A 72,089-nucleotide genomic window follows, 5' to 3' on the forward strand; every position below is an offset into this window, starting at 1 on the left:
GCAAACAAGCAAACAAACAAACAAACAAGCAAACAAGCAAACAAACAAAAAACAACCTAAAAAACCTGAATGTGAACCTTGTTTGTGAGAGATTCTTTCTTCCAAAGGTTCATTTTCATTATAAGTAAGAATTGGAAATTTGAATTTCATCACAAAGCATATTTTAAAGTAGCTACTACTGGATCTGCAGTTAGGAACTTTATTACCTTTCTGTGAAACTTTCGATCAAGGGATTCTCCATCCAAAAACTTGCCACTGAGATAAATAATGTTGCAGAATCCACATAAAGCAATTTTCAAAATGAAGGGGCACGTTGATAAATGCATGAGTCCAATTCTGCACGTACTTCACTGACATTTTTCATAATAAGCATTTTCCATGGAATGGAAATTAGTAGACAAACATTAACCAAAAAAAAAAGCCATGGAATAAAAATTAACTGTATCAATCTAAATGATATATTACAGTGAGGGAAAACCAGGCTTAAAACCAAGAGGATCTAATATACTTTCACCTTGCCACTAAAAAGATTAAAGAGTAAATAAGAATAACACAATTATGTAGCAGAATAATTTGGTCCACAGCTCCCCTGCTTGTGTCCCTGACACATATTCTTGAGGTGATATGACTTGATTACAGTTTTGAGAGATGACTTCATGCTTTCTCTGAGCACAAGCTTGGTGGGTGCAAAGCAGAAGAGAATGAGTTCAAACATCTATTCTCTTCTGCTAGGCATGAGACTTTACAAGAGACACCAGACTGCTGAATGTCAGATGCCTGTCTAAATAATGGACAACTACAATAAAGTGAGGGCAAAAGTCATTACCAACCAGACTATATTTGAAACTGCTAACCTGAGCAGGCTTTATACTCTAGGAAACATCTCTGAGATTCATCTTAAAACCCATGCTGTGTGTTTCCAAGTTCAGTCATGAGCTCCAGAACATTGTTAAACAGGAGATTTACTGAGCAAAGTACTGCACAAAACTAGCTATAGGGAAAGTTGCATTGCACCGATGAAAACAAAATACCCTCTCTTACGTGAGAGCAAAGCTAATTTAGAAACAGTCTGCTGTCACAAATCCTCACAAAACTTCTAGCTGGATTCATGCATTGAAAAGAATTAGTTCCATTTATGATCTGAGGCTGTGTTTTGCTCAGAGCTAGATTATTTGTGGATGTAGTGTTAAATTCCAGTCAATGCAGAGGGAGAAGGAGCAAAATCACAGCAGGTGTGGTGGTTGTGTCCCAAAGCATTAAGTGGGGACCAAGCTCAGGGGTGTCAAACTCTTCACCTTGTGAGTATCACAGTATCACAGTATAACTAAGGTTGGAAGAGACCTCGAGGATCATTGAGTCCAACCTCTCACCACAGACCTCATGACTAGACCGTGGCACCAAGTGCCACATCCAATCCCCTCTTGAATGCCTCCAGGGATGGTGACTCCACCACCTCCCTGGGCAGCACATTCCAATGATGAATGACTCGCTTGGTGAAGAACTTTCTCCTCACCTCGAGTCTAAACTTCCCCTGGCACAGCTTGAGACTGTGTCCCCTTGTTCTGGTGCTCGTTGCCTGGGAGAAGAGACCAACCCCTTCCCGGCTACAACCACCTTTCAGGTAGTTGTAGAGGGCAATGAGGTCACCCCTGAGCCTCCTCTTCTCCAGGCTAAACAATCCCAGCTCCCTCAGCCTCTCCTCACAGGGCTTGTGCTCAAGGCCCCTCCCCAGCCTTGTTGCCCTTCTCTGGACACGTTCAAGTGTTTTGATGTCCTTCTTAAACTGAGGGGCCCAGAACTGGACACAGGACTCAAGATGTGGCCTACCCAATGCAGAGTACAGGGGCACAATGACCTCCCTGCTCCTGCTGGCCACACTATTCCTAATGCAGGCCAGTATGCCTCGCTCCTGCCAAAGTCAGTGGCAGCAGCTCTCCTACATTACGAAGCAGTGCATTGTAGGCATAGAAACAAAGATATAGTTCTGCAAATAAATATTTATTGTGCTCTTTCTGAGTATGGTTTGATTTATTTAATTTTTTTTTTTTTTTAATTTTTATAAGCCTGCAACACTGTGGGATATTGAGAGCATAGATATTGGATGAAATCCTGCTTCCACTGAAGTCACTGGGAAAATTCCCATTGCTGCCCACAGTCAGCTTCTATCTCCAGTGCAGTCCCTAGTGTGTTCTTTCTTGATGACACCCAAATAAAATGTGCTTGGCTTACAAATCAAACTTTTTTTGGGCTTGTTTTTGTGCTAAGCTGCCAGCTCTTTCAGCTCAGCATGGTAGCTGCACTACAAGCTGTGCTCTTCTCTGCGTCTCCTATTATTACCTGTCATAAAGAATCCACAATTAGGGTTTAGCTGGCAATTTTCTTGCTGATGCATGATGCAGATGAAAATCCAGATTGGTTTTTGTTGGTTTTCTTGTTTGGCTTTTTCCAAATCTGTTTCAGCTGTATGTTGCCAACATAATAGCCTTTTCCTGGTAGTGTTGGAATAGTAAGCAGATATGCACCTCCATCCACATTGCCAGATCAGAAGCCAAATGAGATCAGTGGGATGCACTCCACCCTCGCTGAAAATGAATAGAATCCACAATGTTTCTGTCGCTTAATTTCTACAACCATGGAGCTGGCTTTTCCAGAGCAGCTATTCCAGGATACCTGCTCTCTGCAGGATTTTTTTGGCATGACTTAGAGACAATAGGACCAAGCCTTTCATAGCTGACACCAATACCTGCAAACACACAGAAGAAGCAGCAGATAGTCTGAAATATATTTTCAAACAAATGTGACTTCAAAGAACAAAAAGTAGAAAGAAATGTTCATAGAAATGAGCAGTTCTCCAATAACACAGTATTCTGTTTTACCTTCTGAAGAGTGAGAAATGAAAAATGAAAGGATGAGTAGGGAACAACATAAGGTGTTTGGAGTATGAAAAGGAACTATTCTTCTTTGGCAGATTCACCAGTCATGTAGGAAACATCTTGTACCTGATTTAGAAGTTTGTCAGGCAGTTTCTTTATTCATGGAAAACATTACTTTGCAGGTTGTATACAGGGCAGACAAACTAGTTGGCCTACACCTTGAGCTTTACAGCTCCTGAAGACAATTGCTACTGTAACTTGTAAAAGGTGTCAGAAACCTTACATTTCTTTCTGTAAGAAATGAATCTAACTTGATTTCTGTCCCACTGGAATGAAGTCAAGTTGAAATATTTCATTTTGCCACAAAATGTCAACATCAAATTAATAATTATTGTTATATATAGAATAATTTCATATCAGGTCAAAAGAGGTGATTCTTCCCCTTTACTCTGCTTTTGTGAGACCCCACCTCTAATACTGCATCCAGTTCTGGTGCTTCGATCCTCAGAAGGACACAGAGCTGTTGGATTAAGTCCAGGGGAAGGCCACAAAGATATCCAAGGGCTGGAGCACCTCTGCTATGAAGATAGGCTGAGAGAGCTGGGATCGTTTAGCTTAGAGAAGAGAAGACTCTGAGGGGACCTCAGAGCTGCCTTCCAATACCCAGAAGGGCTGGAGAGGGACTTTTCACAAGAGTGAAAGGGAGTGGTTTTAGGCTGAGGGAAAGTAGGTTTAGACTGGATTCTAGAAAGAAGTTCTTCAGTATGAGGATGGTGAGATTATGGGATAGGCTGACCAGGGAGGTTGTGGATGCCTCCTCCCTGGGGGTATTGAAGGCCAGGTTGGATGAAGCCTTGAGTCTAATTGAGAGGTGTCCCTGCCCATGGCAGGGAGGCTGGAGTAGATGATCTCTAAGGTCCCTTACAACCTAAGGGAAAGAAAATTACTAAGAGGAAACAAAGCAAATCTTCTGCATTTTTGTAATGAAAAATGTTATTAAAATCAAGTCATTCCCACGTAGTTCATATTTGCTCAAAAGAAGAATGGTCCTCTTAAAATTCTTTGACCATATGATTAATAGACGTTGTTTGTTCTGCTCTTCTTGTTTCTTTTTGCATTACTGCTCAAATAATTTCAATTTATGCTTATATGGCAACACAAAGGATTGAAGCCAGTGACATCTATTAAAATAGCCTGTGTCAGAGATTATGCTGTATTTACCTCATCCTGAGGCATTTTCCTGTGATCTCTTTGAATTAATTTAATTTGAAAAAATGTTTTCTGGAGCTAAAGTACATTGAATAATGGGTGGTTGTTTTGGAAACTGAACAACAAGAAATAACTTCAGCATCTTTTGTCAAGCTACTAATTGTTTTGTTTATTTAAATTAAGAAAACTGTATGCCTAAGGACATGTTATGAATTCTCAAGACTATGCAGCTCTTTCTCTGCCCAGCAGCAAAGTTTGTAAAATGAACAAATGTAAACCAAAAAGCACTCATTTGTTTCCAAAAAAGGAAAGGCTGGTTTAGTGGCTTTTCATTAATTGGAGGTTTTTTCCCTTGCTTGAAACAAGAATGGAAGTCAGGGATATGGCCCATCCTCAAAGGCCAGGATGGTTACCATAAACCATCTAACAAAGAAACCTTAAACAATATGGGTCCATCCTTTTAATTAGGATACTTTCTTGCTGACAGGCTTTGGGCCAAACCATCATTGCATCTGTGCAAAACCACAGAACATTCTGCCTTGAGCTGGCATTGCAGCAAAACCCCACTGACTGAGACCTGGAGTGAACGCACTTCTTTCTTCTATGTGAACAGGCAGCACTGATGCGGGGCACAGTGCTGCTGTGTAACAAGAACCAGTCCCTGAGAAGGGGGTGCTCTAAATCAAATCTGGCAACAAGGAAAGTGCAAAGCATATTTCTATGTTATGGAGGAGAAATGAAGTATGAAAATAAGAGCCTTGCAAGAGGGCTTCACATTTTCTCACTGTGCATAAATACCTGAAGGGAAGGTGCAAAGAGAATGGAGCCAGGTTCATTTCAGTGCTTCCCAGTGACAAGCCAAGAATCAACAAACTAATCCTGAACATCAGGAAATATCTTTTTTTATGGTGACTGAGTACTGTCACAAGTTAACCTGGGAGGTTGTTGAATCTCCATCTTTGGAGATATTCAAAAGACTTTTGGACATGGTCCTAAGCAATCTGCTCTGAGGTGACCCTTCTTGAGCCAGGGAGGTAGGACCACAACCATCCTGTCTTTTTGAGATTCTCTCTCATCAGTAAATCTGGAAACTGACCCTGCTGAAGTCATTTGTGGAATAGCTTTATTCACTCATTGTTATGTTATCTTCAGGGAACAACAGGTTCTTATTTAATAGACTCAGTGACTTAATGAGAAGCAAATGGTCTGATTCCCATTATATTTAGATGTCTTTACATTGCTCTGGAAATGCAGGGGTTATACATGGGCATGTGGTGTACTAACTTATGTTGTCACAGAAGCATTTCCTCTCATTTTTACATCTGCTGGTGGCCCACTAGGTTCAGTTGCATATTCCTGATTTATAGTGATAGAAGGAAATACAAAATGTATCTCGTTGGGGCTTTTTTCCCTTCCCCCCTAATTTAACTCTGAATGTGACTATGAATTTGACTTAGCAAATTTGTGGTGTATTTGACTAGCCTGGCAGTTTTTATTTTGGTGGATGTTTTATCTTCTTTCCCCCCCCCAAGCTGCACTGCCCTATTTTCTTTCTCAATATCATATTGGTAGGGCCATATACAAATAGCTCATCTGTCTTTCCAAGCTAAAAAGATTTCAGAAAAGGCTTTGCTTAGATCCTAAATCAGTAAGCATTGATAAGATTCCCCCTCAGTCTTCTCTTTTGCAGGCTAGAGCCCCAGGTCTCAACCTGTCCTTGATCCTTGAAAGACATATTTAAGTTGTTTAAATGCTTAGATAAGGCAATCACATTGTTCCCTGGAAGTACAAACATTCCTTCTGAATCAGTAACCAGAGGGAATAACACTAAATAATTAGAAGCAGTGCTAAACCATATATAACATAAAAAGACAGTGCAAATAACATAGGCTATGTCCTTTATTCTTCACATTCCATGTCTTGGTTTGTAACCTCTATGTACAGTCAGCTGAATCCAACATGAGTTATAAACAATAAGACAGTCTTCCAGCAGCAATGGTATCACAGTATCACAGTATCACAAAGGTTGGAAGAGACCTCAAAGGTCATCGAGTCCAACTTGTCACCACAGACCTCATGACTAGACCATGGCACCAAGTGCCACCTCCAATCCCCTCTTGAACACCTCCAGGGACGATGACTCAACCACCTCCCTGGGCAGCCCATTCCAATGACAAACGACTCTCTCGGTGAAGAACTTTGTCCTTACCTCAAGCCTAAACTTCCCCTGGTGCAGCTTGAGACTGTGTCCCCTTGTTTTGGTGCTGGTTGCCTGGGAGAAGAGACCAACCCCTTCCCGGCTGCAACCACCCTTCAGGTAATTGTAGAGAGCAATGAGGTCACCCCTGAGCCTCCTCTTTTCCAGGCTAAACAATCCCAGCTCCCTCAGCCACTCCTCATGGGGCTTGTGCTCAAGGCCTCTCACCAGCCTTGTTGTCCTTTTTCCCTGAGGTTGCACAGCTCTGAGAAACAGATGATGAATAGAAAGGTGATATGGTAAGAGTAGGCAAAGTTAAAAAACACAATCATTCTGTAGTTAAATATGGGTGCAGGATGCGTTGGTTCATATCCATTCCCACAGGTTAGATTCTTGTGTGATAATTCATTTGTTCAGCTCTATCAGATTTCAAATAGATTAATGGACTCAGTGACTAATTTAAAGGCTATTTAAGTTTGTAAATTACAGAAATATATTTGTTTGATTTACATTGAGTTGCATTTGACCCCATTTGCTAGAAAACAATTAAAATATGTTTATGTCAATGGTGCTTTGCTTTTTTCCCTCTCATTTCCACTTATCATGGAAGAGTAAGCAGAAATCTATACTATAATTTCCAGAGCACTGTTGAAGGGAGATGAAGGTACCATGACCAGAGGAAAAATACATTTTCTGTTTATTACATTGAAGTGACACATCTTTTTTTTTTCTCCAAAATAGATTTTTTTTCCTCCCTAAAAGCATCTATTTTCTGAACTGTCATCATTTTCTATGCAGGCACCTTGTGGGCATGATACAATTTCAATTATATTTTAATTTTGTTTTTAGAATTACTGATTTTTCTTAAATTATATGTGCATTTAGTATCTAATTCTCAAAAAAAAAAGGAGATACTGGTTTAGGGGCATTTAATGTAGAGTAAAAGTTAACTTTTGAGAAAAATATACAGTTTAACTGGATTGAATCTTAATGCACTTGGGAGAAAAGGGTCATATCAAATGTACCAAAAGGGAAACATCCCTGAAAGGCTGGCAGGTCATATAACAGTTTCCATTCTTTTCTTTTCATGGTCCTATAAAGCAGCCAAGAGATGAAGAGTGTAATCAGTGACTTCTGTGAGGATGATTTAAATTGAGAGAGTTTGGAACAATGGTGAGAAGAATCCTGATTTCATGAGAGACAGTCTGTTCGGGCACAGTGAAACAAGAAATATGAAAAGCAAATGGGGATGAAGTCTCCTAGAGATGGCTGAGGTGGTGTAAGGCAGTGCTCTTCCTCCCCTACCAAAGGTCTGATGGAATCCCTCTCTCGGAGCAGCACAGTCCTAGCTCTGAAAGAGGCTGTCCCATGAAGGGCCACAAGGATGATCAGAGGGCTGGAGCACCTCTCCTGTGAGGACAGACTGAAGGAGTTGGGGCTGTTCAGTCTGCAGAAGAGAAGGCTCTGAGGTGACCTCATTGTGGCCTTCCAGTATCTGAAGGGGGCCTACAGGAAGGCTGGGGAAGGACTTCTCAGGATCTCAGGTAGTGATAGGACTAGGGGGAATGGAATGAAGCTGGAGGTGGGGAGATTCAGGCTAGATGTGAGGAGGAGGTTCTTCACCATGAGAGTGGTGAAACTCCGGAATGTATTGTCCAGGGAGGTGGTCGAGGCCCCGTCCCTGGGGGTGTTTAAGAGCAGGCTGGATGAGGCTCTGTCCAGCCTGATCTAGTGTGGGGTGTCCCTGCCCATGGCAGGGGGGTTGGAACTAGATGATCCTTGTGGTCCCTTCCAACCCTGAATGAAACTATGAACCTATGAAACTATGAAGATAATCTGCTCCATTCCATCAGAGGCTACAGGGCTCACAAACTCATTCTAATGGGGGCATGAGAGAGGCTATGAAGGTTTTTCAAAATACACATTTCTTAGACAACTATTCTTTTATTTTAAGATGCTTTGATTTTCTCTCTACACACATACACAAGCAAAATAACCCTCTGAAATAATTACGGAGTAATAAGCAGCTTTTAAAGCAGTTTGGTGTAATTATCACACTGAGATGTAACACACAATGCCAAAAATAGTATCAGGAACACATGTTGGGGAATGAGCTTTGAATCAGAAATGAAAACACAGCTCTGTGATTACCTTTTCAAGATGGAAAGTGCTAAGCAGAAGTGAAAATCCTCTGGCAATATGACTGGAAGAAATTATTACAGAATCAGTCTTTACTATTAACTTGTACTCACTGTTCCTCTAGTTGGTAAGGTATGGGGATTTTTGGATTGCTCAGCTACAGTAATTGCTGCCAGATGGATGCAGTTTTAAGATCATTATTCGTAATCCTTCCTGTGCCCTCAGTATTTTACCTTGAAACAATTGCAATTACGATGTTCCTCAGCAGTTTTTTGCTGAGATACATTCTTTTCTTGCTCACCCAGGTTAAAATGCTGCTAAATTAATCATTGTACAATTTAGCCAAGGAATATAGCTTTGTTGACACACTGTTATTTTTAATGTTTAATTAGAAGCAGTCAAAGAGCTGATTAGCAGTGCAGTAAGACAGCACATATCATTAACACTCAGATGCAAACCTAAGTTCACTATCTTGTTCCATCACAACTAGTGGGCAATTACTTGTGCAAGCAGAGCTTCTCTGGCACTAAATGCAGCACTGCAAAAGTGAGGGGAGGCTTTGATGGTGGGACCTGGTTTCCTTGTCAGATATGTATGAACTGATCTGAGTGAAACTAAAGGGAACCACAAGCACCAAGACACAACCGGCAGTCCAGAGGATTCAAGGTGTGTCTCGAGGGATAGTTGTTTCAGATACACTTACTCTTCAGACCTGAAAGGCCAGAATTCTAACATATTACATCTATAGTATATATTCATATTTTTTAGGTGAAAAAAAAAAACAACCAAAAACCAAAAATCCCAGCCAAACAAAAAAAAAACCAAACAAACTACCAAAGCCAAGGTGCCTTTAGCCTCCTCCTACTGTTAATAGTGACCATTTGTGCATCATACTTTCATAGTTTCATTCAGGGTTGGAAGGGACCACAAGGATCATCTAGTTCCAACCCCCCTGCCATGGGCAGGCACACCCCACACTAGATCAGGCTGGACAGAGCCTCATCCAGCCTGCTCTTAAACACCCCCAGAGACGGGGCCTCAACCACCTCCCTGGACAACCCATTCCAGGGTCTCACCACTCTCATGGGGAAGAACCTCCTCCTCACATCTAGCCTGAATCTCCCCACCTCTAGCTTCATTCCATTCCCCCTAGTCCTATCACTACCTGAGATCCTGAGCAGTCCCAGCTCCCTAATCCCATGACTGGACAATCTTCCCAGTCAGGCTGCAGGTCTAGCTGCTGCTGCAAGACCATCATCAATATAAAAAAATCATTGACCAAACCCAGTCTCAGTTTTATAGATGGATGTAATAGTAGAATTTTAGTCTGGCAATGCACCCTGTATTGTTTCAACTGTGTTTGTAAGCCTTGATCAACTAAGAGCCATTACACAGCTATATAAAATTCAACTCACATTTCATTCAGGATTGGATCATACTGTAAACCATGTGTTACAGACACTAACAATTGGCTGGGCTAGTCCAAGAGAAGCTATGATTTCCAGGCATGTTGGCAAGTCACTTTTTCAACTCTCTGCCCTCTGAGCTTACCATTTTGGACTACTTTTTCGCTTTCTCCATACAGTGTGTTTCTTATAAAAATATAGTTTGGCAGAGAGAAGTGATTGATGGAGGTATTCAGAGTTGAAGGAAAACTCTATTGTTAACCATTAATTCCTGGTTTTGCCTAACATGGAAGAAATAGAAACATTTAAAGTTCAGTCCCCAAATTCTTCATTTTTATTTTGAATGTTGACTTCTTTTTTTTCCCCCCTCTGTATTCTACATTAGGCACAGAAGTTTAACAATTGTTCTACTCAAGTATAACGCAACAAAAGAAAACCCAGTTCCAAATCTCCTCAAGTAAGAGCCCAGATGCCCCATGGTGAAGGGTTTCACTAGACACAATGCATCTCATCAGTGGAAAAAATTACTCAGTGGGAGATGGATTCTGATCTAATTAAAATAGCTGGCAAAGGAGAAATAACCATGTGCTCATTCCTCTGCAAAACCGTCCTAACAGGCTTCAGGTTGGGGCTTTTAACAGGATTTGTCCCAGCTGCTACATCTTTCATGACTCATCCAGAGAATATGAGCAGGTAACAGCTGGAGCCTGGATTCTGCCTTTTTCTACAGTGTATTGGATGCCAAAAATGGGAGCAGATACTGGTCCTGAGGTTCTCAAGTACTACTTTCTGGGCTGGCACTATTCCTAGTTACGGCAGCAGCATAAATCCCTGTCATGCATGAGTTATACAGTCTGTCAGGCCACTTAACATCTGCAGGTTTGCTCTAGCCCTAGCTCAGGCCATGCTCCCATTTAGGCAAATGTGATCTGTGTGAATTTACATGAGGGAGGCTATAATGGCTTTGGTTCAGCAAAGCCCTTTAGTGCATCTTTACCTGTGCATGCGTTAGGTTCATCCTCATTCAGGAGAGTGTTATTCATTAGGTGAATTTTGAACATACACTTAAGTGCTGTACTGTGTGAGGGCTGATACTGCTGAGAGGCCTCCTAACCTTTATTACTTGAATGCACTGTAGGACTCTAAAAATGATGGCCGACCTATAATGTACTGAGGTTCTAGTTAGACACTCATTTCATGGCATTTTAGGTTTGAGAATGCTTTATTACAGCCTGCACTGTAAGAAAATACTTGGACTGCATTGAGATTAGAAGGTTTTAATTGAATCTCGATTTAATGGACTTCTGTGGAATATGAAACTTACCCCACAAAGTGAAGGCCAGAGACCAAAAGATGGCAGAATGTCAGAGGGGTTATATAAGTCATACATTTCAAAGAGCACTTTAATTTACTACCCTGCAGAGACTGTTTATACATTCTGTATATATAGCAAGACAGTAATGATGTTATCTCGCTTTTGCTTTGTTTCGAACACCCAAGGTTAATGTATTAAAACAAAAAAAAGGTGACTAAGTCAAGATTTTTCCTGGGCATTACATTGAAAGAATTATTTAGAACAACAATTGGTGTTCCTCTCTTTATTTCAGAGCAGTATGCTTAATGTTCATCTCAACCAGCAGGGTAAATTGCTGGGCACCTTGCAAGCAGAGAAAACATAGATATAGTTTTAAAACTGCTCAGTTTATTGTAGAGGACAAAATGAAAATGAGACGTGTTCAGAAGATGTCACATCCTTGTGGCACAGCTGGTGCAAGGAACTGTCTCTGGTGACTGTTGTATGCTCACAGCTAGTGTGGTAATCCATTACTTAAAGTGCAATAGCTCCAAGAGTGTAGGCAGGTTTCAGAAGTGGCCTGAACAGAATGCTCACTGGCTGAGTAGCTTTAATGATTATGGAGTGGAGTATATGAAAGCACTGCATAGAAATGGATTTTTTAATTTTTAGAGCTGCTATAATCATGTTATATACCTCTACAACACCTCTCCATCGCTTTCCAGCTTCAGGAGCGAAGCTATGAGACATACTGCAGAGCTCTGGAATAACTTCTCTAGTCGTTCAAAATAAACATAAAAAAATTTCAAAGTGTCTCTATTTGGTGTATTACTGCAGATCATTCTCTTGGCAGTCATCTGTGCAAGGCTCCTAGGTAGAACCCTTCTTTCTAACTTAGATCAAGAGGTTGTGTGAACATCCTCCCTTTCATTCCCAGTTTTTTCAGGCTATCATCTCCTATGAAGACATTTTGAAAGATGCTAAGATGTGGACCATAATAAACACGTCAGACAGAAACAAGCTGGAGAGTTCAACAAGGACTCACTCCTTCAGTTTAAGTCCCTGTTTCTGACTCAGTTTCTCACAAGCAGCATACGTAATAGCTTAAGGCATCAGGATGCTGGGGGGAGCAGATTATTTGGACAGATGTAAGTCAGATGCAACATGGACTTAATGGATCAACACAGATCTCTGTTTCTGTTGATGCACAGGTTAGAGTGTACAAGGCAATCTTTGCCCCAACAGTCTTTAATTCACAGCCCTTTGACATCAAAATGAAAAGTCCTCAGCAAAGCTTTCTTGTTTTGGGGTGGTGTTTTTGTTTTTTTTTTGGTTTTTTTTTTTTTTGTGGTTTGGGGTTTTTTGGGGTTTTGTTTGTTTGTTTTTATTTTCTATCCCTCACTATTTCCCCTTTTTCCTTCTTGTGGAAAGAATAGCACTAGGAGACCCATCTCTTCCCCTCACATATTCAAAATAACTGTGTGTAATGTGTGGGGTTTGTAGGAAGTCCATGCATACCTTCAAGGACAAACCAGGGACCAGAAGACTCTGCATTACTGTAGGAGTGCTTTCACTTGCAACCCCCTTCATGCTCTACTGAACTGTCCCATCTTCTGTTGCACAACCCCAGCCCACCAAAACAATCAGTGATTCCTCCCAAAACCCTTTACTCACACAAGCACTGCTGACATTTCATAGTTTCATAGTTTCATAGTTTCATTCAGGGTTGGAAGGGACCACAAGGATCATCTAGTTCCAACCCCCCTGCCATGGCAGGGACACCCCACACTAGATCAGGCTGGACAGAGCCTCATCCAGCCTGCTCTTAAACACCCCCAGGGACGGGGCCTCGACCACCTCCTTGGACAACACATTCCAGGGTTTCACCACTCTCATGGTGAAGAACCTCCTCCTCACATCTAGCCTGAATCTCCCCAGCCCTATCAGTCCCCAGCAATCTCCCTCTGGTCTCTGCATCACCCTTTTCCAACAAGTTATGCTGTCATCACCACAAAACTGCATGTATATAATAAATATTTAATTGCTTCATACACACAGTGTTTTCCCATACAGTTGGAAACAGTTCCTAGAGCAACTGGTTTTCAATTGTGCCCCAGATTCCTCAGTGAGTGACATGTCCTTTTAGTGAATATGAGGTGATGAGTCTACAAAATTCATCCTCTGGGTTACCAAATGCCATTTAATCTGATTTGTATTCCCTAGATCTCTATGAGAGCCTGTTTGGCATGGCATTTCTGCACCAAGATATGCACAGGAATTGTTTTACAGGTATTAAATTCATGCAGGTAATGGAGGAGTATTAGTTTTAACTAAACATTTCAGTGTGGCATATTATACTCATGGACAGAGCTGCTAAGTGAATGTGGCTCTGCAGATGCATCCAAAAGTCTTCACTGGCAGAGAGAATTATCTGCTGTGGATGCAGAGAATCACACTTCCTGGGAAAACTTAATTTTTTCTGATGATTATTCTTTCTTGTGGTTTCCACAGAAACCATATTAAAGTGGGGGGAAAAAAAAGGTATTTAAGAGGACGTTGATGTTGGATGAACAAGATCTTGGTTCAGCTACAGACTTTATGTACACTGCTAGGCAAGTCACTTCAAAGATTCTGTGGCTCATGTCTTTGTGTGTAACATGAAGGTAAGTGATTTCACAGGCACTTTTAATGTTTTTATGAGCAGTGAGAGATTAGAATTTGCACAGATTTCTGATCTCTTCTACTCCTATCTAATCAAGCTAGTAAAAGGTGCCTTGAGGGGAACAGACTTTCATACATTTATAGACAAAAGGGAGTAGCAAAGAATAAATCCAGGAAAAAGTAATTTATACTTTTAACTTGGTCTATATAGAGTCCATCCAATTCTCACTACCCAACCTGAAGCTGAAATGTGAAATTTTCTATCCAAAATCAATGACTGCCACAAATCCTCTAACTTCTCTTGAGTGAAAAGATAGGCAAGATAGTTTTAGAATATGTCATCAGATTTTTCTGATGTTTGTAAGCCAACACCTTGATGACTTGACCTGATAAAAACAACTGTGACCTATCAATCTTAACAGCCACAAAAGTGCCACAGCTTTCTTGGGGCTGAGTTACTCATTCAGCAGAAAGTTTGTCTGAGTATTGAATTTTAAACTGAAAAAGAAATGACAGTGCCTTATCTTCTCCCATGCAAGATTCTGATGGGTTCTGTTTCCCAGTTTAGAACAAACTAAGGACTAAAATGTATTATGAGATGAATTTGTACACACACACACACACACACACTCCCCAAGAAGAAAAAAACAAAAAGGAAAAAGGGAGTGTTGTACAGGCTGTTTTATACACATTCCTATAGAGAGGATGCAACTGATGCAGCTGGCTTCAGAATGAAATCAATAGCTATCTCTTTGTATCACTCCAAACACTTTGTTAGAATGCTGCTCTCTGGCGCTTTTGCTTCAGCCAGACTTAATCGAAGGGATCCAGACTACAAAGTGTGTAAAGAGATTGAATCTACAAAGTAAGACAAAAGCAGAAGGTGTCAGGGCGGGGGGTGGGGGTAGGGGAGAGGATTTGGAAGCTGACCTTGAGGCTGAATTTTTCCATTTCCCAAAGAATGTCCTGGTAAAAATCATTTAGTCTATATCCTTTACTCTAAGACAGCTCAACAGATAGTCCATGGGACTGGCCAGAAAATAAATCCGTATGGTAAAAGAGTAATCCAGCTTCCAAGGTAACCCAAATTTCTGTTTATTTGCTCATGACTGCTAGCTTATGCCTGCATATTAGTGACACCAATGTTTAGGGAGTGAGTACCTCACCTCTTGGGATTGCACTGATTTATTTCTCATCTTCCAAGCAGCCATAGGATGGTTGTACAGTTGCAGTTTTATTCACAGTTTACCTAGGCTGAATTGTATTCAATAGCCTGCATTCTGAAGTAATGCTATAGACCATTCTGATTCACAAGAAGGATCTTTGCAGCATTGTTTTAGAGACATGTGAAACTAGGGAATAAATAAATAAACCAACTTTAACAGGATGCATTCAGCTGTGAATCCATACTCAAAAATGTTACATAAAATCAGTCATTTCCAATGGAGAGGCTACAACCTTCTTAGTGTCTCTCCTTTTGGTCATCAGAAAGCTACAAAAGGGATCTAGTAAAACCAAATCTTTGTACTCTGATTTCTGTTTCTTCATTGCCGGCACTATGTCATCCAGTTGCCCTTCATCCCACTGTGTGACTAGAATGAGCCATTCTTAAAGTCTACAATGATAAAAAAGAGGGGGGGGGGGGGGGAGGAAATTTCCTTTAAAGAAGTCAAGAAGAACAAGATTGATGACTTCTGTTCATGAATCCAACATTTTAAATTAAAAACTCCAAAGCCCTGATGGCTTCAGTTAATTGTACTTTGGAGATGGGATTGCAGTGTTTAACTCTCTGCAGTTGAAATGAAAACTTGCCTGCACATCTAATTTCGGTTTTTGCCTAGTATTTAATCATGATATTATTGTTATGGGAATCACAAATACAGGAAACATTTCAAAACCAGCCAGTTGAGACAGCAAGCAGTTAAATAACTCTGGAAAAGAGTGCCTTAATGCTGCAAAGATGCATGTGCTGAAATGTATGCATGGATAGACCCATGTGTAAAGTTAGTTGCCTAGATCAGCACATAATGATGACGCAGCATCGTAGTACAGATTGAGTGATTACACAAAGACTGTGCTTCTTTCATTCAACAAAATATAACTATTAGAATGTTCTATTTTTCTTCCTTTCTTTATTTCAAAGGGTGCAAAACAAAGATAACTCACACAGCTCCTCCTGGGCAAGTCTTATTAACTCTGACTGAGGTCTTGCTTACTTCTTCACCTCTCTGCAGCCTGCAGATTAGAAAGCATCACCCAGAACACTTCTCCTGCTACTTCACTCCAGTTTTGTATCCCTGTTTTAATAACTGTTGCATGAAGTGATCTCCATCTAGGACACACTTTTCACAAGGTCTCCTTTCCCCCCATCGTTCTGACAGCTTATTATGACTGAAGTGGAAATGTTACATAAAAAAAAAGATGTTTATGGAAATCTCTCTGTCACATGAGCTAGATCCTAGTAAGACAGGCATTCTATCTGCCAGCAAGTATTAAATATATTAATTATATATGTCATTATGCAATTCCCCTCTTATCACCACTGTTTTTTATAGTCCTGGTAAAATATACTCTGAGCAGTAAAATCATTGCACCTTAACACACTTTAACGTTTATAGCAATCTGACATAATAAGGATACTGTCATTGCAGAAACACCTTCCTACACCCATGTGGGTACTTGAAAAATCTGTGCTTTCTCCATCCTCCTACATAAATATAGTAGCTTAGGAACTTTTATGCTGTGCCTTGATTTTTAATGGTAGGAGATGTCAGGTACCATTTATAACATGTGAGATGAAGAGGGGACAATTCAGCTTTAACTATAAGGTAGCTTTCGCTTAGATGTAGCCACATCTTCTGCTTCTGTCAGTTGGGGAAAGTGTGAGAAAATGTGCAACAGCTAAAGTTTTAAGCTAGAAAGCATGAAGATCCTACCCTAGGACCCCTTTCTCTTACTCTCAGATACCTAAAAATCACAAACAGCCTAAGGTGACAGACACTGATACCAGTCTAACTTTACTCACACCAATTAATTATGCAAGAGCTCTACATATGAGAACTAAATGATCAGAGGGCTGGAGCACCTCTCCTATGAGGACAGACTGAAGGAGTTGGGGCTGTTCAGTCTGCAGAAGAGAAGGCTCCCAGGTGACCTCATTGTGGCCTTCCAGTATCTGAAGGGGGCCTACAGGAAGGCTGGGGAAGGACTTCTCAGGATCTCAGGTAGTGATAGGACTAGGGGGAATGGAATGAAGCTGGAGGTGGGAAGATTCAGGCTGGATGTGAGGAGGAGGTTCTTCACCATGAGAGTGGTGAAACCCTGGAATGGGTTGTCTAGGGAGGTGGTCGAGGCCCCGTCCCTGGAGGTGTTTAAAAGCAGGCTTGATGAGGCTCTGGCCAGCCTGATCTAGTGTGGGGTGTCCCTGCCCATGGCAGCGGGGTTGGAACTAGATGATCCTTGTGGTCCCTTCCAACCCTGAATGATACTATGATACTATGATGGATCAAATATTAACAAGTGCATATTATGCCAACATACAACTTGTTCTCTTGCACTTTAGCAAGTGCTCATGACAGTGGGGCAGTGGGTTAATGGTTGTGTTCTCAAAACACAAGACACAGGTCTTGGAGCCCAAAGAAGTTCAGTAAGGACCTTACTAATCTTTTGCTCTTGCCTCCAAATTACACCATCGAACCCAGGGCTAAGTGCAAACTGCCCTTCTGTATTCTGATGCCTGAGTGTAGGATTTCTATAGAGGTTAAAAATTCTAAAATTGTTTAGAATAAAAAAAAAAATTCATCATGTATGTAGAGAAAATTAGCTAAACCCTGCAGGATGCTTACAGTTTTGAATCAGAACCTAGATTTTGAGGATGTAATTATTTAAGTAGGTCTTTTGTCCTGTTGTTAAAGTAAATGTCCAATTATTGATGATCCATATTTTGGACAGCCAAGGTGCTGGATTGAGTGTTTATGTGTTACCACGTTGTGCAACACATTTGGACTGTAAAATTGCAGTCTGAGTGGCGAAACATTACCTATTGTTGAGCCACAGGGAGAAAGACTGGTACCAAGCAATCCAGAATGGCTGAAGGAGCAGCTCTGGATCTCTTGCAATATTTTGCTTTGCTGCTTATTTGCTTTAGGACTGAGACAGTTCTAGGCATTCTCAGAGTGATGAGAATGGCACCAGCTGTCACCTATTTTGGCAATAGTGTTTTGGAAGAGACCAGAAAGTCTTACCGTGGTGAGCCATTACAGACTCCAGTCCTTTTATTAATGCAATAGGAAGATGGACTTCCTCCTGAATTTTGACAGCAGCACCTGGTTGGAGTGAGGCCTGTGCCGACCCTATCGAGGGGGCTGACCTGTCATGGCAGCACTGCACGGTGGCAGCCAGCACCTGGCACTGCCGAGGCTCCCCGCATGCCACCGCCATCCTACTCGGGCGCGGGACGAAGGAGGTGCGCCAGCCGGGGCACAGGGAAGGAGGGAGGACCGGAGGACGGTGCCGTGCCTTGTGGCTCCGGGGCGGGGCTGCCGTAGCGCCTCGCCTGTGCATTGGGTCTAGACTCATACATAGATATAGCCGGGGTGGGCTGGCCGCTCCCCCCACCCCCAACACAGGCAGAGACAGGGGAAAGAAATAAGAGGGGGCTGGGGGGGAGGAATAAATACAAAAAAGGCAGTGAGGTCATTTCAATGAGAGCGCAGGAGGCGATCAGACAAGGTCGGCTCTCTCGGCGGAGGCACAGCCCCTGAAGAGCGCGGTGCTGCACTGACCGGCCGCCTCGCTGCCCGCGCCGCCCGGCCCCGCCGCCTGCCCGGCACCTTGGAGAGCTCCGCGACGCCGGGGCCGCGCTCGCCCCCGGTGCGGGGCTGCGCGGGGCCCGGAGGCAGCGGCAGCGGGGCCGCCCCCCGGCAGCGCCCCTCGGCAGCGCCCCTCAGCAGCGCCCGGCGGCCGCGGATGCGCCGCTCCGCCCCGACTGCCGGCGAAGGAAGAAAAGTTTGGGGGCGACTTGAGGCGGCGGGAGCGCCGGAGGAGAAGGAGGATGCGCGGTTTTCCCGGCTGATCGGGAAGGAAGGATGACCGAGGGAGGATGTGCACCAGCAGCCAGATCATCGGGAGCCTCCTGGTGCTCTCCGTGCTGGAGATAGGGTTAGGGGTGTCCAGCGTGGCCGTGGGGGCGGTCAGTTTCAGCCTGGTCCTCACAGAGCATAAACCTCAACTGGGAGACTCTTCTCCGGTATGGAGCGGGGTGTGTGTACGTTAGCCATTTCACTCTCTCTTTAACTCTTTATGGTGATGATCAGACCGTGCGAAGGCATCTCCCTCCCCTCCCTTCCCTTCCGCGTGTGCATGCTGCGCCGAGAGCCTCGCCGGGTCCATCTCCGATGTGCATGGGGGACAGTCTGCATACTCGTGGGGTGATGGGGGAGGCACGGTGGGGAGAGGGGTGTGGAGTGGAAGGGGAGGGGGAGACCCCTTGTTTCTTGCTTCTTTTCATTTTTCAATTTTCCTGAGGACAATTGAACTTTCTGTGAAGCCACACTCATACCTGGGGAAGTCCAATGCTTCAAGTGGAACATGGGCCATGGCTTATAATCCTTAAGTTGTCTGTGAGTTTTGCTTTTTAAAAGGAGTAGTCCTGTGTCTGATGCCAAGACTGTCAAAACGTATTTTAAAATAACGTCAAGGGTATGTCAGTTGAGTTCTGAGCTCTTGGAGGAAAAAGAAAAAGAGAAAATGATAAGGACAAGGAAAGAGATGATCTCATGATCTGGGCATCATGAGTTCTTGTAAAATGAGAAAGGAAAAAGAAGACAGAAAGACAGAAAAACAACACCAATAATGGGTTAATGGAAGCAGTATGTTCATGTCACAGAGCATTTCTCACTTCCCAAAATGTTGGGGTTTTGGTTTTGATTGTTTGGGGTTTGTTTGTTTGTTTGTTTGTTTGTTTTTCAGTTCGAGATATCCAAGGAAAAAATTTCCTCCAAATGATTATTTATATTTATGAAACAAAGAATAGGAACTATTGAATATTCAGCCTAAACATGAGTGGGCATTTTTGAACTCCAAAGCTGGTTTTGGCCAGCTGGGATTGTACAGCAGCATTTCCAAAAGGCTTGTTTGCTTTGCTTGAGATAAGATGATAAATGCTAAATGCTCCTGGTTATTCATCAGTGTAACCTTCTGTAATTTATAGATTCATTCTGATAAAGTGCTTCATGTAATATCCTCACTGTCAATAATTATTAATTATTGACAACAGTCACAAATATTTTTGGCAGCATATAAACAGACACATCATTCTGCACTGCAGAACAGGCAGGTGAGAAAGGAGAATGAAGACCAAATAAGATAAGACAGTGGCCAACAGGTATTATATTGTCAAAATCAGTCCAAAGAGGGAGGTTTCTCATCGTTGATGATGAAGAAAAAAGATCACTCAGAAATATGTGTCTATCTGAAGGTTTAATAGCAGAGGGTGATATGCTGGGTTTCAATGAAGTCAAAGAGTTTTGACCAGTCTGTGAGATCAGTGCTTTATGCAGTGATGGCATAATGTGACAGCACTGTCACAGCTGATACCATTTCATGACTGTGCACATTTCCTGCACAACTGCCTCACTCGTTTTTATGGTTTGTTACCCTAACGCTTGTACTAGCTGTATATTAATACTCTGTTACATTAGATGTTGGGTCCAAAGAGCTTATAAGCAAAGCAAGTCAGAATAAAAGGATGTAAAGGAGTATAAACCAAAATTGATTGGTATAACAGGTGGTTGCATTAAGATACCAGCAGTCTGGATGGTTTCAAGCCGTTTGTTTGGCAGAGTTTTAGAGAAGTGTAAGACAGAGGGCAACAAAATGATTTTGCAGATATTTATAGACAATTCTCCTCATATGTGAGTTCAGAGGCATGAAAGGCAAACCAAAGGGACTTGTTTGGAAATGTAACAAGTGGGTGAAGGATGCCCACCACTACAGCCAGTAGTGACAGGCATCAGCTGCTAGAAACTGAGCAAAGAACTGCAGGTTGTGTAGGCAGAGAGCAGCCATGGTGAAACTGTACAGTGGAAGCAAGCAGTTTATGTTTCCTGTAGTAGAGAAAATGAGATCTCACAGTGGTATGCAGAGTGAAATGACTTGGTTATAGAAGCTTACTTTGCCTTGAACCACAGACCTTTGGTCTAAAATGTCATCACTATGGTGCCCTCTTTGTAACACTCCAGCAATTCAGATTGTCTGTTATGTTGTGTTCCTCTGACTAGAGGACTAGCAGGTGCCAGACAGGACAAGAAAGGGGCCAGAGATCTGCCACTCTCCAGGGATGCTTACAGCCATGAAGAACTAGGTCTGAGTTAAGACACTGGAGAAAGATTTGTTTGCACAGTCTCAGAATTGTCCTGCTACAGAAATAGCAGAAGCCACCTTTCTGCTCACTGGATCTTACCATGAGCACACATTGCTTTTATTCAAGAATATCTATTGAATAAAATACATTAGTTTTCCCAGATCACACTCTTGAACCAAGATTTTCCCCTGAGAAATGAACATCAAGGAAAAGAAAGGGACATTAAGAAAAAACTAATGATTTGACATGTTAGGATGCAGAACACTGGAGTTAAGTTAAACAGTGTCACATCCCCCAGTGTAATTGACCCGGAAATACACTGAAAACTTTTGCCTCTGTTCTATCCTTTCATGTGGGTGGAACTCAGCAGAGGCCCAAGTTCATAAGGAAATAGATGAAGATAGCATCACCATGGAAACCTTAACCTGAATTCCTAAAATTTGGGCATCTTAAAATCATGCACATTCTATCTCCTATACTTTCCTCCCTATAACGCTTTGCAGTTGATGAACATTAGATTTCTTCTTAAAAGAAAGTTGATGTTCTTATTGTTCACTATCTCCATTCAGCCCCATAATTTACTTATGTATCTAACTAAAAGCATGTGAATCCCACCCATAGGATTAGAGATACAAGTGAAGTTAACCGTGAGCTGAAGTGCTCTGATCATTACATCCTCTGCATTATGTATAAGCAATCCAGGGAAAGTGGACTAGACAAGAATGAAGAAATGGAAAGCCTACACATTGTCTACATCAAAAATGCATGGAAATGGGAAAGCAGTTTCTAGATTTGTTGTTCTCATTGGAGTTGAGCTGAATTAAGATAGTGAGAGTTGTTTAAAAAGTAGCCAAAAGAAACCAGCTGAAGGTGTGGCTGACTTCTCAAATTATCTGGAGCACATAGAGACAGTTGTCCAATTTATTTTACATCATATCCAAGCTATTCTTCCTTAAATAGGCCACAGCTGCTAAATAATTAACAACATAACAAACAAACCACAAAAGCAGAAACTAAAAGAGAACCCAACCAAATAGAAAAAAAAATTGAAAACAACAAAAAAGAAACAAAACAACCCCCCCAACCAATTAAACATCCAAACCCCAAACCCCAACCAACCAAAATAAACCCCCCAAACAACAACAACAACAACCCACCAAACAAAACCCAAAAAACCCTCCCAAACAAACAAACAAACAAAAAAACCCAACACCAAAAGCAACCAAACCCTCCCCCCCGAGTCCCATACAATCTCAGGTGAATGTGTGGTTGATTTCTGGATTTTCTTTCCCTTTGTTAGGATTGTATTGGTATCACCTGCCCCACAAGCTGTACTCAGTGTCTCTCAAACATCCTTTTTCTTCTTTTTTTTTTAACCCAGAAATGAAGGTATGTTTCTCAAATCCACCATTCCAATTCAGTTATATGAGAAACTACAGAAATGATCCAGGCAATGAGCATGCTGAACCAGTATGCTAACATGGCAAGAACGACAGCATCCATAGCAAAGACTAAAAGAAGCAAGCAAAGACAACAGAAATTTAACAGGAAATCATTCAGAAGATAATGCAAAGAGTATTCACAGATATTTTTTTCTTAAATGGTCACATCCTCTCCCACCTCTATTTAGAACACAATGATTGTGTCACTATCACTGTGAGTAGAGAATATATATCCACACACATATGTATATGGCTCTAATTGTCATTTATTCTGCAGAGGTGAACAAATTCTTGCTATAAATGAGATCCCTTCACAGAACGAGAGAAAGACCGAAAGACAAAAGCCACATTATTAGTCACACACACCATCTATCTTAATATGCACTGATGATTCACTTATGGCTATGTCCCTCCACAGTAATATTTGCTTCCTTATAAAGATAAATATCTAAATGTATTCCAGAGGTATGCGCTCTCTGGATGTTGGTCAGTCAGTCGGTCTGTCTATAGGGGCAGAGTTGTTTCCATGATTTGTGGTGTTAGCACAGTGGAAGTGTGCCTGCCCTTCAAAAACTCTACATTTATAGCTTGGCTACAGAAATTTGCTTCAAGTTGGCACTTGAATGATTTTATTTTGGTGGCTTACTTTTACCCAAGACTTGAAGGAAAAGCAAACCTCTCTCAAAGCAAGACTTTAGACTGGCTAAATCAATGCTGGTGGCCTAAAAATTTAAACCATTAAATTTTGCATCTAGTTTCTATTTCTGCCAAGTTTCTTTTGGAAATACTAGGAAGATTTTATTTCTTTTCTTTTTCAAAAGAACACTAAAGAAAAAAAAATCACATTATTGTTTAGCATGTGGACAAAATGCAGATGTGATCCTATTTCATTTTAACATGTGCATTGCATTTTCATCAAACTGACCATATTCCTGGCTGGCTCCTGTTCCAGATGAAATGAATCATAGCACTGTCAGTGAGCTCAGAGGAAGCTGGAGAAAGTTCTATTACCTATAGGTGAGGGAGAAAGTACCAAGTGTGGGAGCTTCTTGCCTTGTATGGATCCAGGAAAATTCAATCCAGATGAGAGCACTTTAGTAGTCTATCAGTAGGTCTTTATTCAGACACTCCAGAAACAGAAAGCAATTTGGAAGATGTTCTATCCAAGGCGACTTGTAGGTTTTATTCATGAGGATCTGCTGAATACAGGCTGACTTCAGCATATGACTAAATGTTTTGCTGAAGAGAAGACTTTAGTTTACCAGCAGGGAATGATCATTTGGTTTGGTTTGGTTTGGTTTGGTTTGGGTTGGGTTGGGTTGGGTTGGGATGGGTTGGGTTGAGTTGGGTTGGGATGGGTTGGGTTGGGTTGAGATAAAAGCAATCATACTCCAAACTAAGTATTTGATACAGAGCCAACAAAAAGTATTACTATTTAAAATTTGTTACTCTGACAGGCCCTAAACAAGTAAATAAGTATTATTATTTTGTTCTGAGAATTTGGATGCATTTCCAAATGGCCAGGAGCTTTTCTGAATCACTGATGGCAAGGTAGACTTTCAGATCCATAGACCCACATCAAAATTTCCTTGAGTGGTTCTAAAAACTTTCCCTCATTTTTAAAGCACCTCTGCAGATTTAGAGCCAGACAAATGGAAGCACTCATCACAAAAACTAGGATGGAACTTAAACTGCTTGTATACAGCTTGGATCAGTGGGAACTGTAGCACCACCTGCTAAACAACACTCTGCCAAGTCAAGGTATTAGCTCAGATTAGACATGTTTTTGACACCACGTGTCACTTCAAATAGCAGAGCTCCCCCTCTCAGCATGACAGATTTGGTGGCACACAGAGTTGGGTTGTGGCAATGCTGTTGCATCTGGTTCTGCATCAGGATGACCTAGAGCTAGGTACACATTCCTGTCTCCACAACCCCTTGCATGGGACAACAACATCATCAAATGTTTCCATACTGATTCAGAAAGATGATTCTGTTTCTCCATAGAGGTAATGGGCAATACCACTACCTAGACTCACTCTTGTTACCCATTGATGTTTTTCTTTAGTTCAATGCCTTTGTTTTCATGAATGGATTTATGCCAGCACTAAGAAAATTTAATCCTTGTTCAGAAAGAACTTTGAAGAGTTAAAACTAGAGGCACCTGCTCTGCTCAGTTCACCCATGAGGGATTTCAGCTCTTTTTCTCATTTGGATGGAGCTGAAGCAGTAAGATTGTTAAATATAATGGTCCTTTCTAGACATTATTAATTTCAAATTCCTGATTATTCTCATGTTTATGCAGTTTTAGTGTGAAACACAGATTTTTCTGGTTTACCACCTAACAAGAGAATACAGAAATGAAACTGTTGATTCTATTGTGATATTTTCTTCTTTCAAGTAGAGGATTACTTGAATTAGTATGATAGGCTCGCATTTTCACTCTGTTACATTCAGATTTGGCATCATTTCCTTTCATGCACTTCATCAGATACTGATGGATTATCCAGAAAGCTGGAGGACTTTCCACAGACTACAAAATGTGGGCTGCTTCTTTGTCATGAACAGTAACTAGGGATCAAGCACTTCTTATATTCAACAGATTTTCTCCACTATTTTCTACAGCTTCTCTCCAGAAATATTTTGCATAGTTTTTATTTTCTCAAGAGAATTTCACCATTACTTTTGCCTCCTCAAAATAGAAGAAAGTTTCCTTCTATTTATTTCTTCTTAGCTTCAATGGACATAAAAAAAAAGTTCCTTTTCTTCTGCATGATGGAAATGAACACATCTTTGGTTCTCTGCAGATACAACTTAAACTGAATCTTCCTTACAGACTACCAACAAGAAAGTCATCTTTTTCAAGGAGAAAGTGAGAAACCAAGAAAATATGAAATAGAGAAGGAACCAGACCACAGAATTTGGATCTAAATTGAGATTGCAGCCTCCATAACAAAATCTCTGGGTGTTTGGATACAAGGTTTATTTCAAACCCATACTTAGAATCATAGCATTGTTAGGGTTGGAAGGGACCTCAAGGATCATCTAGTTCCATTCCCCCTGCCATGGGCAGGGACACCTCACACTACATCAGGTTGCTCAGAGCCACTTCCAGCCTGGCCTTAAAAACCTCCAGGGATGGGGCTTCCACTTCCTCTGAGCAACCTGTTCCAGCGTCTCACCACCCTATGGGGGAGAACTTCTTCCTAACATCCAATCTGAATCTGCACATTTCTAGTTTTGTTCCCTTCCTTCTAGTCCTATCATTACCTTACTCCCTCCCCGGCTTTCTTGTAGCCCCCCTTCAGATACTGGAAGGCCACAGTTAGGTCTCCTCAGATCCTTCTCTTCTCCAGACTGAACAGCCCCAACTCCTTCAGTCTGTCCTCATAGGAGAGGTGCTCCAGCCCTCTGATCATCCTTGTGGCCCTTCTCTGGACACACTCCAGCATGTCCAGATCCTTCCTGTAATAGGGGCTCCAGAACTGGACACATTATTCCAGGTCGGGTCTCACCAGAGTGGAGCAGAGGGGGAGAATCACTTCCTTTGACCTGCTGGCTATGCAGCCCAGGATGTGATTGGCTTTCTGGGATGCAAGTGCACATTAAGAGCTCATGTTGAGCTTCTCATCTACCCGCACTCCCAGGACCTTTTCTTTAAGGCTACTCTCAAGCCAGTTCCTGCCTAGCCTGTATTGGTGCTTGGGATTGCCCTGACCCAGATGCAGGACCTTACATTTGGTCTTGTTGAAACTCATGAGGTTGGCTTGTGCCCACCTCTCCAGCCTGTCAAGGTCCCTCTGGTTGGATCCCTTCCCTCCAGCGTGTCTGCTGCACCACACAGCTTGGTGTCATCAGCAAACCTGCTGAAGGTGCACTCAATGCCACTGTCCATGTCACCAACAAAGCTGTTAAAGAAGACTGGTCCCAGTACTGATCCCTGAGGGACTCACTTGTCACTGGCCTCCACTTGGACATGGACCCACTGACAGCCACCCTTTGGGTGCGGCCATCAACACAGTTTTTTATCCACTGAATGGTCCATGCATCAAACCCATATTGCACCAGCTTGGAGACCAGGGTGTTATGTGGAACAGTGTCAAAGGCTTTGCTCAGGTCCAGATAAATAACATCAGTTGCTCGGTCTTCATCTATTAACGTTGTGACCTTGTCATAGAAGGCCACCAGGTTTATCAGCAGGATTTGCCCTTGGTGAAGCTGTGCTGATTGTATCAAATCACTTCTTCATTATTCTTCTGCCTCAAGAGTGCCTCCAGGAGGATCTGCTCCATGATCTTATCTGGCACAGAGGTGAGACTGACTGGCCTATAATTCCCTGGGTCATCCTTCTTTCCCTGTTTGAAAATAGGGGGTTTATTTCTCCTTTTCCAGTCAGTGGGGACCTCCCCAGACTGCCATGACTTTAGAATAGAATAGAATATGGAATATAGATTATAGAATATAGAATATAATAGAGAGCAGTTTAGCAACCTCATCTGCCAATTCCCTCAGCACCTATGGGTGTATTCCATCAGGTCCCACAGACTTGAACACTTTTGGTTTCCTCAGATGGTCGCAAACCTGATCTTCACTCACAATGGGAGGACTTCTTCTAGTCTCTGACATTATCTTCCATTATTCTGGGAGTGTGGCTGGAGCTCTTGCCAGTGAAGACTGAGGTAAAGAAATCATTGAGAACCTCAGCCTTCTCCATATCCCTTGTCACCAGTTCACCTGTTTCCTTTCTGAGGGGCCCCACACCTCCCCTAGTCTTCTTTTTTACCATTAACATACCTATAGAAATTCTTATTGTTCCCCTTGATCTCCCTGGCTAGATTTAATTCTAACTGAGCTTTACTTAATATAAAGTAAATTAAAGCACATTCAAAATATGCAATCTCCTTTTCTGGGAGGTCTTTGGTTCTTTATTCCAAAACTCAACAGACCAGAACAAAGATCTTCAATTATGTATATTGAATATAAGCAGCTGCAGTGTGAACAGCAGACTCCACAAATGGACACTATTGCATCACCTTGCAATCACCCAAGTGCTATCAAAGGGACTGTGACTCTGACAGGTCCCTGGCAAATCTTCACTGAAAAGGGGACTGGGGCAATCACAGCCCACTGAGTCTAAAAGTACCTTTTGTGCTTTGCACCATCTTTCTTTGGATTTTTTATCAACCAAAGAGTGGTTCTGCCCCCATCTATTAATGGTCGATACATTCAATCCTGTCACCTCTGCTAGTCTTGACACAAAATATCATGAATCACAGGAGGTATGAATAAGCCCAGAAGCAAAGGGAATTGGTTGCAAATAATATTCTATGTAGGTTTTAAAGTTAGATTTCAGATCTTTTAGCCTTTTAGGATTTTTCCTAATGAATAATAATTAAAAGCAAATTGCAGTAGTGAAACAATCCCAGTCAAAGGTCCTTCTCTCCCAGGGCATTATGGAAGGGCTACTGACTTAGCTGATCCTTCATTAAATGTTTTAGCCTTGTTCTCCTCATGGATATGAACACTTCAACAGTTGCTCATTCTTTATAATGATCTTCTCTTCAGTGATATATTTTTTATACTCCAAATATGCATTCTTGAAAAAACAATATTGCAAAATTCCTGAACTATTCTTTCAGCAGTGAATGTAAATTATCAGATCCCCAACTTTTAAAACCAGTTGACACACACTTGTCAAAAATTCACACAGTCTTTGATGGTGTCATCCAGATGCCTTCTGTAAGCTTTCCAGAACTGACACATTTTTCTTTATATAAAATTTTCCTTTCAATCTTACTCAATCACTACAGAGAGAAATTATTAATCCAATTTATCAAGTCCAACTGAATATAATTTAATTACAGTGAGGTCTTCAACACCTCTTTTTTTTTCCTGCATTAATATTGAGAAATAAAAAACTCTGCATGTCAATATCTGAAGTATCTGAAGGAACTGAAGGCAATCTTCAGTAACAGGACTGGGAATGACACTTCAAAACTCTGCAGAAAGTCTGAGTGAAATCTTACAAATCATGTGTGATAGTTCTGAGCTGAAATATCCTCTGCCTGTGGGAAAGGGGCAGAGGGAGCCTTATCCATCAGTGTTCTGATTATTCCAATGGGTGAGCTCTAGTCGCATTGGATAGTTGTTATGTCCTGAGCCATTCAGTGTCATGGGCTACAAGACACAGCCCTCTCCATAATCAGATTGGTATTAAGTCCACATCCTGTGCTTAGCACAGAGGTAAATATACAAAATTTAGCCATATTCATTGTGGGGAACTAAGTCATTGACCTACTCGAGCAGCTCCAGAGGGTCATAAAGATGATCAGGGGGATGGAGTAACACTGCCTGTAAAGACAAGCTGAGAGAGCTGGCATTGCTCAGCATGGAGTAGAGAAGGAATGGGCTGCCCAGGGAGGTGGTGGAGTCATCATCCCTGGAGGTGTTCAAGAGGGGATTGGACGTGGCACTTGGTGCCATGGTTTAGTCATGAGGTCTTGGGTGACAGGTTGGACTTGATGATCTTTGAGGTCTCTTCCAACCTTGGTGATTCTGTGATTCTGTGTGACACCTTACAGAGGCCTTCCAGTACTTAAAGAGGAACTACAGGAAAGACGGGAGAAGACTCTTCATCAGGGAGTGTAGTGATAGGATGAGAGAAAATGATTTCAAATTGAAATTTGAGAGTAGATTTGGACTAGATATAAGGAAGAAATTCTATACTGCAAGGTTGGTGAGACACTGGAACAGGCTGGAGTGGATGCCCTGCAAGTGTTCAAGGCCAGGTTGGATGAGGCTTTCAGCAACTGATCTAGTGGAACATGTCTCTGCCCACGACAAGGGGGTTAGAACTAGATGACCTTTAAGGTGTCTTCCAATTCAAACCATTCTTTGATTCCTTGATTTAAAGGACCTAACTCAGAGTAAAAATATATCTCACCTTATGCTTAGTTACATGAATGAACTAGTGTTAGTTGGAGAAAGATAAACTGTGTTAAACCACCTCCTCAACTGGTATACAGAAGTTGCAAATTTTTTGAAGGCAAATGAGATGTATATGCAATATGTTACAGGGGCCCTGAATGATGTATGGAAACTGCTTTTTAAAGTTATTTCCTTTTCATTTCTTTATGCAACAGCCAGATCTGTTCTGTGGTTTAATCCTAATTGAATTGACTACAGCTTGCTAGAAATACCATCTCAGGGCAAAAAAAAGGATGTGAAAAAATCCAGTTTTGAAACTCTGCAATTACTTCCCAACAGAGGTCTAGGCTTAACTTTACTGAAAGTAGGTTTATGAGGTACTGAAAAGAAAATTTTGAGAGCACTGCAGACACCTGGTGAAGGACTTGTTGCTTTCATACAGTACTGTATTTCCTATCATGACTGCTCCCTCAGGGACTATTTGCTGTTTCCCTTATTAAATTTTTCTATGGGAGGAAAAAGAGCCACCAGAGAACACCATCGGTCTTTGATGCAGGTCACTAAAAAGCATCAACATCTATTCATATCAGCTAATAGGGGGTGTCTCTGATTTTGTTGATTAGTTTTTTGTCTAATGCTTGATGCAACAATTAAGAGATCTGTTTGTGAAAGGGAGATACATGAAAAAAAATACAGGTATCTATGTGCTTCTCTTGCATTCTTGCCCAGAGTTCCACTGTCTTGGGGACAAAAATCCATGTATGATCCCCCAGTGGTTCAGACGGTAGGATCTGGGTATTAAGTAGATGGTTGGATCACTGACCTGGAGTACTGTGTCCAGTTCTGGAGCTCCTATTACAAGAGGGACATGGATGTGCTGGAGCGTGTCCAGAGAAGGGCCACGAGGATGAGCAGAGGGCTGGAGCACCTCTCCTATGAGGACAGACTGAAGGAGTTGGGGCTGTTCAGTCTGCAGAAGAGAAGGCTCTGAGGTGACCTAATTGTGGCCTTCCAGTATCTGAAGGGGGCCTACAAGAAGGCTGGGGAAGGACTTCTCAGGATATCAGGCAGTGATAGGACTAGGGGGAAAGGAATGAAGCTGGAGGTGGGGAGATTCAGGCTGGAGGTGAGGAGGAAATTCTTCACCATGAGAGTGGTGAAACCCTGGAATGGGTTGTCCACGGAGGTGGTCGAGGCCCCATCCCTGGAGGTGTTTAAGCCCAGGCTGGATGAGGCTCTGTCCAGCCTGATCTAGTGTGGGGTGTCCCTGTCCATGGCAGGGGGGGTGGAACTAGATGATCCTTGTGGTCCCTTCCAACCCTGACTGATACTATGATACTATGACTATTGCCTTGTTAAACTTTTCTGAGAAAAACAGTAAAAAGGCATCTTTTGCTTGCAACATCAGCTTGGGTCTTTTCATGTTTTGTTTACCCAAGCAGTTTAAAAGTGGGGGGTTTTGGGGTTTTGTTTGTTTTTCTTATGAGTAATCACCCTCAGTCTGACTTCCCATTCCAGTTTCTTCTTCTGGGATAGGTGTATTTATGGTTGGGTTACAACTTCCTGAAACAGAAGGTTTGTGATAAAAATGCTGACAACTGTAACCATTGCCTAACCTGCTGTCGTGGTCACTGCTACAGCAACACAGCAGGATTTAAACTTGAGACCTTTAATGATGAAATAATTGCCTTTTTTTTTCTTTTTTTTTTTTCTTTTTCTTTGCAGTTTCTACTTTGTGGCATATGTGGAATACTGTGTGCCAAAAAAAAGTCTGGACTCGTTGTAAGTTACTGCACTGCATATATAACACACGAGTATTTGAAAGGCACACTTATCTGACTTGAACTCCTTACGGGGGGCTTTCTGTGCCCAAGTGTTTCTGATGAAAATTGGAAGTCTGGCTTAATTTTCTGCCAGCTTGATTATTTTGCTGTGTGTATAGGAGTCAAGTAAAGCCAGCATAAGTGTGAAGGGCAAATAAGATCTCCATCAGATTATTTTTGAATATTGATGAGTTATTCTGTACCCTGTTACAAGTCTCATTTCTTAAAGCATGTGGAACATAACCAGTTTCTAAGGGGTATCTGTTCTGGTGGTCTCATGGAATAGTCCCTGCCCCGTGGACTGCAGTATACAGCCTGAATGCCAAGTTTCTGACAAAATTCTCATCCCAGCTGTGCACAGAAGTGGTCTGTAAGGCTCCATAAATTGTTCCTGCCACAGCAATTTAAGTACATATAGAAAGCTGTATGAAGTAACATCAAAGATCAACATCTAGACATCAAGCAGTCTCAAGGGGAGTGAATAAGACAATAATTTAGCAGTTTCTCCATAATAAAGTCTTTTGCCCTTAAGTAATTTGTAGTTTAAGGACCAGAGTGGCATCTTTAATTACAAAGTGACAGGAGATCTTTACACATCTCATTAATCGCAGCCCATTTCATATCCTTGTAAAGTTCTCAGAAATATTTCAACTGAGTTAAAAATAAACAAAGAAGCAAACACAGTCACCACACTGACCTGCTGTAGAGATGCATCACAGATTTCCTTGTTGGTTCTCTTGCTTCTTTCACATTCACCCTGAACAAAGCCTCCACAAAAGCTGTAGAAAACCTCCAAACTGCTGACTGAACAAATTAGAATTGAGCAGGAGGCAGAGTCAGCTGGCACACAAAGCAAGAGATTCATTGTGAACACAAGGCGTTCACGCCTGAGAAGTGGTGTGAAACTGCACAATCAAAATTATGACACATTCTGTAATGTAACTGCTTTGAATGAAATACTGGAAATCAGAAGCTTTCTGTCCTAGAAGTCCTTCTGTTGACTTGTTTTTAACACCACCGCCCCATGTTGGCCATATTAAACTCAGCTTTATCTTAATGCAACATCAATCTCAACTCTTGTACACCAGAAGGCATTGTATTCCCTTGGAGCATTCTGGGAGCTGAGGGAGTTTAAAAGATGAATTGAAGTATTTTTTTCAGTCCATGATGCTACTAGACCATCGAGTTGTAGTTAGCCTCATTTTTCATATGAATGAATCTGTCTCTTGAAGATGCTACTGTGACACAACCTCTCTTGTCTTTCCTGACAGATGATACTTTTCTCTGCCTGTTGCATCTGCGGACTGATCGGAGGAATCTTAAATTTTCAATTTCTTCGTGCTCTGACAAAGAAGTCTTCTGCCCTCTATTCTTTGCATCTTGCCTCCATGTCTCTTGCATGCATTGGAATTGGTGGTTGCACCCTTTCTTCATGGCTCACTTGTCGGCTAGCCAGCTATGAACAAAGGCGAATGTTCTCAGAAAGAGAACATTCATTGCATCACTCCCATGAAATGGCAGAAAAAGTGAGTGGTGTGTCCTCCCTTATTTGTCCTGCTTCTCCTAAACTGCTACTGTATGTGTTAATGTTTACAATTGGCAGTTTTCAGTTTTATATGAGAAAGAGCTTCTGGGAAATGAAATGCTGCCATTCTCTGTAAGCTTTATTGTGTTGCATTATATCGAGCTATTTTTAGGTACTGTATATATGCAGTACATCCATTTCAATGAAGTACATCCATTTTCAACATAATTCCATTGTATAGCTATTCAACAGCTGAGCTGCTAAATATAGAACTTCATAAATAATTGGAAGCCTTATTAATATGGATTATCATGTATTGTACAGTGAAAAAGCACAGAATGCTTTCTGTAACCACATCATTGCATGCTTCCAGAGTTAAATCAATTTCTTCCTCTCCCAAGTATTCAGCTTGTAAAACAGGTTATTTAAACACCAAAGCCACAGTTCACAAACTTGGATGATTAAACCTAAGCAAGAAAGGGCATATTTAGGCACCTAAATGAAACTGGTCTGATTTGCAACAGCACTGAGCATTTACTACCTTTCTTTGTTAGAAGGAAACTTACCAAGATGTCTAGGTCTACATTTAAGTGCTGAAACCTAAGTCCCAAAGTTAGCCAGGTAAGGCCAAAAGAATGAATTGCATAGAATCTTGAAATCAGCTCCTTGGATTTACAGATCTGATTAATATTTGAGAAGTAACATGTTCACTGACACCCTGTGTTTATGGGACTCTGTATCCAATGCCTTTCATTTGAGAAATTAGTTGAGAAGGGAACAAAGGTCAAGTGGACTGTCTATCTAAACCTCCATGTGCAAGTTTGCATTACAGTGAAATTCAACAGTCTGTATCATATCAGCTGAGACCTCTGAACAGCAGAATGAGGATTCATTCACTCAGATTTGTAAAGCGTTTTCAGATTCTCTGACAAAATGTGATATAGCATTTAAGTGTTCTTTAAGTAAAAGTTATTGATATTCTCTGGTTTCTTAACTGAGATGAGACACCAAGTAGAAACATAGACATCTGAAGAGGTTTGAAATGTGTTTGAAAAAGCTAAATGGTACAGGTTACAGCACTAACAGAAAGCAGAGTGATAAAATCAAGAGAAGAGATACAATTCCCCCTCTCATTTTAAAATTAATCTGAATTCTGATGAGCTACAGTGGCAAGCATGACCATGGCCTTGCAGATAGTAGGCTATATTGCCTTTCAAAGAGGCTCTTCCCTCATCAAGGGCAAAGATGAGGCCCATTTGAGAGAAAGAGAGAAAATAAATGGCTCAGGATGACAAAAGTGTCAAAACAGAGATAATTGCTAATTTTATCAATTTGGGCTGAAGGTGATCATGTATAGCAGTAGTTCCTGGCCTGCTACTGAGCTTTGAGACACTTAGCAATGAGGATTGTCAAATGAATGCCCATGTATCTTGGGTGAAGTGCTATGATTGATGTGCAGAGCAACTGTACTGCACACGCTCAGCGACTGTGGGATGCACCCCACTGATTGTGGACTCCCTGCATGTGTGTTGTACCATCAATTATGCATGCTGAGATGGTTTGACCCAGGACTTCTTAGACCTACAGCCTGTCCAATGCCTGCTGTTGGCAGTTTAGCTCAAGGCACACCCCTGAAAAAATAATGACAAATACTTTAAAGACTTGCATTACATGAGGCCCCGATTTAGAAAATAGCTTTAAAGTGTTTTATACATAAGACTATTTTGTACATTTGTACTGATATACAGTAATATAGACATGTACTGCATGTGCATTTGTTTGTGCTATATTTATTGTATAATTGTTATATTTATATTAGAGATTGAGGGGTATTGAAATAACCGACCTGCCCAGCTGCCCGGTGGTTCCCCCGACACCAGAGTTACCTCCAAGGTACGCTGAACACTAGGGAGCTACCATATTTTTATGTCACTTCAGGAAGGGCCACCTCTAAGAGAAAGTCATAGTTTCAGCTAATCAAAGTTGGCTGATGCTGTGATGTCACTCTGAGTCAGGAATGGTGCTTCCAAGCAGTGACATAATTCTACATGGTGAACGCCGCAATCTGGAAGTAAGTTGAGTATTTAAAATATTCACCCTAGTAACAGACATCCAAATGTTCCTATTTGGATGTTGCCGCCATTGACTCACTCTGCTTCTAATCTGTGTGCTCCTTCATTTCTTGAATTCAGCAACATTTTCTTAATGTATTAATACTTTTATTTCCTTTTCACTATTTCCAGAAATGACTGTGATATTCTAATAGCTGATGTCTGTAGAGGATCCAAGCAGAAAAGCTGACAAAAAGAAACTTACACTCACTCACGAGCAGCCTTCTGACAGCACTTCTATCAGCATGGCTGATTGATAATTGATAGTTAATATTAAACGGCTCTGATAGCTTTGGTCCCTTTCCCAGGTGACTGATATCTTCAGTGTAGATAAAAAAAAAATCCACCAAGTTTGGGTACCACCTACAAACAGGCAAAATGGAGTGCCTTGTTTCAGAGCAGACAACCCCCAGACTGAGATCCAGAGCCCAGTGTTAGGTATGCCTGTTCCTCTTCAGTATATGAGGCAAATAAAGCACCATACGACAACATCCAACACTGTCACTTGCTAAATTGAGAGCTGCATGGTTTAAAATTCAGTGAGTTTACTCACATTATTTTCTCTGAAACTTAAATTTGTTTCAGAAGTATTAATCTGGTAAAGTTACTTGGTTTGATGGCCCTAAATGTACTTTACAAAGAGGAATAGGACATCCTCTCTCTCAAGAACTGCACAGGGAACAATTAAGTCTCATGACCCACTTTAAAACTTAGCTGATAGCAACTGAGAGAGGAGGCATCAGTGCTGCCACTTCATGCTAAACTCTGAATTCTGGTTTCTGCCTCCCAAACTATTTATACATCAAATATTGTGGATTAAAAGAGAGAGAAAGAGTCAGACTAGGATTAAAGATGAGGTCCCAGAATTTTCTTCTCTTTATCATTAATCTTGGCTATGATGCTATAGCATCAGGCTCTCTCTTTCTGTCTTTCTGATTAGCCCAGTGACCCTTGTCTTTCCTCATAAAAGCAGGACAAATAGATTCTTCTTCCACATTCTTTCCAAGTGCACCTAGGAGGTAGAAGAGATGAATTTAACCTTTCCATGCAGAGAAAGACTTCTGTTTCTCATGCAAATATTTTGGAACTAGTCCCCCAGTGGCACCTCCACTTCACCTACCTGAACTTTAAAAATATTAGCTCAAACTGCATTTTTATGGGTGCCCATTCCTTTTGGCATAGTTGGATGTTCTCTGAGATCTGCCATAAAACATAAACAGCAGATAACTTCATTTCTGCATCCAGATTCAATTTGGTATGAAATTGGCCTGGGACTGCTGAGAATAAGGCAGTTCTAAGCATAAACTCTATGAGGCTTTGTAGTCTTGAAGGTCAGAGAATTGTTTAATGAATGCAGCCATCACCAGGCTTAGACAGCTGCTAAGTAGGTGTTTGGATTGCCATTTTAGAATTAGAAAACCTATCTCCAAACAAAACTTGGTTTAGGCGCTCTAGGATTCTGAGTCATGATCAGGTCAGCTTGCTCGGGCATGACTCATCTGCCACTTGAGTGGCAATTGCTGAACAGCTAAAAATCTTAGTCTGGCATGATAAGGGAAAACCCAAATCAGTCTCATTCCAAGGAAAGCAGTCAGAACCCCTAGAGAATATTTGGATCTAGAATTGTTTCCCAAATGTCTATCCCAGATGGCATCAAAGGGCATCTGTTTGTAGCATGACATCACAGAAACCGGTCTGAATGGAAACAAAGACTTAATTACCATCTTGTTCCTTTGTAGATTACCACACAAGCTTGAGATGATGCACTTTCAAAGGACAATGTCACCAAATCTGCACAGATGCCATCAATGCTGTACATGTTGTCTGAGAGCAATGTCCAACTTAATCAGGATCACTGAGTTTATCAACTTTCAAATGTACTTACTTTACATAGGAAGAAATGTGATATTCTTTTTTCCCAACAGTGAGATTTATCAAGCTAAACAAACAAATTACAGAGTTTTTTTTCTGAAATTCAGAGTTTGTTAAACTTTTATTAAAACCTTAGCTAGCTGAATTTCAAACACCATAAAATGCTTGCAACATTAATCAGCGTTTTCTACTCTTGTTGCAGGAAATGACAGACAACCTAAGCAATGGAGGCCCACATCTGATTTATAATGGAAGCGTATATTAAAAGGTTTTTAAAAGTTCCATGGAAAGAAGTGGTTTTAGAATTTTCTTCAGGAAAAAAAAAGAAAACAAATGGACTCCAAGAAATTGTGCAAATGGAACTACCTTAGCTTTTATGGCTCAAGTGTCACAACTGCAGAACAGCACAGTTGCATTTCTCTTTTAGAAAGATGTTCAAAATTTGTCTCCTAAACATTTTGCGGATATACAGTATTTATTCACTTCCTGGCTACTCTCTTTTGTTTGTTTGGGGTTGGGTTGTTTTTTTTCTAAATGACATTTCAGAATTGTGATGATATTTGAAACAGACATCTCAAAGCTCTTCTTCTAATGAAGTCTCAAAAACTGGAAAAAAAAAAAGAAGAAATAATTAAACTCAACCGCATTCAGCCTGGTCACAGGATTCCTAAAGAGAAGAGAAGAGGACAGAGGAAGGATGGCTCAGGGGAGTCATTTTCTTCTCCCCACTTGGCAGCATCTGGTGTAACATGATGGCTTCAGATCATGTGGCATGGTACCAGCAATGCATCTGCACAGTCCCCCTCCCTGCGTTGCAAATGCATTCAGCCTCAGTTTTCCCAGTAGATCATATCAAAAGAGAGTGCAAATTACTCTTCCAAAAGGCTCCCATTTCACATTCAGAGTGTCTATGGACAGTGTGCTGAAAACAACAACAATGTCTTTGTTTTGAAAGACAGAGCGCTCTAAGAAGGCCATAAATCAAAACCTCAACAATGCCTTGTTGTAAAAAAGTTGTAAATATTTCCAATTTGTGAATGAAGTATATTTCGTAATTTGTTCATAAAAGATGACAAATAAAGTGAAATGTAAACCAGATATTTTACAGAGTTCTTTGGGGTATTTTTCTTATTAGAAAGATCTTCCACAGCTGAACTGTCATGCCTACAGTTTTGCACAAAACATTGAAATGTTCCCGAAGGGGTGTAGCAAGCTCAGAAAGGAGAAAAACAAAGGCTGAACAGAAGCATGGCCAAGCTCAGAACATGCTAGCAACTCTGCACATCCACCACAGAGTTCAAGGTCTCTTAAAGCAGTGTACATGTTAAGGTAGCAGCTTCACTGTGATATAAGTCTTTTACTCAAATATCATGCAAATTAGCTGGATGGTTATGCTTGTGAGTCAGAAAGTGGTCCACCTTATGAGGCTTCTCTCCACTTACCTACTGCCCTTATTTCTTGGAGGCCCTGATTCAGTAAGATGTATTATGTATATTAATACCAATGAGACTGCTCAAGTTCACAAAGAATATAGATACCCTCATAGCAAAAGAATCAGTTATTAAGGCATCTCTGCTCAAAGAAAGTGCTCTGCTTATCAGGACCTATCAGCCTGTCCTATCTCTTCCATTCCAGCTTGCTTGAGCTCTTTATAGATTCCATTGCCTCCAGCTTCATGATCCTCTCCCTCAGCAGCAGGACACCTAGGATATATTTCTCCCCAGTATGTGCTCCTTCTGGGACTACTATTGCTGCAGCTCTGGACACAACCTGGCCAATGCCTAATGGCCTGCAGTTTCATATAGATTGAAGAAACACACACTGGACATAGTATCACAGGTTCTGTAAGATTCTCTTCCTCATTGCATCAGTACAAAATGTGTAATAGGGCCTTGCCAAAGAAAACCAAGAGTAAAATGAAAAATTACTCAAAAACCCACCTCAGAACTATCTGTTTGAGGTTTATCACCAGCTCTGTAGGACAGCTGTAAAATTACAGTTTATACAGAGGTACCTTGTGACACCTCAGGACTGGGAACTGTAGCTTCAGATCTTAGAGAACAGTTTGGAATGGCAGATCAGATTCTGCTCAGGAATGACATGAAAGATCAGACCATAACATTACTCATCTGATTTTCACAAACATTTGATTTCTCAGCATGGTAGTAAATGTGTGGGATGGTACAAGGAAAAAGGTGATTCTTCTGTATCCAACACAGCAGCCCCATGCAACAGCAACTTTGGAATGGAAACAGCATGCTTTGGAAAGGAAAGGAGGACACATTATCCAAGCTCACATCTGAAGTCTTACTGTGTCATATGAATTACACTCACACCACTTCTGCTTTCCAGGAGGTGCTGGAAGGAGATAGAAGAGATCTGGACCCCAGAGAACAGAAGATTCAATTGTCTGGATGTTTGGGTTTTGTTTCTTTTTTCATCTTTTGCTGCCAAGTCCTTAGAATGCAGAAAAAATTTGCTGGTCCTTGCATTAATAAGGGCCTTGAAAAAGCAAAGCTGGTATTCAAAAGACTTATGAACAAATGTGAGAAATGAATGTGTCCTGCCTGAGACATACCAAGAGGAGCAGAATTCTTAAATTCAAAGTAAATTATTCATGAAGATTATATGGATGTGGTAGGGCATTTCTAGGAAATGTTTCACTTTGTTTAATGAAGTTTTTTTCCATAACTGTGTACAGGCTTCAACTGTAATGGAAATATTTTCTGCATATTTTCATTACTGGTACAAGGACTCTCATTCCACTTACCCAACTGTATGAAAACCAAAACTTTCAGTTTCCAGAATGTGACCAGCTAACATATCTACACCAATAGCTTGAAGGCACCAAAATCCATTTTAATCTAAATAAGATGAAGCCTGGTTTTATTATTCTATGTATTGTCCTTAATGCAGTTATTTCTGATTCATGCTGCTGTATAAGCAGATGCTGGCTCAGATCCTCTGAGATATTAAGCTGCTACTTACTAGGTCAAGCAACACTCTTCTGAAGGAGCTTACTTATGGAACTTTGTGTGCAGGCCTTAGCTGGCACACTACTGTAGGTTTTACTATTTCAGGCTCTGTTTGGCATTTCATAGAACCTCAGCCTATGAGGAACACACATGTTTTGAATTTACAGCAATCAACAGTTCTTACTGCAAACTATAGGGAAAAAAGTGCATGTAGTATGTTTTAAATCTTTGTGTTGCACTATCTTCAGTATATATTTGTTGCATTAGGACATAGGATTCTCCCTTTAGATGTTCTGGGGAGGTATGAAGAACAGAGGAGCTAATCAGGTTCAACAGGAAATTTATATGCAGTAAGCAATAATCACAAATTGCTATACCAAAATTTTCTTTGAGAGTGTGATTTTGAAGATAGAGGGGAAAGAGGAGTGTAATGATTTAAGCCAATTTTAATTCTTTCAGATTTCCAGTCCCAGGCAGGTTAAGAAGTCAAAAGGAACCTTTTATAATCAAAAGCTCAGAAATATCTAAAAGCAGATTGGTATCAGACTACATCATTGCAGAAATTACTGCATAATCTTTCTGCCTAAAATTATTCCAGCCAGCTCTTCATTTCCATACCACAGTGACATCTTTAGTTCCACTATAAACCTCCAACAAGCCCCACAAAGCTATTGTACATGCAGCTGGGGATATATTCTGAAGAATATTTTCAGAACTTGTACAAAGGCTATTCAGGGAGTGTGGGGGGAAAAAATAGGTGTGGAGGGGAAGAAAGAAAGAGAAAAAAGCAGAATGTCTTTGGGTTTTGGTAAAACATAATTTGATTGGAGTGAAGATGCTAAGCCTATCCTAGCTTAACATCAACTTAAGGAACTCTGATTGAACGTGGGAAGCTTGCTCAGGAAGGCTGTGTTGCCCCCTAATTATAAAAGTATGAAAATATGTTCTGAAGGAACAGGGAGAACTAAATGAGATGAATCAGTAGCTGGAATTTCAACAGAAAGTTGTGGTGCCTGGAGAGACTTGTTTGGCTGCAAAATTGTTGCTCTGCTTCAGAAATGAACAGCTTTGATTTGAGGCAGAAAGTCCAGAGGGCTGCACCAAGGTCTTTCTCATCATCTCTCTACAAAGTAGTCAAAGAAACATCGAAGACACAGGACAGAAATGTCTGCTAGAGAACTAACTATTGTTAGCTGTGCAGTAAGGCCTCATAATTCCCTCAGGTAAGCTCTGAGCATACATAAAATTGGCAGTTCATTTGGTTTCTTTGCCGTTGCATTACATTTGATTTGCTGTAAGGTATCTTTTATGTCCTTTAACCACCAAGTCACAGCAGGTTCTTTAATGATTTCCACATCAGTGTAATTTTGCATTGTAATCAGCAGAAGTGTTTTTTTTCCCCCAGAGATCCTTTCTGAAATTCAGTTTTAATACTATCATAAGCCACAACATGTGTCTGTCTACAAATACAGGCAGTTGATCAGGTACATTGATCAAAAATAACCATGCATCCATGAAAACAGCCATTTTGGTGACCTGGCACAATGTACAATGGGAGTCTCAAGCTGCACCAGGGGAGGTCCAGGCTGGATGTTAGGAAGAAGTTCTTCATAGAAAGAGTGATTGCCCATTGGAATGGGTTGCCCAGGGAGGTGGTGGAGTCACCATCACTGGGGGTGTTTAGGAAGAGACTGGATGGGGTGCTTGGTGCTATGGTTTAGTTGATTAGATAGTGTTGGATGATAGGTTGGACTCGATGATCTCAAAGGTCTTTTCCAAGCTGGTCTATTCTATTCTATTCTATTCTATTCTATTCTATTCTATTCTATTCTATTCTATTCTATTCTATTCAGAAGGCAGGCAGGGAGAGGGATCAGAAGCACAACTGAAAAGTCTTGAAATGCAAAGGGTCACTACAGTGCTATATATAATTCCACTGATATAAACCAGGTATAAGAATAAAAAAAAACCCTTCTCTTTGTACCCCTAAGAAAGCAGACATAGTTTTAAAAGGAGTTAAGAGCCATTAAGATTCCTTGCCCTTTTTCTCATATCCCATTACTAGTAGCTAGTGTGAGACAAATGAAATGATGTAACTGGGCCCACAAACTCATGCAGCTCCTCTCCCACCTCTTTAGGTGAACCTTTTTCTCTCCCTCCCACTTCATGCCAGTTCAAATTAGAAGGTCATGTTTTATATCGTCCCTTATCTCCACTGTTAAAATACAGCTGTATCCTTTCAAGTGTTTAGCAATGAATAAATTCCTATGCTCCCTGTCCAGAAAGAGCAAACATAGACCTTTGCCTTCATTTTATAGAGAGATTGCAAACAAGGCAAATCTAAATCTAAACCAAAACCATGAAGTCCAGACTACCAGACTGACAGTGTTAAATCCCTGTAGTTTGCTATACTTACTGATATCATTGCTGTCTCCTCCCTGAACCCAAGCATAAACTCCAGGAAAACTGGCAGCTAGTATGTTTCTGAGGACCCCAGAAAAATACATGTGTCAGAGCTCCTTTGGTAACCATTACACATAAAGGAGAGTGAGTTAATATTGAAACTCACACTGTGGGGGCAACAGCAGAGCTTTTGAAATAGCTCAAGACTTCTCTATCTAAACACCACCATAGGCACTGGATTATTATTCCAATGAGCAGGAAATTTTCCCACTTTAAAGTGATTTGTTTCTATGCAGAATATTTGGCTTAATTTCCCAGGCGCTGGCTCTGACTGTGCTATTGTCTGCTAAATTAAACAGCCTTGGGGAAACAGGGATCAAGTCATGTTTTAACCTTCATTTCAGTGAGCTTCTTCAATACCCTCACTGTGGGGCAGATTTCCAGACACCACATATATATCTAGTTCAGATATATCCTAAACCCTCTGGATGTTAGGAAGAAGTTCTTCATAGAAAGAGTGATTGGCCATTGGAAGGGGCTGCCCAGGGAGGTGGTGGAGTCACCATCACTGGAGGTGTTCAGGAAGAGACTGGATGAGGCACTTGGTGCCATGGTTTAGTTGATTAGATGGTATTGGGTGATAGGTTGGACTCAATGATCTCAAAGGTCTTTTCCAACCTGGTTAATTCTATTCTATTCTATTCTATTCTATTCTATTCTATTCTATTCTATTCTATTCTATTCTATTCTATTCTATTCTATTCTATTCTATTCTATTCCATTCCATTCCATTCCATTCCATTCCATTCCATTCCATTCCATTCCATTCCATTTCACTTTTTCCATGTGAACTTTTTCTTTCCTGTTTATTTTCAATATCTCCTCAGACAAACAACCTATTTTACTCCAGCAGAAATAAGGAAAATAAGGAATTCTTTATGGTTTAGAATCTCTCTCCTTCCCTGATTTTTGTCAACTGATAGAACTCATCTTTTGTGTGGGTTTTGTCAGGCTAATGCCTGTATACCAGGGATTGTGAAAGGTTTAGACAACCCAGTGAAGAATTCTGCAGAACCTCCAAAATCCTCAGATACAGAACCAGTTACAATGGAGTTGTATCAATGAGACTCTCTCAATCTGAGCTAATTAGCCATGCTGAGAGGCAGGACTGACAAACCTGAACACAGAACCACACACATGAATATATTGCTTCCACATGTTACAGATCATGTACAGATACTGCTTCTAACTCATGCCTAGCTCTGCACAGAGTTCTGCTCACCAGCTTCCAAAGGCAACTGTCAAAACAAAGCTGAAAGACTAAGAGGAGACTGCATTACCATCTATCAAAAGAAAGATGTTTGCATTATATTAAATGGCTTGCTCAAGAGGGAATGACCTTTCTTCCTCCCTCTTATAATACATGATTACCTTTCTCAGAGTCTGTGCTGTGGACTTGGGTCATATAATAGTGTCTTGGCAAGTAATACAGCCAGAACCAGCATCCAACAAAACAGCTTCAAGGATATATACATACTAATTTGTTGCAGTTTGTCATTCAAGACAGTGTTGCAACATTCTTAGCTCTCTGGTAACTCTGTGGCTACAGTGGTGAGCATGTATAGCCACGAAGTAAATAAGTGCATCCTTGTTGCAAGACTGGAAAATAGGGGTGGGGGGGACACCAAAACTGATTCTGAGAAAAATTATTTGATGACATATTGGCATGTCAGACATCTAATGTTAGTCAAAAATACATGAAAAAACAAGGTAGGTTTGTTCAGTCAAGCTTTACATTCATCACTTTCATTCTAACAACTTTATTTCTTTGCTCAGTTTGTTCTTTTATGCCATGTTTGGAAGTATGAAGTTCAATATTTAGTTTGAAAATCACACACACACACACACTTAAAATATTTAAAATTAAATGTTCATGTTTTATGAACAAAGAGTAGTATGCATGTGTACCTTGGGGAGCAGGGTCTCAAAATACTACATCACTGCCCCTTCCACGGACATTGCTTAAATATAAACTTAAGGAACTGCTTCCCCTGAGAACAACAGGACTAAAACTTATGTTTAAAGCTGGACAATTGTCTCAAACAAAGATCCTTTTGTGAGTGACAGCCTAACATTGAGATGATTGCAATGACTAGTAACTAGTCTTGCTTTGCACAGGTGTCAGTTTGGGAATTGGGCCCTTCATCTGCTTTGCCTTGAACTCTGCAAAAATAGCAACTGGATGTGCAGACCAGAGGCCCAGGAGTGCTCAATCAGAATAAATGAATTGTGTAAGTACAGATTAAGGAAAGGGATAAACAAAAGCTTCTACTGCCTTTCTCCTCACCTTTCCATTAGCACTCAATAATGAAAAATGCCCATTTCTCTCAGTCAATGAAATTATTTGCACAGTAGCCCAAAGTAGACTGCACCATCCTTCATCACTCCTGTCACCTGTATTTATAGTCTGCAATACTTCCGAGACTTTAAGGTGACGCTTTTCAATGCTTCCTGCAAATGCACTTCTATTAACTCCAAAAAGGTTCATGCTTGGATATCCACTGCTCTGTCAAAGAAAGGAAACATAACAGATGCCCACCAGCTTATTGTCAAAGAGAAGAGGTTCTGTCAAAACAGCATCTTTATTTGGAATTAAGAATCCAATTTTGCATCCCTTTCTTTGGCAACGTTCCTATCTTTGGCATTTACATTTCCAGTGTTTACACTGCCATTGTAACAACTCTTAAGTAGAACATTTATTTCCAAATAAAGTTTCATAACCTGGCAGGCTCATGTTCACTTTATAAATATAGGCACTTCAAATCCTTTCCCATGCAACCATGTGTAATATTTCCTACCAAAAGCGTGTGACAGCCAAGAAGTTCTATTATGCTCAATCCATAAATCTGTGCAAGACAGCTTATCCAACACAAAGCATAATTATGAATATACATGCCTAGTAAATATCTGAATACCTCCTACATATGAAATAGCAGTGACTTGCCAGGAAAATGAGACTGTATGGAGACTTGATAGGGTGCTTGGCTGCGTGGTTTAGTTGATTAAGTAGTGTTGAATGATAGGTTGGACATGATGATCTTGAAGGTCTCTTCCAACCTGGTCTATTCTATTCTATTCTATTCTATTCTATTCTATTCTATTCTATTCTATTCTATTCTATTCTATTCTATTCTATTCTATTCTATTCAACATCCCATAAGCTTGTTGGAATACAGTTGTGGTGAAAGATGACCTAAGACTGTCCACAGTTCTCTGTTGAGATGGCAATTAGCAAAAAGTGAGAAAAAGAAAGAAACTCCACATTGTCCTCATCAGCAGTATGCACACCCCCCAGCAGGGAGGAAGCTGCCAGGGAGAACTGTTCCGTTCCTCTTATCAACAAGCATCTGTGGAGATGATTCAAAGAAGTGCAACACTGTTGTGGGCACCTTGCCCTGTGCTCTGAGACACTGAATGAAACATGAAAACAGAATTGAAAAAAAAAAAAAAAAAAAAGTGTATTTTCTCAGCTGATGCCCTCCATGCACAGTGCCACATGAACAGTGCCACCAATCGCACAGGGAGTGGTTGCAGAAGCTGCTGTTGCTCATTGAGAAGGAGCACAGTGCTGGGTTAGCCCAGACTACTTAATGTTTTGGATGGCCCAGCAGCAAGAGATTAGGAGCAGGCATGAGCAGGGGTTTAGGTGTGCTGAACACTCTGTCACCATCTCACAGAAATGTTCAGGTTGGAAAAGACTCTCAGGACCAAGTCCAACCGACAACCCTGCTCTACAAGGTTGACCCCTAAACCATATTCCCAAGCACCGCATCCAAACAACCTTTAAACACATCCAGGGCTGGTGACTCAACCACCTCCCTGGGCAGCACATTCCAATGCCTATAGCTGTCACCCACTGTCAGTCTGACTGACACAGCGATACTGCTTCACAAGAACTGACCATTGGCTGGCCATGAGTGAACTGGGCTCCATGTGCTCACACCACACCTGACCCATCTGGCCATGAAGAAGCTGGGAACATACTAAAGCCTGCAATGACCTCACATCACTCTTCCCTGGAGTTTGGCTTGAGCCTGCTTGTGCTGGTGAACCTAAGTTGGACAACAGATTTGGATTTCCTTACAAAGCCTCTAACAGACACAGTGTAGCATGCACTCAAACTGAGACTAAGCACAATTTAAGCTCAGGTAAACTTAAATCCCACTGATGAGTCCAGAAAGCAATAGATTCTGATAAATGTTTTGGGTAGCTGCAAGCTAGGCTTTGAAAGCCTGATACTTTACGTGCCTTGCTCTCAAAGTAAAATATCCATGTTTCTTTAGTTATTTGGCTATTCAGGGATAAAGGGGTGAGCTTTGCCCCTCAAAAAGAAATACTTCCACATCTCAGGATGACAAAATCATACAACAGTTTGGGTTGGAAGAGACCTTCAAATGTCATCTAGTCCAACCCCGCTGCAGTGAGCAGGGATATCCTCCATTAGATCAGGTTGCCCAGAGCCCTGTTGAGCCTGACCTCAAATATCTCCAGGGATGAGGCCTTGACTACCTTCCTAAGCAACCTGGTGCAGTGTTCCACCACTCTCGTAGCAAAGAACTTGCTCCTAACAGCCAATCTAAATCTATTATTTTCTCATTTCAAACCATTGTCCCTTGTGCTATCACTACAGGCCTTTGTAAACAGTTTGTCTCCATCCTTCTTGTAGGCACCCTTAAGGTACCGAAAGGCCACTATTAGATCTCTCATAGCCTTCTCTTCTCCAGGCTGACCAACCCCAGCTCCCTCAGCCTGTCTTCATAGCAGAACAGTTCCAGACGCCTGATCATTTTTGTGGCACTCCTCTGGACCTGCTCCACCAGGTCCATGTCCTTCTTGTGTTGAGGGCTCCAGAGCTGGATGCATTACTCCAGATGAGGTCCAACCAGAGCAGAGTGAAGTGGCAGAATCACCTCTCTCAGTCTGCTGGCCATACATCTTTTGATGCAGCCTAGAATGTGATTGGCCGGAGCTCTGCATCTTTGCTTGAAATTCTATGAAGGAACCTGGCACTTTAAGACTCAGACTGCCTCAAGCAGACTTCCAGATTCTACCTCTTGAATCACACCTTGACAGCAAGAGCCCATATTGTTCATCCTGCAAGCATTCAAGCTGCTGTGCCAATTCTCAGGACAATTCAGCAGAAGTCTTGTTAAAGGTGAAGCTGGGAGGCCCTCTTCTGTCGAAACGAAGCAGGCATGATTTACGATGCAGAAGAGCACACAAAGCAGCACAGCTCTGGTAACTACTGATTAGGACAGCCAGCTACAGGCCCTGAATTTCACTGTCAGCTTGTCACAGCATTTCTTTCAGGGATGATGTTCAGGGTGGCAGTTGAAGTGATTCTTTCCACCATGACTGCTTAAATAAATTTGAAAGCAGAAGCAAACTACTGAAAACAATCAGGGTTACCTAATGCCACCTCCCTCTCTAGCAGCTGCAGGACAGCTCAGGTTCCCCCCCGCCCCACTCCCTGATACTGCAAGTTTGCATCTCCTACAGCTGGGAAGGGAATCAAAATTCTTCCCAGCTCAATTATCTTGCCACTGCATAAAATAAGGGCTTATCATTCACCTGCATTTGAGGGGGGAAGTCTATAAGTGAAAGAGCTGGGGGGTGCAGAACAGACAGCTGATACTATCCATGCACTTTACAAGTATTCTCATCACATCACAGACTAGCACCCTTGAAACCTGTTCTGCTTAGGGGTTGGCTCACAACAAGGTTTAGGATGGAGCTGAAGCCTTTTCAAGTGAGGTAAGGCAACCCAGTGCACCATGCTGAGCTCCAGGCAGAGCAGAACAACTCACACTGAGTTTTGTCCCTAGATTAAAATGGAGTTTCTGAACTGGCACCTGAGATCCATCTCAGCCCCATTTTCAGCTGTTTAAACCTTTTATAGGATCTGATTCTTTATGTACAACAGTTCAGATCTTTATAGTATCCACACAATGCAGCCTAACAACAGTTCTTGCACTGGTATATGCAGGCATGAACTTATAGAACATCACTGAACCTTTTCCTTGCTATATGTAGGGCAGTAAGTTGAAACCCCATTTCACACTTAATTAGTAATTTTTTTTTTCACTCTCAGAAGTAAGTATTTAAACCAAAACACTCACATTTGATATATCTTTTCTTTTACCCTGGTCAAAAATCAGCATTGCCTTCATTAAGGCAGCAAGGCTAGAAGCTAGAGAGGACAGAAGAATCAGTTCTGACTGCCCAACACTGAGATCACAGTATCACAGTATCACTAAGGTTGGAAGAGACCTCAAGGATCATCGAGTCCAACCTGTCACCACAGACCTCATGACTAGACCATGGCACCAAGTGCCACGTTCAATCTCCTCTTGAACACCTCCAGGGATGGTGACTCCACCACCTCCCCGGGCAGCCCATTCCAATGACGAATGACTCTCTCCGTGACAAACTTTCTCCTCACCCTGAGCCTATACTTCCCCTGGAGCAGCTTGAGACTGTGTCCCCTTGTTCTGGTGCTGGTTGCCTGGGAGAAGAGACCAACCCCTTCCTGGCTACAACCACCCTTCAGGTAGTTGTAGAGGGCAATGAGGTCACCCCTGAGCCTCCTCTTCTCCAGGCTAAACAATCCCAGCTCCCTCAGCCTCTCCTCTCCAGGGCTTGTGCTCAAGGCCTCTCACCAGCATTGTTGCCCTTCTCTGGACACGTTCAAGTGTCTTGACATCCTTCTTAAACTGAGGGGCCAAAACTGGACCTTTCCTATCCATCCATACATATAGTTACATGCATAAAATCAACTAGTGAGGCATACAAGCTGCAACTGAAAGCATAAATAACTAGTGTAAGTCAGTGTTTGAAAGATTGTCCCTTTCTGCCATTTCCTAAAACACCTGTGTCCAATATCCCTGTATTCCTTTCTTCTCTATGCCCTTAGAGCATTGCCCAAGGCAATGATGATAACCAACTACCGTGATCAGATACCTGAGAGTCTCTTACTCTGGAAACCTCATTACAATTATTTTAAGGATGACAAACAGCCACTTCTACTTGTGACACAAGATTGATTATTTTTCAAATACTTTACATTAAGGGCTTTGAATTTTGATAGTTTATTGCAATAAATCTGAGGTACTTATGCCATCACTAACCTGAAGCTTTTTTACAAAGCTGTTGTTCATGGAAAGCAACTCAGGGTACAAAGGCTTCATGTGTCACTTTTGGTTTTTTATCCTTCCTGGCTGAAAGAGGGCCAGATAGATATTTTTTTTCCCCACCATTGTAGTGACAAGCTAGTTTTCACCAAGATTTTGTGTCCCATTGTTGCTGTGGATCTGTATGATCCTTTGTGTGCTGACAACAGTATGAATCCTCACACTGACTTTACCTGGCAATCTTGCAAGTCTGACATTTTTCTTACCTACATGTAATTGTGTCCCATGGTTTGGACTACTGGAAAGAAAAGGCTTTATTGTGTGGATGTCAAAGCAGTGCAACTACTATAACATGGCAAAGGATGATTATTTTGGTTACTCATGTGGTCTTTTCATAGTGAGATAAACTACTTCATAAACTACAATGCAGCTGTAGTTCAGTCTCTCTTACTGATAAGTGCATATGTAATCACCTGAAAATGCTGCGATGGAAGTCATGACTACACAAAATCATTACCAGGAACAGTGAAAGATGGGGGCCTGAGAACATTACTCTCTGCATGGGCTATGACCCAATCTTGACAGGCAGCTGTCAGGCCTTGAAACAGCTATGAAGAGAGAAGAGGCATCAGCAGAAGCTCTCCTCTTTTCTTGAGAAATACATTTATGTGAAGGCTTGGCCTTGGTCCATGTTGCAAGTCCACATGTGCTTGCTCTCAAATCTGTCTGATTTTGAACCTGACCCTGACCTGGTAACTTGACTTTTGGACTTGATCTCAGATTTCTCTCCTGAACTGGTACGAACTACTACACCTCCTCTCTAGGGACTTGCTGGCCTCATAGTGGACCCCAGTTGACCCTGGTTACCAACAAGGACATGCTCTGCCCTCCTAGCTCAGGTCTTGTGGGATGGTGCCCTTGCTGCTCCTGGCAGTCATCATCAAAGTCAAATGAATTAACCAAACATCTAATTTTAACTCTTAGGCAATGTGCCTTATAGACACATGTAAACATATTTCAATGCAAACACAAAGTTTGGCTTACAAAAATGGTATAGGAAACCACCAATTCCATGCTCATCATTTTAGAAGAAAAATGAGTGGTATTTCCAGGATTCTAGCTTTCTGAGAAACTTTTCCTTGACATGAGCAGAAAGAATTGTTTTAACAGCAGTAATAAACAGCTTTTCCAGCCTGCTTTGCCTGACCAGTTCAACAGGGCTATTATACTCTTTAGCTACTTATTAACCTAACCAGTAATGAAAAAAAATAATTAAAAAGGAAAGCACACACCATGAACCTCTCACTAACCTCAAACAATGCCACAACAACAGCATCCAGCCCCAAGAGGAACATTTTCCAGTTGATTTTGTAGATAGAACACTCAAGCAGCTAAGCTACATGTTTAATTGATGTTTTCCAGGAAATCAGATCATATTCTTGCAGCAGATTTGAGTTCCTTTATTGAAAGGGGCACTTGCAAGTATCACAAATGGCTGGAGACATTTACAAGAAATGAATTTAATTAAAGGAAACAAAAGTAAACATTTTCAAAGCCATGCAAAACACACTAATAAAGATGTCTACAAAGTATAAGTCACGGATAACGTCCGTGTGGTGAATGCAAATTATTCTAATTACACAATTCAATCACACTGCAGATTCAAATTCCTTCTTAAAACGTAGATGTATTCTTTAATTTCTTTCCCTATTGGTTTATTAACCTCCAAGTATAAATTTATGTAAACAAACACACTTTGGATTTCAGCTTCCCACTCACGTCGCTCATCTTTCACATACATCTGATATGCACAGTCCTTATCCTTGCAAACATGCATGCAGTCAAGAAATAGCCTGTGGGAAGTTGCACTGATTTCAATAAAACTCCCATTTATATGTCTCACAAGACTTACAAGAATATGTAAGTGGAATACAGAGTCTGTATATAGATTATATGCAAGATGAGCACTAAGCACAAGTAGTTAAAATGACTGCTCTGTGCCCTACTGTCCTGGTCTAGCCTCCTCTCCCCCCAACATGCTCCACAGTATCTGTGCCATGGGGAGAACTTCAGTGTTGGATGAGCCCAGAAAACTGGGTCACAGGTGAGAGAATAATTTAAACTCCTAATTCAAAATCTTGATGGATTGTTCTCTTTGCCAAAGGCCAGCCTAGCCTGGGCAGTTACATTGTCTGTGGAAATACAGAATCACAGAATGTATCTCGCTGGAAGAGACCTCCAAGATCATCCAGTCCAACCTTAGACCCAGCACTGAAGGGTCAACACTAAACCATGTCCCCAAGTGCCAGGTCCACACACTGCTTAAACACCTCCAGGGATGGTGACTCCACTACTTCTGTGGGCAGACCATTCCAATGTTTGACACCCCTTTCAGTGAAGAATTGTTCCCTAATATCCAGGTTGTAACCATTTCCTCTAGTCCTGTCACTTGCCATCATGGAGGAGAAACTGGCCTCAGTCCCCTCAGCCTCCTCTTCTTCAGACTGGACAACCCCAGCTCCCTTAGCCATGTCTCACAGGACATGTGCTCAAGGCCCTTCATGAGCCTCACTGCCCTTCTCTGGACATACTCCAGCACCTCAATGTCATCCCTTTGCTGAGGGGCCCAAAAACGAACACAGCACTCGAGGTGTGGCCTCACCAGTGCCATGCACAGCGGGATGATCATCTCCTTGTTCCTGCTGGCCACCTAAGACACCAGCCCTTGCCCACCCATTGACATGTACCTATCCACTAGCACGAGCAGTTTCCTTGAAGACCATTTTCAGAGCAAAACAATCTGTGTTCCTAAGTGCCAAAGAACTGAGATTTAAAATGCTGTGCAACTGGAAGCTGGCAACTTGACATTTCAAAATTTCCTTCAGCACCTGATCATTAGCAAGTATCAGCAGTGTCACAATATTGGGCAGCACTGAGAGTTGCAGTGGGAGGGTGACTTTATTTTTGGAGCACAAAGTGCTTTGAAAAAGCCTATTTCAATTTGCAAAGTATGCTGATGCAATGCAATGCAATGCTGTTGTGCTGAGTAAACATGTCAGTTATGCTTTGCCTCATCCACCACACAGTATGCAATCTGAAAATATCTGCTGAGCAGCAGTGAAACAGACGTCACTAATTAAATGTCAGTAAACCAACAATAACCACATAGTGGCATTCAGGACATTTATTTCCTGATGAATATTGTAGAACTCAGCAACTGCAGTGTCATAATTTTTGGTGAAAGGTGCTTGCTTGCTCTTTTATGGATACCAACCACAGTGGCATTACTGTTTAACTTCTGCTTAACTTAACAGTGGCATCCTGTCTAACAGTCTTTGTTAATGACCTGGATGATGGGGCACAGTGTAACCTCAGCAAGTTTGTGGGTAGCTCAAGAGAAGTGGTGACTGGTGTGCCACAGGGTTGTGCTGCCATCCAGAGAGACAGACCTTGACAGTCTAGAGAAATAGGCTGAAAAGCACCTTATGATGTTCATCACAGAGAAGTGCAAAGTCCTGCATCTGTGGAAAAATAATCCCATGCACCAGTACAAGCTGGAAAGCAGATTGGCAGAAAATGACCTGGTTCTCCTGGTGAATTCCAAGCTGACCATGAGCCAGCAACATGCCTTTGCTGCAAATATGGTGAATGGTATCCTCACCTACATTAGACAAATGTACTGCCAGCAGGTTGAGGGAGGTGATCCTTCCCTACTACTCACCACTGGTGAGGCCACACCTCGGGTACAGCTAACAATCACCAGCATCTCTGGACAATCTCCATCCACAAAAAATTGGCACAGTGGAGCCATGGACTTTATTTGTCTCTGGAACAGGAGGACAGTGGTGATGTGTATCCCATACTATCCCCTCTTGCAACTATAGGATACTTTGTAAGAACTCCCTGAGGTATCTAGAATGTTTCTGATGATGTACAAATAGTTTCTCAGACCACAGGACAAATTAAGGGCTGCTGCAAGGCACTGTCATATCTGTTCTGCTTTCCCCAGCTTTTACTAGTGTTTTCTCTGATTTAAGATCATTGGATCCAACCACAAACTAACTACCATGACCACTATATCCTGAAGTACCACCTTTACACACTTCTTGTACACCTCCAGGCATGGCAACTCCACCACCTCTCTAGGCAGCCTGCTCCAACACCTCACCACTCTCAGTAAAGCAGTTTTCCTAACGTCCAATCTAAACCTTCCCTAGCACAACTTAAAACACATTACCTCTCATCCTATTGTTAGTTACTTGGGAGAAGACCAATGCCAGCCTCACTACAACCTCCTTTCAGGTAGTTGCAAAGAGCAGTAAGATCTCTCCTTAGCCTTCCCATCTTCAGACTAAACAACCCCAGTTCCCTCAGCTGCTCTTCACATGGCATACTCTCAAAACCCCTCACCAGCCTCATTGCTTTTCTCTGGACATGCTCCAGCACCTCAATGTCTTTCTTGTACTGTGGTGCCCAAAACTGAACACAGTACTCAAGCTGTGTCCTCAACAGAGGCCTGAACATGACAGAAGGGAAATAATGGGAAAAAAACATGTCCAATCTGGGTTCCTAAAGCAGAGATGTGCTTACATCTAGGGCGAGCTGCAGTACAACTTTCAGCTAATACACATGAGGCTCGTCCCTCAGCTCAGAGAGTATCCTTTGACTTCAGCTGAAATTTGCTTGAGTGAAGACTAACAAAATATCTTGAGATCTGCCTACCTCTCATTCGCTTCCGGGAAGGTGGTGATAGTGAAAATAATGATGAGAACCTTGTGATTAATGCCACATCTAAATGCATATAAAGGACAATGCTGCAATTCAAAGATTTCTCATGCTCTTAAGGGATTTCGTAAACAAAAAGACAATCTGAAATTAGAACAGAACTTTGCCCACGCTGCATTTATTTTTTTTAGTACTTTCACCAGTCTTGGGAACATTAACATTTTACTTCTGTCATGACTCTCACAAAAGAGTCTCTGATTTCCATGTTTTGTTTTGCTTTGACTGTTGAGTGGTTGGTTGTTTTTTGTTTGTTTGGAGTTGAGTTCTGTTATCTTGGGACTTTTGCATGTGGGTGGATGGATGTGATGGTAAAGAGATGAACGAGTTCAATGAGAATACTGTGAGCTGCCAAACTAAACCATGAACTCAACAGGAAGTTAAGTGAGAACAGAAAATATTCTCTTTAAACCAGAACAACCTGGCAAGTGCCTAAAAATTTCACTATGTCTATTCTTATGCCCTGTGACTCAGATATCATTCAGACATTGAGTGATACCTAGCAGTGAATCACTCAGAGGTGAGTGACACTCAAATACTTCAAGAGAAGAGCTACTGAAGACACAGCACATTGGAGATTACCTAAACTACTACAGGCAAATTTACTTCAGCACTTAGAGGTGCAGTACTGAGATGCAATGGTGACATCAAGCTCTTCCCAGCATCCACTCAGAATGACGACTAACCTTTATTTGCTTGAAGGTAGATAATGCTGACATTGATGCTCAAAAGCTCAGCTTTTCTAAGGAAATCAATGGTATTAAAGTTTCTGAAGTAGTATACACTGCCTGAGAAAGGCAGGAGAAAAATACTGAATCTGGAATGGTTTTACACTGACGACATTCTTTCATGCTCCCCTTCAAGCAGAGACTGAGGAAGAAGCTCTTAATAATTTAGGCAGATCTTTATATATCATATAGTAATTCAAATTAATTCAAACTTTATCTTTCAGTTAACAAAGGATACTCCCAGGAAAGGAATGCCAGTATTTTTTGATATATTTATTCTGAATGATCAGCCAAATATTGAGATGCTCACCCAGACTCTGTGGTTGAGAAGTTGAGAACAGAATTCCCACCATATTTGAGATACTTCTTTCAATCCTGTAGGCTGGAAAGATGAGAACATTTTTTAAACTGAAAATGTGATTCTGTGATACAAAATTTGGAACAGCACTATACATTAAAAATTCCTGTGTCTCATCAAAAGCTATACAACATCTTGAGTTTTGTCTGAGCAAGAGTTTAGGTCTAAATGTGTGAATGCTCTTTATTTCATTACAAATATGCCTTCATACTTCTCTTCGTGATTTAGCAGGATATGAACATTAAAAAGAAGGCACTAGTAGAACCAGATCATTCTGTCTTCTGCAGTACCTTGAAGAAGTACAGGAGTCATAAAGAAAGATGGTAAAAAGACATTTTTTACTCTTAAAATTAATAGCAGCTGGCTTTTCTGGAGGCAATCCCCTGTGGATTCTCAATTCATATCTTTCCTGACAATTAAAAAAAGCTGGATTAGGGGTTGCTTGAAGTTTCTCAGAGTGTGAACCACACAGTAACACAGATGGTTGAAACACCACATTTACCCCACTTGCAAACTATGCATCCACATCATTTGTTAACACAGCTCATCAGAAATATTTACAATGCTGTAGAAGAGCCTTGGTGTTCTTTACATTGGTATAGGATGCTTTCTTTGCTTTTGTGGCAACATCACTTCTTGTATGCATGGGAAAAGTCATTATACATTACCTGCTGTACTCTCAGACAGTATCTGAATACACTTAACTCCCTTCCTGGAAACATGGAGCAGAGCATCAGATCATCAGCCAGATCTCCACTGGTCATGATGTCTCTACCATTGAAATTATGCCTTCAAACACCAGCAAAGCTGGAGTAGGGCACCACAGCCAGGACCAGACATCCTTCAGACAGGTTCTCTCATTACCATGGATGTATGGCCAGGGAGCTACTTGGATAGTGTTCTTGTCACAATATATTTATAAATTGGATGTTTTGTTTTCAGAAGAATGATTCACAGTGTAGACAATACTGATGGCCTGCCTTATCAGCTATTTCCTGGCAGGCAACAACCTACTTGGAGAATCAAGGGTCAAAGGCAAATCTAACCAGTCCCAAACTGTAAGATAGACATCCCAGACATTATAAATGTCACTACAAATCAAGACAAATTAGTAGCTGAGAAAAAAAAAACCAAACTCAACATAACTCCTACCTTACCCAATTGTTTTCCCTTAATGGTTCTCTTCAGTAATTTTCTGGTTGTGGTTTGTTTTTTGGCTGTTTTGGTTTTGGTTGATTTTTTCTTCCCCCATTTATTTCTATTAAAGATTGGTCTATTAATCAGTGATTAAACAAAGCACAGTCTGCATATTGTAACATAGATGAAATGTTCAGCTTGCAGTTACTGCTGTTCTCTGGGATGATGGCACATTCCAGTACCAAGGCTTTAGTGTGCCATCTGGTGGATTTTCAGCATTTGGCACGTATGATGTACAAACCCAGTGACACAGACAAATGGGAGTGCCTACCCTCTTTGGCGAATGACAACATTCACCCTATCATCCTATATTTGCTGCAATTCACCTGACAGTAATCATTTAATCCGTATCACGTTTCCAGCTACCTCCATTTTCACTGCTGTAACTATCTTGACTTTAGCTAATCCCTTACACTGATGGATTTTATACATAATTGAATGCTGTTTCTCCCTCAAAAGCAAACTGCCACCAAACTAGCCTAACAAAATTCCTTATTTAAGGCACCAAGTTGAGACCCTCAATGAAATGGTCTTGGAATGGTCTGCCCAGGGCAGTGGTGGAGTCACCATCCCTGGGTGTTTTCAACTGGCGTGTGGACCTGGCACTTGGGAACATAGTTTAGTGTTGACCCTTCAGTGCTGGGTAGAGGGTTAGACATGGTGGTCTTTGAGGTCTCTTCCAACCAGGTATATTCTGTAATTCTGTGATTAAATTCAGATGGGATGAGAGACAAAGATGTTGAAACAAACCTATTACCACAAACCTTCAAACAAAACTGAGTTTGAGTTTCACTCTAATTACCACAGCAACAACTGTCATTAAAAATATTGCAGGTTTTTATGATACCACATGAAAAATGTAAAGACAGCTAAAATACTTGTAAAAAACCCCAATACCATGAGTTTTCTACTGTATCCACTATTCTTTTGTAACTGTGAGGCATTTCTTAATTTCTCTTTTTACAGAGCACAAGTTGTGTGATGAGGAACCTGGGAAGTATTCAATTCAAAATGCAGAGAGTCCTTTGAGCACACAGCCCAAAAGGGGAGCATATCTTCTACTCCAGCACAGTGCTCCAGGCACTACTCCACTCTGCATATGACACAGTATATTCCATCATAGCTAAGACTACCAGGACTGGATGATCTCTTCCAACCAGGTGTTTTCTGTGATTCTGTGATTTTAATGCTAGATGGAGGCTGCCTTCTGAATGAACTGTAGCTGCCACAGAAGAGCACCAATGGGCAGCTGAAGGATGTTTCTACCTAACATATGATGTCAACTCAGAAGGCAATTACTGTATGGGAACAAAATAAATGGCCAGCAGAGAGATACTGGACACATAGCAATTAATGAATCTCCTTAGTGGCATCTGGTCTTCTTTCCATTAAGTGGAAACAAGACAAACAAAGCTAAAACAGAAAGAAAAAGAACAGCAGTGACTGAAAACACAGCTTTTGGGTTTTGTCCCAATTGCTAGTGGCAACTTGGCCATTAGAGAAAAACAGGCTCAGCACACTTTTATCAGCTACTATGAGAGCTGGCCAGCATGGCACCATTGTTATGCTGGTTTAAGCATTGATTTTAGCTGCTTTTTTGGACACAGACTATTAAAATGTCAGCCAAGTCAGATTATTTTTAAACTGAAAGCTAACAATATGAAGTGAAAAGAATATATATAACTAGGGAACAAGACAAGAAATTAACGTGGGGATTTAAGTGTTATGGTCCAGGTGGTTTTCAGAACTGTACTGTGACTGGGGGAGAAGGCAGCAGCATTAAGATTCCTCTCTTTGGCTGGGACATCCTTTACAGTAAAGTAATGAAAGCTGAAGTCATACAATAAGTCTGAGGTCTCCAGAAGACTGCAAGACAATGCTGCTTTTGGTCCAAATACATTATGTTGCATCAGCAAGCAATATGATCTTACAGAGGTGTTCAAGAGGGGATTGGATGTGGCACTTGGTGCCATGGTCTGGCAGTCATGAGGTCTTGGGTGGCAGGTTGCACTTGATGATCTTTGAGGTCTTTTCCAACCTTGCTGATTCTATGATTCTATAATTCTATGTGGATTTGCAGAGAAAAACAGCTGGTGATGTGATCAGGTATCTACACTAAAAGCTTAAAGGAGGTTATTTTGAATTAGCTCTGGCCTGATCCCATGGACTGAATGACCATTAGGATCAGAGCTCACACCCCAGATTATAGAAACATAGAATTGTTTTGGTTGGAAAAGACCTCTAAGACTATAGAGTCCAATCACTGACCTAATACCAACATGGCCATTAAAGGACATCCCAAAGTCCCACATCCACACATTTCTTGCACACCTCCAGGGATGGTGACTCCACCATCTCTCTGGGTAACTTATTCCAATGCCTGACCACTCCTGCTGTAATGATTTTTTTTTTTTTCCTAATATCAAATCTAAATCTCCCCTGGCACAATTTCGGGCCATTACTTTAGCCAGAAAGGAAACCAGGAAGCTGCAAGAGCACTTTACAATGAAACCCAAAGGACAGTAGCAGGAAAAAAAAGTAATGGAGATTCAATGCCAAAGTGCAGATCAGATTTCTGTAGGAGATCTGTCCACAGGATAGATCTACAGTCCACAGGAATAACTCTGGATTGCTGCAGGAGTGGAGAGAGGTTACCCTTCTGGCACCATTTTGTCCAACCTATTCACAGGAAGAACAAGAGAAGTCCACATTTTTGTTCATGTTGCCTTTCCATCTTATTCTGAGCTTTTATTTAAGGAGCAGAGTCACATTTTTATTATCCTGGATAAAGCTGAGTGTAGCCCTTAATGTTATTAAGTGTTCTTACTGCAAACTAAATCCACTCATAAATAAAAGCTATAAAACATATATTTCATTTAGATAGAAGTGCAGGCAGTTATTGCATAAAGTCTTTAACTGAGATTGAAAGCATATTGCAAGGTTTATGTATGATCTGAAGAGATGAAATAAAAAACACAGATATTCCTTCCAGAAAGCCAAGACCATGTACCAGACAATTAATTTCAACAGACACAAAATATCATGGATTAAAGCCACACAAGAATACAGATTACAGTAGTTCAAGACATTTTCTCTTTCCATTTTGCAAGTTCAGTCAGTATGACATCTGAAAGCCTTTTTTATTCAGGTCTTTCACACTAATCCAACTTTACTCACAGTAAAGTACTGCAAATTACACCATTCATTTTACCTGAATGCTAACAATGTCCCTGTCTTCACAGTACATTCAGTGGAAGAAAACCTTCTGGTGGTGTAGCATTTGAGTAGTTCCAAATCCTTTTGCATTACTTAACATTATACAGGGAGTCAGAGGATTTCTGATATCCAACATAAGGCTTGTTTTTACAAAATAACAATGTTTCTGCAGCCTCCACACAGTGTAATATTTAACGACATTGATATATCAAAAATGTATAACCTCCCATGTTGATTCGATCCATTTGAAAGTGCATCACAGAATCATGGAATGATTCTTACTTGAATTTGCATAAGTCATGCAGCAAATGCAAAATCTGGGACTGCATTTTATCTTATTGCAAATATGTTTTGACTGAAACAAATGCACACTGGATAGATAACATTAGAACAGTAACGTAATCAGGACAGATTTAGGCTTACTTTAGATACTTCATTCCCAATGAAAATTCATTACTTATTGTGAGAGACTAAAAGTTTGTCTCTCTTGGTGTGACTCAACAAAGATAAAATCACTTGCTGCTTGCCCAGAAAATAGCTGATATATGTTGGGTAGAGCCACTGGAACAACTCTTGGAAGGTGCAAAGATAACATTGTTCACTGGGCCACGGCTCGCCTGACAACAATGGACCAATGCCACCTTCGGGAATATGCATGAGACAAGATAATCTCCACCCATCAGGTACCCTGGGAAGGGTGACACAATGGATTCACCACCTGTTTTCCTGATGTGTAATGAGTGTGGGGGCTTGTCTGGATGAGGATGGAGGAGACGGAGGGCCCCCCCCCCATCCAAACACACAGAAATGCACAGAAAGATTTCCAGGGGAACGACAGCTGGACATTTACCTAAGGATGATTTCCTGGCCCCTGTATTCCTGAGGGACAATACTTGGACACATACCTAAGGACTAAAAAACTGTACAAAAGACTGGAGCCACTACTGGCTATTTGGCAGAAAAATGGGGAAGAAAAATGTGGGGGACTGTGTCTCCTGGACTCCAGCCAAAGCTTCAGCACCCTTTCCCTACAGACCCAGGTTGCCCAGAGGACCACATCTCTTCTCCAGCCAAAGCCTCAGCACCGTTTGTCTACAAACCCAACATCTCCTGCAGCACCTTTCCTCCACAGACTCAAACTGTCTTGGGGGGGATGAGGGGTGTGGTAATATAATTCCTTTCCTCTTCTCTCTCTCTTCTCTCTCTCCCTCTCTATTTTCTCCCTCTCCCCTTCTTATGTCCACTTTATTTATGTAATAAATAGTCCAGCTGTTGATATTTTGGACTCGTTTGTGTCTCTAATTTCACATCACGGGAATATTCATAAGAACTGAGTCTCTTTCCCTCTCTGGACCGAGACACTTATCCCCTAGACCGATGACAGAGGCTTGAGGAGAAGCCCACATCAACTTTCTGCTGTTGTTAAAAAATAAAAGGGAGACACATTTTAAAACACATTTTTTGTGTTTAAAAGGAACAAAATTGGAGCTTGCTGAATCAACTAAGAGAGCAGCAGTAATTTCCAAAATATCAGAAACACAGTGCTTGTTCTCCTCCTTTCTCCTTCCATGCCTTCCTCAGGGTTTTTCACCCTACTTTGAAGCGAATGAGTTTCAAAAAGGAGATGAAACTTATCTGCAACTTTAAAATTCTGTAATTTCCATGGAGTGGAACACAACATTTAAGCAAAAGGTATTTCAAGGAGGCAATAAGCAGGAAGGCAACCACCCAATAGTGATTTATTTACATTTTACTACTCTCTGTTCAAGACCTGTGAAAAAAAAATTAAAGGCATAGCCTAAAACTACCACACACAGTACTAACACCACTGTTACAAATAAATAAGAGTTTTAAAAGTCATGATAACCCTCAAGCACATCACCTGCCAGAGAGGGAAGAGCAAAAACATCAGACCTCTCAAATCCTATAGAGGAATCCAAAAGCACTGGTATTCACTTTCTGTTTTCAACACCACAAAAGATGTCTTCCTACAATGTCAGTGCATAAAATGCATATACACACAAACCATGTGCACGTGGTGCTACCCAAACCAGTATCTACCTCAGCTTAAACTCCAGCTGGTATCTAGGGGCTGAAGTATGATGTATTCTGTATTATTATTTGGTTTGTCTGCCAACACACGTGTGGTGGGTTAAAATCCTTATTTCTACAGTGTTTGATACTGTATGAATATAAAAATTAAACAGAGAGCTTTCTCTAAACATTCTCCACAGCTTTTTTTTTTTTTTGTGTGTTGATTAACCATCACCATTTCCACTTACCACTCCTGGGAAAGATCAGAGCTCTATCTTTTACACTTCTTTCTTCACACTTCAGTTACATTTCCACCCATTATCAATCAATACTTGCACTTCCACCTTATTCTCCAAAAACTCTTCTACACACAAGTGACACACTTGGAGCTGACTTCCTAGAAACTGACATTTCTGATAAACCACAAGAGGGGGATGAAGAAACATTTCAAAGTGTCAGGTACCTTGAAACTCAGGCCTTACACCTGCTTTATTACTCTGAGCTCGTATTCCTCGGGCTTGCATTTCAAAGGTTTGGGTTTTTTTTCTCTTTTCCTTTGTTTTTCAAAAGGTCTAGATATATGAGATGGATTTCCAAGTTTTGCCCAAACGCTCTGATGAGTTATGTGCCACAAATATGCAATAGGTAGAAAGAACTGTGTCCAGTTCTGGGCCCCTCAGTTTAAGAAGGACATCGAAACACTTGAACGTGTCCAGAGAAGGGCAACAAGGCTGGGGAGAGGCCTTGAGCACAAGCCCTATGAGGAGAGGCTGAGGGAGCTGGGATTGTTTAGCCTGGAGAAGAGGAGGCTCAGGGGTGACCTCATTGCCCTCTACAACTACCTGAGGGGTGGTTGTGGCTGGGAGGGGTTGGTCTCTTCTCCCAGGCAACCAGCAGCAGAACAAGGGGACACAGTCTCAAGCTGCGCCAGGGGAAGTTTAGGCTCGAGGTGAGGAGGAAGTTCTTCACCGAGCGAGTCATTCGGCATTGGAACGGGTTGCCCCAGGAGGTGGTTGAGTCATCGACCCTGGAGGCGTTCAAGGGGAGATTGGACATGGCACTTGGTGCCATGGGGTCTGTGTTGATAGGTTGGACTCGATGATCCTCGAGGTCCTTTCCAACCTAAGTTACACTGTTACTGTGCTCAAAGCACCAGTTCTTGGGAGCATTCACTGGCACCACTCATTTTGCAGTATATGAGTAGCCACTCTGTATCTGGACCTACTGACAGACTCCTGTTAAAGAACAAACAAAACCACCTCAAACCCTAGGGTTCTACCTCAAAACTCTTACTCTATGAATCACCTCAAGTAGCAACCTAGCAGCACAGTAATCTCCATATAGCAGTGCTTGTATCAGTGTAGTGTACTTTTTTTTTTTGTGGGTTTAGGTCTCAACACAGCCAGAAGTAGAAATGGGAATGCATTCAACTGAATACATCCTGATCCTTCGTAGGTGTGACTTTGCGAAAGCTCTTGTATAGCCCTGAAAACTTCACCTCGGGACCCCCTGGCACTTCTGGGAGCAATCCCACAAGGGTGCCTATTTAGTGCTAAATAAATGGAAATGCCACTTCTGGTCTAAATTTTTCGATTCCAGGGTGAAAGAAGGAAAACAATTACTTTTTTAACACCTGCACATACAAAACTTGTGTGATGAAGTGTCTTCTCTTAATCATTTCTCTTTTATTTTCCATAATAGTGTCTTTTTGTTCAGTCCAAACTAATTCTATTTTTCATTGGTGTAAGTGGCAGTGCCACTTCTTCATAACAAGCTTCGCGCTGACCATGTACAATCTGAAGAGACATTAAATGGTGTGAACTGAGGAGATAATTCATTGGTGCTACCGCAGCCCACCCCACCTGTCCGGGTCTGTGGCAAGAGACGACAGAACGCCACAGCTGGTGAGCAGGCACCGGGAAGCCGCAGACCCGGTGAGCCCCAAGACCTGGGGGGCTGTGATAATGAAACAACAAACGCGGTTGCTCGGGGAGACGTCTCTGCCTGCCCCAGCCCCGCTACAGCAAGACCGGGCAGCACTGCGCAACCTCCGACCCGCAGCCGCCGGCACAAGGACGTCCGCGCTGCCACCACTCGGAAGTGCATCACTGCGCGCGGCCGGGGCCCTGCCAGTCCGCGCTCCCCTCCAGCGGCGCGTGGTGCGTGACGCCATCGCCGCGCGCCTCGCAGGCGGCCTGTGCTGGCTGCCGTGTGGCGCTGCCTGTGCGCGCCCGCAGCATGGCCGTGGCCAAGGAGCTTCCGCCGCTCGCCCCGGCGCTGCCCGCCGCCTCGATCCCCTCCTTCGCCGTGGCCCGCAGCCTGGTGGGACACCGCTACTCGTGCCTGGTGGTGGCGCCGCACCGCAGGCACATCGCGCTGCCGCCGCGCTACCTGGGCCGCAAGCGCACCGGCATCCGCGCCCAGCTCGACGAGGAGCTCCTGCGCTACTCGGAGAGGTGCGGTCGGGAAGGGAGTTCTGCTGGGGTCCTCTGGGGATGGGTAGGGGCCTCAGCCAGTCTGAAGGCCCAAGCCACTGCCTGGGCCAGCCGCCGCCCCGGCGAGATAGGTTGGACTCGATGATCCTCGAGGTCCTTTCCAACCTAAGTGATACTGTGATACTGTGAGATCCTACCGCCTTGTGGCGGCTGGCATCGTCCAAACAGCTAACGATTTCCCCCTCCCCTCTTCTCTTTCCAGCCTTCAGGGTGTGCCAGTGGCTTATGACAACATCAGAGTGGTGGGTGAGCTCGGGGACATTTACGATGACCAAGAATTCATCCACCTGAACATTGAGGCGGACTTCATTATCTTCAGCCCCAAGAAAGGGAGGAAATTGGTGGTATGTTAATGCGTTGATTTTTTTACAGGGCTTTACATTTTTTTGGCTAAGTAATCAAAGTTTGGCTCATCTCCATCATCAACAGAGGTCTGGGGCTGAGGTGGAGTTACATTGTAGTTTGTGGTAGTGTTTTATAAGTGCTTGAATAGTTTACAGTAGTTCATTAGCAGTTTGTAGTAGTACTTTGTATTTTCAGCTATACATCTCTATGTTTGGAATTTATATGTTAGTAAAATGTAAGGACCATGCATCATTAAATACCATGTATTTTTTATATCATATTGATGCTTCATTATAAAGAGCAGTTAATTCTCAGACAGATGTGTTTATTCTTATTTAATAGCAGGAATGTTCAGGATGTTCTCATGAGTTTATTTCCTTTAGATAAAAGATCAGTACATCGAGTTGAAGCCTGCCTTTCAGTAAAAGGAAATGTATGGCTTATGGAACAGCTTTGTTCTTACATTAGTAGTTGTGGGAAAAATAAGAGAGTTGGCTTCTATTTGTTGTTGTGCCATACTTTTTGCAGTATAGCTTGTGTCTTTCTTGATGTGACTAAGAAAGGAATGTGTCCTCTTGCTTGGAAGGGAAGGGGAAAACCCTCAGTGGTTTTCATTCATCTTTAGGGAAAACAAAAGTGAATAATGTCTGACACTCAATTGTGTTAGAAACCCACTAAACATATTTAAAAGCTTTTTGTGTATCAGCTGTATCTGTAGCTGCTAAGCAGTGCTGACATTTTAGGCAAGTAAATCAGATATCAAATGGCTTTAAAGCAAAAGTTGAGTGAGGAGAGAATTATCTGTTCACTGTGGCTAAATCCAGTGCTTTGACTTTCTTTCTCTTGCAGATACAGGTTCAGTTCTGTTTTGGGGGGAATTGTACATGAAGAGTGTCTAAGAATATCTTTGATGGTAGTGAAGAAGAGTTCACTTACTTGCTAGTAAACTGACTTCATAACTTGTGCATAAACTCTTGTAAAATGTGTCCATATAGGGAAGTAAATATATTGTGTGTATTTAAAGGGATGATCTTTACTGTAGCTTCTTTTTCTAGGGTGTTATCAATAAAGTGGCCCCTAGTCACATTGGCTGCCTGATACATGGATGCTTCAATGCTTCTATCCCTAAACCTGAACAAATGTCAATTGTACAGTGGCAGGAGCTGGGGTTAAAAATAGGTGATGAACTGAAGTTTCAAGTATTGCACTTGGATTCTGATGCTGCTGGAGTGTTCTTTATTCGAGGAGGACTCACTAAAACCAGGTATTGTGCCCTACTAGAGAATATTTTAAACTATTTTACTGGGTTTGTTACAAGCTGAGTGATTTGAATGAACATCTTAAATCTTGAAGCTTTCCTGTTTTTACACAAACCTGTGTCTATAGAAAGCCTCTCTTAGTTATCTTAAACTAAGCTTTCCTGAATTGAGGTCTCATTTGAAAGTTTTCTCTGCAAGAATAAAAGTAAATTCATTTCAAGCTTTAAAAATCTCTGAGTGCACTGACCTATGAGCTGTTAACTGCATAAATACTGTGGCTGCACTAGTGGTCTATATGAATATGCATGGGCTTGTCAACGGAAGACACTTCTGTTCCTGAGTACTGCTTGCATTGGGGTTTGCACACACACCAATGCATGCACACACATCACATAACCACAAGTAGTTATATATATGGGCGACTTAAATGCTTACTGAAACATAAGAACATGAAAGAGGAAAGAAGAAAATGCATCACCCTCCTCCTTTCACATATGCCTCTAAATTTTTAGAGCAGCTTGATGAAAATCTTCATAGTGATACCTTTAAAAGAGTTCATTCAGATTTTGGGGGGTTTTAAATGGTCATTTGCTGAGCAATTTTTTTCTACCATGGTTTACATTTTTAATTAAAGGTACTGTGTGACTACTGACAAAATCATAACAGTTTTTTGTTCATTTTTTCTTCTCTGGAAGGATGCTCTGGATTGTTTCAGTGAACTTAAAATGAAACAAGGATTTTTTTTCCTCGGTGCCTCTGGGGACATCTCCATGGTTTTTACATGCATTCTTTCCATGTTTGTCTTCCTAGACATTTTCTTCAGTGCTCTCAGTTGCAAGGTACCTGCTTGGTACCTTGTTGGTTTTGGTGTTTTGTTGGGTTTTTCTACTTTTCTGATCTTTGTTTTAGCTCTATAGACTGCAGCAAGGTTAGTTGCTTGGGTAACCCAGCAGTGTGTCTGACACATGACTGAGCAGTCTGTTGCCTGTATGTTTGTGAATATCTTTTTTTGCACTGTGTGTAATTATGAATTAGAGATGAAGGAGTACAAGGAAAGAGGAAATATCAGAATGGTCTGTACAGCATTTTAAATAAGCTTAGGCTAAGAATTGAAAGAAAATCCTGATTCCGTGGTTAGAAGGAAGCTAGTAATATAATTACACTGGCTCTGTGATTTTCTGTAACTGGAGTGTCATGTTCTCAGTTTCTCACCTCTGTGTGATGTGCACTTAGGTGTATCTACCTCAGTTTATTTTGTCTTATTTATTTTTTTTCAGCATGAAGCCCAAAAAATCTGAGACTATCACTGGCAGTACAAATGGAGGTGAAATTCAAAACCTTGACCACCAGGCAAATGGTTGCAATAACTCTGAGAATGATAATGTCACAGAGGAGCCTGTAGGTGAGATGGGTGACCCTGGGAAGGAAAATGCAGAGGGACAAAATGGTGATGCTGCTACAGGATCATGTGATGATATAATCAAGAAGAAGAAGAAGAAGAAAAAGCATAAGCAAGAAGAACAGGAACATGTGTTGCCTACCAGTGACTCCAGTGGTTACCAAAGTGACCATAAAAAGTCAAAGAAAAAGAAAAGAAAGCACTGTGATGAAGTTGAAGAAAGTGAATTATCTCAGCTGTCACAAGAACCCAAAGCTAAAAAGAAAAGGGGCTAAAGCCTGAAGTGCCTTTCCTGGATAAGATTGAAGACATTTTCAATAAGCTTCTAATAAAATCCTCTTTTCAAAGTGCACATGTATATTTCTTTACTAAATAGTCTGCTTTGCTAGGTGGAACGGTGTTTATGTGCATATGTGCCCACAGAGGTTTAAAGGTAGGAGCTTTTAAAGAAGTGGTGGAAGAAATGGGATAGAAGCAATATCTGCCTGTCTTTATGTCCTGGAAAATAAGACATGGAACACCACTGGGAAGTAATTGCAGGAACACAAGCAACATGTCTGTATGTGCTTCTTGGTTCCACACATTGACCAGTGGCTGGTTGTGATCTTTCCTACTCTAATGCCATCCCTGCTGCTCAGTCTTGATTTCATGAAAGCAGGTTAGGCTTATCTTGTGGCTTCTGGGAGATAACATTTGAATTCCCAGAGGTTGAGAAGAGATTTATTTCATTTTATTGTAAGGGACTGTGAATGTCTGTGAATGAAACACTGAATGAAACCGCTTAAAGGTTAAGCAAACTGGAATGTCTCTGATCTTTCAAAACACCTTTTGCAGTACTCTAAGAAGAAACTCCGATCAGTTGATTTAGAGCAGGCGTGGAAGACAGGAAAAGATTAGTGCAAGCTAGAGTAATGAAGTACCACTTACAGGTTATGATACCAATGAGATAAAGGCAGATAAAGCAGTTAATGGGACATACTTAAAGCTCATCTTTATGCATCACTGGCTTCATAGGGTTGGTTGTGGGTTGTTTTTTTTAAGTTTCTGAAAAGTTTCTGATTGCAACACTTCTATACTATGAGGAGTTCTGGGAAGAACTAGTGTGACTTGGTTTAGGCAAAGTGTGAGGTAGGAGGCAATGATTATTTCAGTATTCATTTACCTGTTACAGGAAGACATAACCAACTCTTTGTAAGTGTTGTAAGTAAACAGCATATATGTAAAAACTTGCTGTTCATCCATTGTGTGAGAAAATGTTTTACCCTGGTGGCTATGCTGATGCTATTAGCTTGCTTTACTAGAGTTATATGCAGTGCCTAATAACATCCTTTCAGTTTAGACATACTCTGAAGTGTAGGAATACTTGGTTTAGGGCTCACTTTGTGCTATGTTAATGCCTTTTATGTATCTTTAGAGCCCCAGACTTGCCAGGAGAAATCGTACATTTCTATCTTGCAGGCTTGATGGCATGGCAGTACACTATAGGCTTTCTTGTTTTGCTCTGCAGTGTAATTGATCTTGAAAACAGTTTCTGCATGGTCCTGATGTGAACATCGATTGTCCCTGTTGTCTTTCTACAGGTGTCAATGATGACACTTGAACTACATGCAATTTCAGGAATACTGTGTCAGCTGCTCATTCTTCCTGTACTGTGACAGTAGCCCAGGAAGTCAGATACTTGCATGCTACAAGGGCAGCTGAAGGCAGCTTCCTGGTGTGTTAGGTGTTAACAGAGAGTAACACAAGAAGTCCCTCTCTAAACTGCTTAAAATTTAAATACATAGGACAGTTGAATGTTGGCACATGATTTACAGCCAGAAATTATCTCCCCCTTCTGTTTTTGCCTTTTTTTTTTTAATAGATTGGTGTAGAGGGAAGAAGTCAGGTGGATAGGTACGGAGGATATATCAGAGAGGATACATCAGATGGCAAGCGCAGATAGTTTTTTGTTGATGCCTGTGGGAAGAGAACGATGGAAGCAGTTGCTATTGCCTGTGAACCAAAGACTGTGGGATGTATATGGCTTCATGGATTAGTCCTTAATAATCATTGCAGCCCACTTCAGCAGACCCACTGTTGGTGACTGCAAGATGAGCCAAGTCCTACCAGTTTGTAGCACCAAGGGTTTACCTGGGTGTGTTACAGCTTTTTCATTAGTGTGGAGAGAAGAGAGACATTCAGGGAGGAAGAACTGGAGTTGCAACTAGTGAATCAAGTGACATAGTATAAATGCTTCTAGCACTTTGCTCTTTTTTTGCTTTTGCTGCTTTACTATTAACTTACAGAAAAACAATTGCCTACTGTAGTTTAAGAAACTATGCAAACTATATTTTTGAGGTTATCAACAACTTTTCTGAAAGCCTAAAGTAACCTTGACTCAGTTTTGGGCCTTGCTTAAAGCCAATGGCTGTTCTTGACACACAAGTCTTACCAGCACCCTCTGGTATAATTTTCTAAATTTTGTTTCTTGTCTTACTACAGAAGAGAGGATTTAAAAATCAATTAAATACAGGAGCCCTCAGTTTGTGATTGCAAAACGTTTTCTCCAGTGTTACAGAGATTATAACATGTCATGTTAAATTCTTGCTAGGTTGATACGCAAACAGGAGCTGTGCTTCCAATTAAGATTGTAGATTATATTGTCTGACAAAAACTACAAAGTAGTTCACTGTTTTCTGCTGGTTTTGCTGTCTTTAGAATGGAAAGAGTGAAGAGAAAAGAGCGAATAGAAAGGGGGGAAAAAAGTGCTTTTCACTGTTGGAACCAATATTGGCAGCCTCACAGCCGCACCGTTGCTGTAGCCACTTATTTTAGCTTTAGCTAAACATGGCAAGAACACTTGGATTTTCAGATGTGAATTGTCACTCTGTGACTTGAAATCACTTCTCTCTGTTTTGTTCTGTTCCCCCTTAAAGCAATTTTTTCTGATGCTTTTAAATTAACAAAGGAAAGAAACTGAGCTTGACACTTCCCATAAAAGCTAACTGTTGTAAGTACTTCGTATTCTTTGTTCCCCTGGACTACAAATGAAGAATTCTATTTACTTTTGAGTCGAGGAGAGATTTTTTGAGTATAGTGAACAAATGTTTCCAAAGTTTCCAGTGAGGCCAGGTGACTTGATGTTTGTTTGCACAGCCCTTTTGTTCCCTTTTTGTTTTGGTTTTTTTTTCCCCCAGAGTATATTCTAGCTACAATTCACTTCTGTCAAATAGCCAAGAGGAGGTTAGAAAGGAAAATTGTATTTTGTCTTGTAACTGCTGAGCGTTACACCAAGGTAACTATCAGGTGACCGAGAGAAAACATGCCTTTTGTTTTGTTTTGTTTTGTTCCCCCTCTGCTTTAGCATTAAATTGGCAACAAAACCAATATTCACTTCTGCCTGTAGTTGATAATATTTTGTCTGTATTACAAAAAAAATGCAGTTCCCCAGCTAAAGCAGGGACTGTTTCTTTGTAGTATTATAAATATTTTGATTCTGAAACCATGTTTCTCAGTGCATTGTACGCCTTTGGCAGAAGAGCAAGTCTCTTAGAAGGAAGTATTTTTAGCTTTCATTAAAGCAATTGTTTTGTACTGTGAAGCTTGCAGTGATCTGCAGTGCTAACTTCTGCTCTTTGTCTTTTCCTCACTTAGAAACAAGTGTTTTGCTTTTGATTTGGCCATGTTCTGCTGCTTAAAATATGCAGCCCTAACAGCCCAGTGGATGAGCTCTAGGGAAAGGATTTTTTCAAGGGCCTGAATGAACTAGCTGCCTTTTGTAAAACATGAGCCTTGATCAAATCTGCCTCTTTTTCCTTGGAAGTGTCCCAATCTGTGGATGTAAAGTGGAAAAAATAGACTTGAGTATCTCTGCAAATGTCTTGCTATGAGGGTTCAAGGTTGTCATGCGGCAAAGCACTTCAACATCACCAGTGAGGGACTGTAGGTACAAACACTGCTGCTTCTTGTCATAAAGGTTATGTAAAAGCTTGGTGAAGGATTCTTTCTTGCAGCATTTTTGTATGGAATGTTTCCAGTTCTATAAAACATATAATTTCATTTTCTGAGGACTTTTTTACTTTGGTGGTGTTAGGTTTTTTCCTTGTCTCTAAGCAAAAGCTATTCTGAAAATGGTATTTCTAGTGGTTAGGAAATCTTGAATACAGAGAGTTCCCAAGTTTTGTTTGAGCTTTTTTATTATTATTATTGCAATTCTATCTGGTTAGGGTTTGGTTTTTTCTTTACTGGAGCACACTTTGGATAGTGGTCTAAGAAAATTCAGAGAATTTGTGGAAAACTGACTAGGAGAGAAGGATTAAAGAAAAAGACTGGGGATTTCTTACATCCAGAGTACAAAGGGTAACATTTCAGTTTAAGGAAGCTCATGAAATGTTAAAATCTTCCCCAAGAGTAAAACTTGAGACTTCTCTTTAAAAGCATTTCTGTCTTCTCCCCACTAAACATTTTCAGTCCTCTCACAGTGCTCCTCTAGTTTATGACAGCGTGAAATAACATGTTTTAAATCTGCAATAGTCATTCCAGTTAGGTAAGTATTCTATTTTAGGTAACTGAATTACAAGGTTAGACAGAAACCTAAAGATGGTTTTCCTCCTGAATTCATATTCTGTTGAAATGAACTTTTTAAATGTGTCAGAAAATTATTCCAAGGAAACTCTCATCCACTCTGAATGTATGCTTTGTATGTCAAATCAACATAGAACTTGGAAAGCTCTGGTTTGCGGAGCTGTTCTACCTATTCTCATTCAATGCCACAGGGTGGAGTATTGCTTTTTCTGTCGGGCTTTTTCCCTACCTCTATCTAAAGAACTCAAGACTTCTCTGAACTGTTATTTGATGAGAGGAAGTTTCTGGTAAGCATTTTAACTT

General features: G+C 41.3%; 2 protein-coding genes across 6 annotated transcripts; both read left to right on the forward strand.

Annotated features, from left to right (window-relative positions):
• Positions 1-18,328: 18,328 nt before the first annotated feature.
• On the forward strand, positions 18,329-37,933 carry TMEM196 (transmembrane protein 196). Of its 5 annotated transcripts, none has more exons than XM_068152470.1 (5): positions 18,329-19,045; positions 31,237-31,293; positions 32,606-32,860; positions 34,679-34,752; positions 37,045-37,933. In XM_068152470.1, exons 1-5 carry the CDS (start codon positions 18,881-18,883, stop codon positions 37,049-37,051), a joined length of 558 nt encoding a protein of 185 aa, XP_068008571.1. In that variant the 5' UTR covers positions 18,329-18,880; the 3' UTR covers positions 37,052-37,933. The 5 variants fall into 5 exon arrangements, with proteins under 5 accessions (XP_068008571.1, XP_068008572.1, XP_068008574.1 ...); XM_068152471.1 differs by having other exon boundaries at positions 18,329-19,039; XM_068152472.1 differs by having other exon boundaries at positions 18,330-19,027.
• A 25,994-nt stretch (positions 37,934-63,927) lies between these two features.
• POLR1F (RNA polymerase I subunit F) lies at positions 63,928-67,771 on the forward strand. The gene is made up of 4 exons (XM_068152475.1): positions 63,928-64,181; positions 64,423-64,564; positions 65,621-65,829; positions 67,102-67,771. Exons 1-4 carry the CDS (start codon positions 63,964-63,966, stop codon positions 67,496-67,498), a joined length of 966 nt encoding a protein of 321 aa, XP_068008576.1. The 5' UTR covers positions 63,928-63,963; the 3' UTR covers positions 67,499-67,771.
• Positions 67,772-72,089: the final 4,318 nt, after the last annotated feature.

This window comes from Melanerpes formicivorus, unplaced genomic scaffold (genome assembly GCF_026170545.1).
Source record: "Melanerpes formicivorus ecotype bairdi unplaced genomic scaffold, bMelFor1.0.p_v2 SCAF_23, whole genome shotgun sequence".
NCBI classification, from domain to species: Eukaryota; Metazoa; Chordata; class Aves; order Piciformes; family Picidae; genus Melanerpes; species Melanerpes formicivorus.

Coding starts and splice junctions, on each gene's coding strand:
- TMEM196 (XM_068152470.1), top strand. CDS start 18,881: ATGTGCACCAGCAGCCAGATCATCGGGAGCCTCCTGGTGCTCTCCGTG. Junction 19,046..31,236: donor CGGTATGGAGCGGGGTGTGT/GTACGTTAGCCA, acceptor TTTTCTTTGCAG/TTTCTACTTTGTGGCATATG. Junction 32,861..34,678: donor CCCATGAAATGGCAGAAAAA/GTGAGTGGTGTG, acceptor TATTTATATTAG/AGATTGAGGGGTATTGAAAT.
- POLR1F (XM_068152475.1), top strand. CDS start 63,964: ATGGCCGTGGCCAAGGAGCTTCCGCCGCTCGCCCCGGCGCTGCCCGCC. Junction 64,182..64,422: donor CTCCTGCGCTACTCGGAGAG/GTGCGGTCGGGA, acceptor TTCTCTTTCCAG/CCTTCAGGGTGTGCCAGTGG. Junction 65,830..67,101: donor GGAGGACTCACTAAAACCAG/GTATTGTGCCCT, acceptor ATTTTTTTTCAG/CATGAAGCCCAAAAAATCTG.